Source organism: Nematolebias whitei, chromosome 21, assembly GCF_014905685.2.
Source record: "Nematolebias whitei isolate Nwh7 chromosome 21, NemWhi1, whole genome shotgun sequence".
Lineage (NCBI taxonomy): Eukaryota > Metazoa > Chordata > Actinopteri > Cyprinodontiformes > Rivulidae > Nematolebias > Nematolebias whitei.
The window spans coordinates 23,253,365-23,325,453 of NC_056518.1; the positions used below are offsets into that span (position 1 = coordinate 23,253,365).

The 72,089-nt window shown below is 38.8% G+C and overlaps 3 protein-coding genes across 3 annotated transcripts; 2 read left to right on the plus strand and 1 right to left on the minus strand.

The window, feature by feature from the left end:
* Positions 1–16,961: 16,961 nt before the first annotated feature.
* si:dkey-16j16.4 lies at positions 16,962–38,044 on the plus strand. The gene is made up of 5 exons (XM_037695428.1): positions 16,962–17,544; positions 29,495–29,576; positions 29,732–30,246; positions 33,715–33,768; positions 37,259–38,044. The coding sequence occupies exons 1-5, from the start codon at positions 17,476–17,478 to the stop codon at positions 37,382–37,384; spliced, it is 846 nt and encodes a 281-aa protein (XP_037551356.1). The 5' UTR covers positions 16,962–17,475; the 3' UTR covers positions 37,385–38,044.
* Positions 38,045–39,684: 1,640 nt separating this feature from the next.
* LOC119427476 (solute carrier family 4 member 1 adaptor protein) lies at positions 39,685–44,324 on the minus strand. The gene is made up of 14 exons (XM_037695101.1): positions 43,558–44,324; positions 43,169–43,361; positions 42,899–43,027; positions 42,759–42,819; positions 42,547–42,686; positions 42,307–42,470; positions 42,095–42,164; positions 41,827–42,016; positions 41,549–41,645; positions 41,255–41,471; positions 40,786–40,875; positions 40,498–40,577; positions 40,351–40,420; positions 39,685–40,008 (listed from the first exon to the last, which is right to left on the minus strand). Exons 1-14 carry the CDS (start codon positions 44,317–44,319, stop codon positions 39,959–39,961), a joined length of 2,313 nt encoding a protein of 770 aa, XP_037551029.1. The 5' UTR covers positions 44,320–44,324; the 3' UTR covers positions 39,685–39,958.
* Positions 44,325–44,584: 260 nt separating this feature from the next.
* supt7l (SPT7 like, STAGA complex subunit gamma) lies at positions 44,585–47,539 on the plus strand. The gene is made up of 5 exons (XM_037695103.1): positions 44,585–44,632; positions 45,268–45,731; positions 46,074–46,398; positions 46,586–46,823; positions 47,115–47,539. The coding sequence occupies exons 2-5, from the start codon at positions 45,301–45,303 to the stop codon at positions 47,411–47,413; spliced, it is 1,293 nt and encodes a 430-aa protein (XP_037551031.1). The 5' UTR covers positions 44,585–44,632; positions 45,268–45,300; the 3' UTR covers positions 47,414–47,539.
* The last annotated feature ends 24,550 nt before the right edge of the window (positions 47,540–72,089 follow it).

Here is a 72,089-nt window from a genome sequence, read left to right on the forward strand (position 1 = left end):
TTCCAGCATGTACTACATATGATGCAAATGACAAAGAAATCTTGACTTTAAATCATTTTATTCATTTCCAAATCCTATTATGCACTCATGGATTGAAACAGCATCCTTACACTGCGCCACACAGGCTCGGTAATTATTCTGGCACAGTAAAAGCCCGATGGAGCAAAGGTTTGTGTGTCAGCAGATCTATGAGGAGTAGTAACCCAGACAGCTCAGTCATCCTTGGTGGTCCCAGAATCAGCACCATGGAGAACTGTGATGACACACTGTAGAGCAGAATGTTGTAATGGATTTAACCATTTGGGCCAATTCGCCTTGCTGTGAGTCACACACCTGCCTGCAGACACATGAAGTCACAACCATTTGAGTCCCTGCTGTGAACTAGAATCTCGGGAGAAAAATGCTGACCTGTCTGGGAAAACAAAATGGGCTTACACAAAATGTTGATTGAGGTTTTATTGAGAGGGTCCCCATTCATGGCAGCAGTTTCTTGTGGCAAAATCCTTTTTTTTTTGACAGCAAGAGTAAAGAAAATAAAACCAAAGAAAAGCTTTAAAGTTTATGAGGATCTCAGAGAGGCTAAATGATTCAGAACAAAGTTTTTTTTTCCACAAACCTAACCACATGTTTCTTGTTGTAATCATGTATAGATGTAGTGTCTGCATGTGACATTCAATCATTAATTTTTGAACAGCGACGCTGTTCCAGTAAACGCTGCAGCTCACACTTTGGCCCAATGTTGGCTGTCTCCAGAGCGTGTGAAGCATCTTGTCTGTGTCTGTATATCTTTACCCAACTGTCCAGAAGCATTGAGAGAAACATGGGAAATCTCTCCCAGGAGGTTTTTTCCCTCCTTCAGTGCTGACCCAGATTTCACCACTCCCCGAACATGTAATTTCTTGTTTACATAAAAAAATGCTTTGTTTTGATGTAAATTCACTAAGCACAGTTCACATCGGAACATCCTGTATTAATAACGTCCCATGTGCTGTTCCTAAAGCGCAGCTAATTTTGTTTTTTTATTGCCATAATTTTTCAACCAGCTTCTCTGACATGTTGCAGAAAGTCATCAACAAGAGCTGGCAAAGGCAAAAACAAACAGCAGATTTGTCTCTCCACTTGCGTAAATGGAAGCAATTGAGTCATTTATGATGTCACAAACTGATGCGCATCAGGTTGCTACGGTTACACCAATCTCAGGATAATGAAGTCGTCAGATTGGATATCCACATGGGAAGCAGTTTGGGGAAGGTGGACCTATGATCTGAAATGTTGTATCTTAATACAAAGAAAAATCCATTTAAAAAAGTGGAATGTCATTAAAATGATCGACCTACTTGAGATGATTAACCTTTAGGAAGCACTTTAGACCACTTTAAACATTCAGAGCCATTGGGAATACATTTTTCCCAAGCATCACACTAAAGGTCTTGCGTGGATTTTCATGTGCTGGTTAATTAATTCTTGTTGATTTTGATGTATTTTTGCTTGGGGTTATATAGCATTCAGTGTTTCCCCTAGTTAGCTTGCCATGGCGGGGTGCTCATCTCATCCACGATTTTTGCTGATGGGGGGGGACGGGGGACGGAGACATGTCTGAGAGAAGCTTGTACTAACAGTTTTTGAGCGGAGGTGGGGGGCGTTCAACATGAGGGAAGAGGCAATATGAGTGCTGCCTTGGGTTTTTTAGCTAGAGAGCTTGTATTTTGCACTGCTACCTTAGTGATGTCAGTGCCGGGTGGGGTGGGAGGGGTAAGTTCAGTTTGGTAGGCGGGGTGCTCAGTTCTGTTGACGGGGTGAGGCACCCCGCCTGTATAATGGTAGGGGAAACACTGGCATTACTTTTCTCTTATTCTCTTAGCCTATTTTCTGTTTGGGTTCAGTTAGAACGAGCTTTTTTTATTTTTAAAGTTGACAACCGAGTTAAATTATCCAGAAGTTTTGGTGTAGCATCTTTAACAAGATCTGGTCAGTTCTAAAGACATGCATGATAGGCTGCCTTCAGGTCTCGTTTGCAAAAAAAAAGATATGTGATTTCAATGGGAGGTGTCTGCTTAAATAAAGGGTAATAAATAATTATCCGAAATGCAAAGTCAATATGTTTTTAGGTTTTCTTTCCCATTTTTTTAAATTTATCTTTCATATCCTATTTCTTTGGGATGGATGGATGGATGGATGGATGGATGGATGGATGGATGGATGGATGGATGGATGGATGGATGGATGGATGGATGGATGGATGGATGGATGGATGGATGGATGGATGGATGGATGGATGGATGGATGGATGGATGGATGGATTATAAATGACTAACTTCAGGACTGTGATTGTGAGCAGCAACAATAAGCATCTGGTGAAAATGTTACATTTTGATCCTTTTATTTTGTAAAATAAATGTTAAATGATCCACATGTTTTAGCACTTTTGTAACCTCTCCAGCTTTTGCAAAGCACATTATGGGATTTATTATACACCTGCTCATACAGTGCTTTCAATTACTTTTTTTTTTAACATACTATACAGAGTCAGAGTCAAAGTTTCTTTATTTGTCATACACACCACATGTGGTGGAACGAGATTTTGTATGCAAGGTCCCAGTTACGTCCAACAATAAAATGTAAAAGAAAAACAGTAGTAAGATCTAAGATATGAACTAAGAAAAACATCAACTAAATAATACACTGAGCGCTAATAGCAAAAAGACATTACATCTTGTGCTATATACAGCCCTTTTTTTAATTTTTGCTCCAACACCTATGAGGATATTGTTGCATACCCATGTATTTTGTATGAGGAGACTTCAGCACGTTACAGGGACTGGTTATTCAAAAGCAATACAATTTCAGTTTCTGTGGTTTTAATGACCTGACTTGTGATTCTTTTGATTTTTTTAAACAATATTTGTCACCTGCCTGTGTCTGAATAGTATGTGTCCTCATCTACAACATATTCAGTCATCCTCGTGCAGGAGGGTGAGGTCTCTCAACATCCTGAAGTGTCTTTCAGACAAGACATCAGCTCAGACAGTTTAACATAAGACAAGAAATGTGACATGAGAGGAGTGTGTTGTTTCACTCAAAAAACTTTACTTAAGTCAGTGTGTTGTCTGTAAAAGCTACATTATGATGGATATTTATAGTTCAGTTCAAACTTAAAAAAAAACATTAAAATTTTGACTTTCTTGTCAGCATTTGTTACTTTTAGGGATCACTGGTTTAGTTTTATATTCTTAGAATGCACTGATAGTTTAAAGCAACTCCTGTGTGAATATTATTGTGTTTGATTATCAGAGAAGTGTATAAATAGTCTGAATGTATAAGACATATAAAACCCAAAAGGGGTAATCAATTGGTCAATACATGACACTGGCTTCTATTTATAGGCCCGCACTAACGTGCACCTGATAGAGTGATGACCACTGTGTTGTCAGGAGTAATGTTATAAAACAGACAGCCAGTGTGTTCTCCTCCCATCTGTTCTCCTCCTCTGTCTCTATTTCTCTGTGTTCCATGACGCAAAGCCTGAGTGGGAGTGGACAAACCTTCTGCTCCCCAAGAGGACTGAGTGGGCCGCCACCATCCGCTGTGTACGCAGCAATGGAGGCAGAGATGGAGATTTTGTTTATGGCAGAGGATGGGGAGGAGAGGCAGGGGAAGGCTTTTGAACAAAAAGTGAAAGAGACAGTGGTAGATACAGGAAAGCAACTAATGGGGATGAATGGGGGAGACAGGAAAAGAGAGAGTGAATGATAGTGCTTTTTTAAGGGAGGAAGGAGAGGGTGAAGGAGACATAGACGAGTGAGGAAAGAGCCTGATAATGAGGCGATAAGGGCAGGAAGCAGGCAGAAAACACAAACCATAAAAAGGAAGAGAGGGCTGTTCATAAAGAGAATCAGAAGCTTAAATTATCTGTAGCTCGGAAATGATTCAGAGAATAAATGTCATTCAAATATGTGTCTGGAGCAGTTTGTTGTAATGTCCAGGCAAGTGATAAATGTTGCAAATAAGTAAATAAAAACACCTCTTAGAATAAATTCTCAGGTAATGACTCAGCTGAGTCTAAACCTACAGAGGTCTGCTTTCATCAGCTGAAGTGGCAAAGCAGTGCATGCTTTGATTCAAGAGAACAATTTGATTCCTGAGTAGAATATCTATTAGTTAATGATGTTTAGGTGTTTGTGTGTTGGACTACTTTAAGACTGTAGTTTTAGTTGAAGTTTTACCCAAGTTTGTAAAACAACACGCTCGCAAAACTTACTGTAGAACACAAAAACATAGAAACCAAAAAGCTGAGTAACCATTTAAAACACTTCTTTTTTTTTTTTTTGAAAATGACTGGAAACATTTAGGCTTTCTGCCTTTTCTGGACTGTTTGGTGAACATGGAAAGAGATGGACGTCTCAACATTGAAGTTGACAGGAAGCATATTCACACAGATCTGAACCTTCTGTTTGACTCTCACCACCCACTAGAACACAAACTTTCTGTCATTAGAACTTTATACCACCATGCTGAACATGTCCTCAAAGACAGAAGAGAAGGAAAAGGAAGAGAAACGCATCAAAAGAAGCTCTCCAGACCTGTGGATATCCTAACTGAGCCTCTGTCAAATAAGCAAACACATCCAAAAAACATGTTGCAGAACAACAGGCAGAAGAGCAAACGCAAAAACATTGTCATCCCAAATGTTTTTGGAGTATGCGAAAAACTCACAAGGATTTTCTCCAAACAAAACACCAAAACGGCAAATAGTTCCAGTCTAATCTGCACGTGAATCTAAACACAAAGCCAGGCCTCTGCAGTTCTGTAAAGCTTGGAACTCCACACACTCCAGACATTTTAGAATTGATAAAGGGGGGGGAAGGAATACTTGTGGGACCTTCTGGATCCCATTGGCACGTTTTCCACCATGGAATCTGAGTTAGGGGACTTTAGAGTTGGTCCGTTTATAACTGGCGCTGAGGTTTCTGATTTACAGTAGTTAAAAAGCTCCATAGTGGCAGGGCTCTGGGATTGATGAGATCTGCCCTGATTTCCTTAAGAGCCTGGATGCTGTGGGGCTGTCTTGGTTGAAAAGCCTTTGCAACATTCCATAGACATTGTGGGTAGTGCCACTGGATTAGCAGACTGAGGTGGTGTGGTTCTTCTCTTCAAAAAGGGGAACCATAGGGTGTGCTCCATTTATAGAGGCATCACTCTCCTTAGCCTCTTGGTAAAATCTATTCAGGGGTACTAGAGAAGCGAGTCCAATCATTGGTCGAACCTCAAATCCAGGTGGAACAATGCAGGTTCCATCCTGGCCGTAGAACACTGGACCAGCTCTTAACCCTCACAACAATCCTTGAGGGATCATGAGAGTTTGCCCATCCAGTCTACGTGTGTTGTATGGACTTGGAGAAGGCTTTAGACATTTTGAAAAAACGTTAAATACAAAAACAACTGGACTTTATTTGTAACAGAAGACGTTTCGCTCCTCATTCGAGGAGTCTTCTCAGTTCAAAGAGCAGTGAGTGTGGGGTTCAGGTTATAAGGCTGAGATAAGATACACATATATATGTAGATTGACAAATCACACCTCACACCTTAACAGTAGGGGTTTCTTGCTTTAGACATCGTTCCTCGGTGTACGTTGTGGAGGATGCTCCACAGTATTGAATTGGGGGGCCTGTTGCTATGAGCTCTTCAGTCCCTTTACAAACGGTGCGAGAGTTTGGTTCACATTGCCGACAGTAAGTCGGACCCCATCAGAGTGGGAGTTGGACTCCACCGGGGCACCAATTCTGTTCATAATTTTCATGGACAAAATTTCTTGGTGCAGCCAGGGGGCAGAGGGAGTCCAGTTCAGTGACCTCGGGATTCCATCTCTGCTAACTGCGGATGATGTGGTCTTGTTGGCGTCTTTGTAATGTGATCTTCATGTCTCATTGGAGTGGTTTGCAGCTGAGTATGAAGCACCTGGGATGAAGATCAGCACCTCCATATCTGAGGCCATGGTCCTCAGTCAGAAAAGTGTGGATTGCTCTCCTCGGGTCGAGGACGAGGTTCTGCCTCAAACGGAGAAGTTCAAATATCTTGGGGTTTTGTTCACACAAAACAAAGGAAGAATGGAGCATGAGATTTACATATGGATTGATGCAGTGTCTGCTGTATTGTGGATTATGTGCCAGTCCATTGGGGTAAAGAGTGAGCTGAGCTGTAATGCAAAGCTCTTCGTTTACTGGTTGGTCTACTTTCACTTGTGTCCATAAACTCTGAATAGTGACTGAAAGAACGAGATTGCAGATGGTTGAAATGAGCTTCCTCCACATGGTAGCTGGACTTTCCCTTAGAGAGATAGAGTGAGAAGTTCAGTTATCTGGAAGATACTCAGAGTAGAACCTCTGCTCATCCACATCGAGAGGAGCCAGTTGAGGTAGTTTGGACATATGGTAAGGATGCTCCCTGGGTACCTCCTTAGTGAGGTGCTTCGAGCATGTCCAACTGGGAGGAGACACCGGGAAAAACCCAGGACATGCTGGAGAGACTGTCTCTTGGCTGGCCTGGGAATACCTTGGAATCCTCCAAGAGCTGGAAGAGGTAGATGTGGAAAGAGATGTCTGGTCCTCCCTGCTCAAGCTGCTGACACCACGACACAAGTTCGGAAAAGCAGAAAATAATGGATGGATGGATGGATGGATGGATAAAGCCTCCCAGTTGGGAAGCAAAACATCTTCAGCTTCATAATGGAAGTTCAATTGTTTTTTTTTAGTCCTATTTTTTATGTTTTAATTTTTTCTAAATGAATGTATAATTTTAAAGTCTACCAGATCAGTTTGTTTTATCGTCAATGTTTATTACCAGTTTAATTCTACATGAACACAAATCAATGATCCTCACAGTGAACTCTGTCTATTTTCTGATGCCTCCTCTTCCTCCTGCTGCTTACTTTAGTAACTCACCCCCCGCCCCTCTCATGATCCATTGATGGCCATTTTACAATATGGCCTAATGCAGTTCTGATGTAACAAGTGACACCTTCTGTTTCCATGCTTCCGGTCGCTAGGCAACCTCAGCAATTATGCCACTGCCAAGAGAGGGAAAGAGAGGAAGTAGCACCCCAAGGCCCCCTGCCTTTGTTAATCTTGGCCGTGGCCGGTTTGGCTTCATCCGTCATCTAAGTGCAGTGCTTTCATACCAGGCTGGTGACGAGGGCCGCCTCAGCATGCTGCGCTTCCTACCGCTCTCATTAAATCACTTCTCTTTCCTACACTACAGTTGTCTGGTGAGGACAACCACGAGGAGCTCAAAGCCTGCACTGAAACTCTCTGCTGCCCTCTTTAGTTCTCTGGAGCTCGAAACGGACATCTTTGATTCAATGAATAAAGAAGTAATAACCTTTCCTTTTTGGAGTTCTCTTTAAACACTGATTACAAAGTGCTTCACAGCTTGGTGCAAAATACAATTAAGACAACTAGGCAAAAACTACTTTCTGCAAGTGGAGTCTACTTTTTACTCCATGTTTTTATAGTTTGAATGGATCGGATCTGTGGCATTTTTAATTTTAAAGTGTTCAAAAAGGATTTATGCACATGATTGTGCATTATCAGGTGCGTTGTGGAAGCCATACCTCTCCAAGGTTAGAACATTTGATTTAAAAAATATGTTATTTGAAATGTAAACAATTCCTTTCTCTGTAAAAGACATGAGTGTCGCATCCAAGAAGTCATGATAGCCCTAATTTAGAAAATTAAAAAGCAGCATCAATGCAGGAAATCAAACAACTAAACTCCAAAAGGTCCTTATGCATGCTCAATAACCCACATAGATAAATCTAGATCCTCTGGATGGATTCTTCTTTGTTGAAACAATTCATATTTTATCAAAAAAAAACAAAACTTCAGGCTGAGGAGTTGCAAACAAATTCAGTCTTATAAGCAGCACCTTCTAGTAGTGGATCAACCATTTTACTGGTGACAGCCATAGTTGTTCATGTCAACGTTCAAAAAAGAAGAATCCATCCACAGGACCTGATTCAACCTTGTTAGATAAAGTCCAAAAACTAAACTAGGCAGAAGACTAAAACAAGACTACAAAAAAAAAAGAAAAGAATCAGAATCTATGAGCCATAATTAGAGGATCTGAACCATGAAAACCCAGCAGTGTGTCGTGGAGGTGTGATCAGGGAAGTGGATGCAGGTGAGTTAGTGTGAAAGAGAGAAAAGGTGGTGGCATGGCAATTTAAATGCTCCGAGGACAGCCAGAGTGAAGCCAGAAAAAACAGCAAACCAGAGGCAAGAGTCAAACTTTAATAAATGCAATCTAAACTTAAAAATAAGGTGAATGTGAATGAAGACTGAAGCGCAAAATAATAAACCTGCCAAAGCTAAAAGTGAATTTAACCAGTAGTTTGAAAATGACATAAAACATGGCTGAAGAAGTTTGCATTTTAATCATATTTTAAATAAACTCACTCATTATGTGGGACTTTTTGTCAAAATGGATCAGATTTATTTAGGTGTTTGTCTAAAACCCTCAATGCTGCAGTCAGTAGCAGAAACATGAGTGTCTTTTCACGACACATTAAAAGTCTACAAGTTTAGCTCTGCTTACGTGGCTTTGATAGACTGGAGATTTTTATTAACTATTTTTTTTTTATATAACTTTCCTTTAACTCTACTTCTCATTTTAACAACACATTCCTTATTAGGCCACAAACTGTGAAATTATCTAGCTTCTTTTGTAAGTCCCACATATTTTATGTGAAATAACCACTTTGAGGAGCCGTATGTGCCACAAAGTTAAAAAAAAAGGATAATCATAGTAGAAAAAAAATTACATGTAGGTAATGTGACCCTCAACTTGTGCTGTCAGGCCACCATCACCATGAACTGGTAAACACACAAACATCCAGAGTGTTTTGCAGTTGGGCAGCTTCTTCTTCTCATTCTTCTTTCAGCTTTTACCTCTTCAGGTGTCGTCACAGCGAGTCGTCCTCCTCCATCTCACTCCGTCCTCACTCCAACTACCTCCATGTCCTCTCTAACTTCATCTCCTCTTTGTTTTTCTCCTGGCAGCTGCATTTCTAACATCCTTCTATCAATATACCCACTGTCCCTCCTCTGGACATGTCCAAATCATCTCAGTCTGGTCTCTCTGACTTTATCTCCCAGTTGTTCAACCTGTGCTGTACCTCTGATGATCTCATTCCTAATCTGATCCATCCTTGTCACTCCTAAGAAGAACCTCAACATCTTCATTTCTTCTACTTTCTGTTCTGTCTTCTGTCTTTTTGTCCATGTCTCTGTCTCCAGACCATACAACATAGCTGGTTTCATCACTGTCTTGTAAACTTTTGCTTTGACCTTTGCCGACACAGTTTTGTCACAAATCACTCCTGAAACTTTTCTCCATCCACTCCATCCTGCCTGGACTCTCCTTTTCACCTCTTTATCACACTCCCCATTTTCCTGGCCAGTGGAACCCAATTAATTGAAGTCCTGCACATTGGTGACCTCTGCTCCTTGTAGCCTCACTGTTCCACTGATAATTTGACCCCTGGAGTACAAACTGAGCCTGAGTTCTCAGAAAGTTTCATCAGACTTTATTCCACAGAAATGAACATGACAATGATTCAAATTTAGGTGGAACAGACCCAGAATTTGAATTTCACCACATTCTGTTCTTTTTTTTTTGTGCAACATAAAGCCTTTCTTATTTTGTCCATCATGTTATGTAATTTATGTCATTTCTTTAGAATGAAAACTGTTTTGTGGTTGCAACATCTATCTTTAGCAGCAGGATATTTGAGCAGTTTAACCTGCAACATAATTCAGATATTCTTAACAGTCATCACAAATCTGTTATTTATAGTCTAAAGAACATCACTTCATGTCTTCATAGGATATTTAACATGTGTGTGTTGCAACATAAAGAATAATCAAACTTTTTTTAACACTTTACTGATTCATTTCCTTTTTTTTTTTTCACCCTTCCCTTTTGTTCTTCTTTAAATGGAATTACTCTTGTGACCATTTGAGTCATTTTTACAGCTTTTCCTGAAAACAAACAACATTGATCACATTTTTATTCAGCAGTTCATGTGAAAATATTTGAATGTATACCATATAATGGCTCATGCTCAGTTATGGCAAGTTACACATCTTTTTTTCTGCTTTTAAGGACATTCAAGATCATTTGAAAATATAGTATTTACATCTATGGGATTGAAAGCAATGCTATTATTTCTAGGCTTGTAACAATACTACAGCTTCAGTAATAACATGTTTGTTAGATATTGTCACAACAGGGTAAACTGCTGGGAGCCGTATCACCCTGACTCATGTCTGTATTATTTGAATCCACAAAATGACCTTAGGAGGCAGAATGTATATCGTGTGTTAGTTTTAGCTTGGCGTAGCTTCAGTAATGCAACTAAAAAGATCATATGAGCCGTTTTCCTTTATCTTTTTACAAAAACTACCTTGAAAACATTTTTTTTAGAAGAAAGCATCACATCAACTTCCTGTATTGCTTCGAGTTCATGGCCAAGTTCACTGTTGTTATAAAAAACTGTGAAGCAACAACAGAGAACCAGATACTGAGACAGCTATTACATAAGTAAGCCTGGTGCTTTGTGTTAAAAAAAAAATACAGAGGATAAAATAGCAGCTCGGGAGACTAAAAGTAGCCTCTCCACCACAGATGGGCCCCACACTTTCCGCCAGTGGGTCAGTGGGTGAGAGAAGAGTGGAGGTGATGTGGCTGCATGTCGCTATCCAGGGGAGAGTGTGGGCGAAGTGGGCAGCAGGAAAAAGACAGGCAAAGACTTCTAAGGCCAAGTGGGCCGATGTTTGCGGTGAACAGAGCTAAAAACAGACTCGATGACGTGCAGAGGTCAGCCGGCTCATTTGTCACAAGCTATTTCAGAGATGTTAAACAATTGATGAGGGAGAAGGAAAAATGTTGACATCACCGGTGGATGCTTGCATCACTTTGGCTCCCACATTCTTCTGATTGTGCAATCTTTGTGGAAGAGAAATCAGATGCTTCTGGACCACATGATTATTACATATTTAGTAACCCATGGGTCAAAGGGGCTACGGTAAGTCAATTAATCATAAAATTGTGTCTTGAAAGCAGGTATCAATGGTTCAGATTTTTTAAATAAAAATTTAGACATCTGGAATTTAATTTAATACATCACAATACACGTTTCAGATATTTACGTGTCATTTTTATTATAAGAAATGCTGAGGATGTCAAAAATAGAACAGGAACTCAATTACAGTTTTAGCTTTTATTTTAGATAGCCAAATTAAATAAAAAAATATGCATATACATCTTTAAATCCTGATGTAATTATTAACATCCCTTTCCTAAAATAAATAATTTTAACAGTAAAATTATCATTAGCTTTATACAGTAAGTCATGATTATAGCAACAGTTACTAAGAACTTGACGAGATGCCACACGAGTTAAATAAAAATGTTAACTTGTAAAACTTGTTTTAAAAATTATAAAATTGCCATTTAGATTTAAAATAAATGTTTGGACATCCTGAGATTTTTTTTTTTTGCCTTACACTGCTGCCTAAAAAATGTTCTATAAGTATGAATTTTTTTTAAATGTTAAAAAATAAATAAATAAATAAACATATTCAAACCTAACATGTAGCCATGAGTTTCAAAACAACCTTTTTCATAGCGTTTATTTTTCACATAGCCATGAGAATGTGTTTTACATGAGGGTTTGCTGTGAGTACATGTCAAATGAGAAAAGCTACTAACTCAAGCAAGAATGCAACTAAACAGGAAATTATATAAGCATATAATTGTATCAACCACATTCCTTTTGTTGGTGGCACGGTGGTAAAGTGGTTAGAGCTAACACCTCTCATTGTAAAGGTCATAGAATCGCCTCCTGATCATAGTTGAAGTTTATAAGTTCTCCCTGTGCATAGTTTTCCTCAGATACTCTAGTTTCTTCCCACAGACCAAAAACATGCATGTTATTGATAACTTAATTGTCCCTAGGTGTGGGTGAGACTGTGAATGGTTGTCTTGTGTGTCTCTGTGTCTCAGTGATGGACTCTGTCCAGCGTGTACGCACCTCTCATGCAGTGATCTCTGGAGATTGGCACCCACTCTTCACAACCCGGAAAGGGTCTAGAAAATGAATAGATGAGGATTGCAGATGAAAATGTAACTTTGTGGCTAAATCCAGCTAAATTAAAATCATTTAATTTGTTTACTTATAAATTCATTATGATGTATTTCTTTACTTTTGACACTTTATTTCTTCTATCCACAAGGGAACAATGCACCCCCAGATCCTACTGCCTTGCTGTTTGACAAATGATTTTGGCACTTTGCTGTACAATGTTAGGGATGTCTGAATAAATAATTTTTATATTTTCTCTCAGACAAATTAACAAACGACCCCACATGCAACACTTCTGAGCAGGAAGAAATCAGTCCACACTCACTGGGCATGCGCAGTAACAATCAGTGACCAGCAGGGGGCAAGCAAGAGCCCTGCTGACATTTTCTGTTACAGTGACTATAAAATCTTATACGTTTGAAAAGTAGCAAAAAGTAGACAGTAGAGTATATATTAAGTCTTCACAGACTTTAGATAAAATTATAGCTATCTGGGACTTTCACCAGATTGTTTTTAATCTTGTTTTATCCTTTCCAAGCAAATAAATCTACATCATCCTAATGTGACTCCTGCGCTACAAAATATAGAGACAGTGTCAAATATAGCATATTTTTTTTTGTATTAACATAACCTTATTTTATATTTAACAATTATTTTTCAGATTATGATTTGTTCACATTAATCATATTTCTATTGATGGACATTAGTTGATTCTTGTATACCAATCTGTCCTAAACCCAGACACGCTTATTGTAACATATTAGAAATTTCCTTAAAGGTAAATTTTAAAAAAACTAATGCAAACAGTTATTTTTCTTTGTTTGTTGCCTTTCCAAACATGTTATTTTGTGTATATTTTTATTATATAGTTATAAAAAATTAATTAGTGTCAAGATAAATTGTGTGTGTGGTTTTTTTTTTAGACTTATTTGCACCGGAGGTTGTTTGTCAGTCTGGTATCAACCTTTTTTGAAAAACCCAAATCAGAACAGATGTAACTTTTGGGAAAGTTGATGGTTATGTGTTTTATAGAAAACATTTCAAAATGTCAAAACTTATACTGTATTTTACCTGTTTAACACTAATTAACACAATAAAAAATAACAAAGAAAACACTTAAGAATACACATCAAACCACAAATGCAAAACTTATGAAGACATGTTTTGTACTTTAAGGTGAATCATTAAATAATCTAATGGATATCCAGTCATCAAACCTTTGATTTCCTTGACTTTCAGACTTGCATTATTGCAGTGTTTGGATGACACTGATAGGATTGGTTCAATAAATCATCCCACACATATATTGTTCATCAGTTAAGAATGCGGTTTAACCTGAAAATGTCTCTGCTCTTAACCTCACAATGGTGAAAAGCATAGAGACAAATGTGTCAGAGTAACCCCACCTTTTCTTGGAAAATAGATCATGATCTTAACAGCATTCTAGTGGCAAAGATTTACCTATTTACTGACAAGAATAGTGGAGTATACGGTCTAAAAAGATGTACACCTGGCAGAAAACTGCCACTGTGGCTAAAAGCCAAAATAAGACACATGTTGAGAAAACTCTGGCCTAATTGCACATCAATTCCACTTTGACTAAAAGAAGCAGCAGAGCCATGCTCCTCTGTTTGATTTGTATTATAGAGGAATAAAACGTTAATTTTAAAGAAAATTGTTGAGCCTAAACAATTGTTAATGACATCAGAGGGAAGCATCTGATGAACACTCATCCCCTCCTAGAACAAGCCCTCTTAACACCTCCAACGCCCAACACGCCTAATCTGTCCTTCTTTAACTTGAACTTTGTCCTCTAGATTGATCTAAGTGGTTTAAAGCATCTAAATCTAACAGTGTCCATAAGCATTTAAAACTGAAGAACTTGAATTAAAAGCAAACTGAACGTTAATGAGAGAACCAGATAGAAAGTGTCACATTACCACGATCAAACCGCTGGAGTTCCTCATGCGCAAGAGTTGTTTTTAAGGGAAAGGTGGCACAAATGTGAATATATTTTGAAACTTGTACAGTACTTTTAACTGTTAGTATGATAAAGATGAAACTGTTGGTAGTTGTTCAAACTTTTTACAAAATAAGATAATTTTATGCATTTGAACATGTATCAAGTTGGTCTTTTTCAAATAATTTATTTTGAACCACATGCTGTGGCTGTCAGTTCAACTTTTGATACAGTTTTAACATAATTTATTACGTTCAGCTTTTATAATAATGTAAATGCTGCCCTCATGTGGCTAAAAATACAAAAAGAAGAATTTAGAAAATACTCAGCTTGCTGTTCTGTATCTCTTCTTTACAAGTCATGGTTGTAATTGTACGGTTTCTTTTTTCAGCGCTTTATCTTAAATGGTTTATTCCCATTAGAAAAGTGAACACTTATGCTGGCCTTGAGTGTAGTTGGCTGGATGGCTATACTCAGAATTAAATTGGATTTGCATTGAGCTTGACCTGGAAAGAAGCCACAGGTTGCCTGGAAAGTTTACCAGGTCAACGACCAGAGGACTTCTTATGTGGGAAAAACACACAAGAGAACACACATGCATGCACACAACCAAATCCAGAAGCTTTTAAAGGAGCAGCATGCTCTCTATCTTTTCAAACAAGAGTCACAAGAAGTTACTCTGAATAAACAACGTTTGAATAAATACAAAGATATTTCAACTGCAAGTTTGGGAAGAAACTGGAAAGCGGTGAAAGCCCGCACGAAGCGTAACAATAACTACCAGTCTCTACGTTTGAGAGGGATGAATCCTCTGCAGAAACTATCAATAATGGAATACTTGTGCATAGCTGCACCAAGATGCAGAAACCTATTTGCAAGACGATACTGAACAGGATGACCGTGCAAATGTTTGCTCACGTGCTTCAACATCTCAGAGCACCCAGTAAAAAATGACATCATTGAAACTGAAGCCTCACTTGCACCAATTATACCTGGCAGCCCCGCTGTCTGCATCTCACAAAGGCCCTGCTTGCTGGGAGTTGCAGTATTTCATGAAATCATAGTGTAGCATCAGCCATTACTTTAAAAGATACAGAGGATTTAGAGCAATCACTCTAGTTTAAAGCCAAACTGGAGCATGCTTCTGTAGAGAACATCAGAAATCATCACAAAAGATTTGTTTAGATTTATTACAACGCTGTAGGTTTGTGACAACATGAGCTATAACAATTTTATTCATGTTATTGTTCAACCTATTTGAATGCAAATACTATTGGCGTGGAGTTTAGCTGTTGTGATGGTAAACAAAATAACAAAAAGTTAAATCCCCATGGACAAAAAACACAAGGCCTATCTTATTTGATTGCTGATCTTCCAAAAAAAAAAAAAGTTCTAAAAGTTTATAACTACCATCGAAAGACTTAAAACAAAAGTTACAACCATTTTGGGCGGTTCCTTCAGTTCATGTGTCAATAAGAAAATCTGTTGGACTCCTGGCAAGGACTAATGAAGACATGTTCCTGTTTTTAGTTTTCTACATTCGCCTTATAATCTACCTGTTTTTGTTACTTTTTTGCCATCCTATTTGTAATAAATAAATAAATCTGTATGACTTTTTATATTTGTCTATTGTTGTCATCATTCTCTCTTGTAAATGAGTCCTCGAGGCTCAGTGGGATTTACCTGTCTAAATAAAGGTTGAATAAGTGTGTTTTTGCGTAAATGCATCTGGAGCACATGTGTGGAGGGTGAAATGTGACGAAAGTAAAGAAATAAAAACATCATGATAAAAAAAATGTAAATGTTCAATTAAATAAATAAATGTCCCATTGTTTAATTATTTAATACATCATTAAGTATACCATCAAATTAAGAGTGAATTCAGTTTTAAAATGCAATATTTTTGTTTGGAACTCAGTAGAAACAAACAAATACATGCTAAATAAGTATAAATTCTGGAAAATTCATAACATCTACATGATATGATTAGATACAGATATTAAATAAAGCGGACCCATCAAAAATAAAACCTTTTAAATTAATAAATTATACCCTAAAAAGCTTATAAATGTATAACTTAACTAAGTCCTTTTTCCCTCAAGCCAGACTGTTCAACTCCTCCCCGTACAGTAAAAATGTAGATTTTCGGCATGGATACATGTAAATAGATGTGTATGTGTACACACATGTTTACGTATTAATCATAAATGTACCACCTTGTGCATGTGCATATTGTCTTTTTTCCAAATTTGTGTATTCTGCTTCTTTTTTTGATAATTTTATGTATTTTTATGTATAATTTTTCATTCAATTTTTATTTATACAGGTAAATCCCATTGAGCCTCAAGGACTCATTTACAAGAGAGACCTGGTTTCAGCAAAGAATGATGACAACTGACAACAATGCACAACAGCAACAACAATAAACAGTTATAAAAAGTCATACAGATTTTTTTTTTTTTAACAAATAGGATGGCTAAAAAAGAAAAGGAACAAAAAACAGCTAGATTCTAAGGTGAATGTAGAAAACTAAAATTGAATGTAGAAAACCAAAATATAATTAGAACATGATACTGGATGCCTCAAATTTCCCCCAGGGGATTAATAAAATATATATCCATCCATCTATCTATCCATCCATCTATCTTAAAACTTTAAAAAATAATGTCTTTAATTATAAAGTATTTTTATTTGACTATTAAAGCAAAAAAAAAAAAAAAGCCTCGTTTATTTATTTACTTATTTATTTATGTATTTATACAGAAGTAAACATTCAAGAAGCAGCAGTGTGGCTTTAATGCCCCGCCCTCCTCCTTGACACGACGTACGACGTCATGGTGCGGCTCAGCCAATCACAGGGCACTACGCTCCGGCTGGAGGAGAGCTCTCCGTGGTGTGTTTGTGTGGCTGCTGGTGCGGTTGTTTGCGTGTGTTTGTGTGTGAGTGTGCGTGTGTGCGTGTCTGAATGCGAGCAAGTAGATGTTATTTTCCTTTTTATAGTTTTAATTTTTTTAATTTTGCCAACACATTTGGGCTAAAGTTGCGTCTGTGCGAGCGGCTGAAGCCTTGCGAAGGAGGATTTTTGAAACTGACTTGAACGCTGCAAACTCTAATGAACTCGAGAATAACAAGTTTGCTGCGAGCAGCCTGCGAAAACAAGCCGCATCTACGCAGTTTGGAGAATTTCGGTGCATCATCTTTATCGACGCCGACTGGCTTCGGCTTCTGGTTGTGTAGTTGCAGTTTCAGCCGCTTTTGAAGTCAAAATGTCTTTTTTTTAGCCGCTCATAGCGAATGAACTTGTCTTAACCGACATTTGGGAGACAGTAAAAGTAGATTGTTGGGGATAAGCCATAAAGTTCCTCAATTAAAAAAAATGCTAAAGACCCTGACAAAAAAGCTCAGAAGACATTCTCTCAATGAGATCCATCCTTTCCAAGTGAAGGTAAGTTTGACTCAGTTGTGTGAATTGTCAGTACAGATAAAAAAAAATAAATAAATCAAATCAAATCATGAGAAAGACATTTTTAGTAGCCTGGCTTTACTTTTGTCTTGTGACGCATTTAACTGCTTATAATAATGCTTGAAGGAGGTAACAGTAAGTTAATTATTGCGTTTTCTCACACACAAAAAATGTATCTGCATATAATATTGCAGCCTCTGCTGCCATTTTCTCTAACTGTTCCAAAAGCTATAGTTTTTATTTCTTGATTGTTATATGGGATTTACTCAGCTTTGCCAGATGTTTGCCAGAAGAGGCACATTGCCGTCACATGCTAAAGTTTCTGTGCTTATTTAAGTCATGTTTGTCAGAAAGGAACGCCACAGCACATTTGTACTGTAAAAAGTGACTTGGGATAACAGTTGGAGTTCATTTAGCTTTATAAAAAACAAACATGATTCTACTGAGAACCATATTCATCCAATTTTACACATCTGCCTTCATGCTTCATTGTTCCTGCCTGCTCAGTTTGCATAATGCCTCTTTTTTTGTGAGCAGGAGGGTGGATTGTATCCTGCATGGGTCACTAACTTGCTCCATCCATAATACTATTGAATATCAACCAACTGTACAGTCGCATGGCAGCCATTTTGTCCCAAAGTGCTTCCATTCTAAGGCCCAGCCGTGGGTACAGTGGGAAATGTGCCATCTCTTTTGTTTACATTTGTTTATGTTTGTGTTGCCCTGCTCAGTCTTCTGAAAGTTGTCAGTGTGTTGGGTATGTCAAGTGACGGGGCATGTTCTCCATGATATTGCAGTGGTTATGCACAGATAATTCAAACATCAAATAACTAAAATGGATTTTTAAGGCTAATTCAAACCTATGTAAAAAGGTAAAACAAACCAGTTAACAGTTTATAATGCAATATGTGCATGTTTGTACAAATACTACATTCACAATTTAAATCAAAATAGACGTCAAGAGGATGAGACAAATGATGCAACTGAAGATGAAGGTGACATTTGACCCCTGCAGTTCTGTCCTCTCAGCAGCTCTGGTACATGTTCTGTAGAAAAAGGTTTAAGTGTGTAAACCGTAGCTTTTAAGCTGCTTTGGTGTACTGAAGGAATAAAGACACCGTTTCCACGACTCCAAGTAACTTTGGGGTGCAATGGGAAAATATCAGAGTCATTTAAATGCATTTTATTTCTAAGGCACATTTAAATACAGCTGAAGTTGGCCAAATCTTTACAATTTAGTCAGCAAGCTATTTAATAATAACATATTATAAAGGGATGAAATACTGGCTAGAATAGATTTCAATATATAGAAAATTGTGCTGGTGAAAAAAGGCCAACATAAACATTCTGAACAAGCTTTTCACATTAATCTTAAATGTGAACAAGCTGCTACATATATTTTACTTCAAATACTTTATAAATATTTACTGGTACTTTTAGCTTGGCATTTCTGTCCAGAACTCCTTATTGGCCAACATAGAAACACCAATGAATAAATACATTCCCATGTCATGATACATTTCACCGCGAGTCAGTTCTATGCCATTGTAAGTGCATTTATTTATTTATATATATATGATATGATCTTATTTATAATAAAACAAACAATGTTTATTTTCTCAGGAGAATAATTCTATTAAATCTGTGCACTTTACACATTTTGTGGGCATAGTATATACACAGGTGCCTCTCAAAAAAATAGAATATCTTGAAAAAGTTATTTTTTTTTGTTTATCATTTCACAAAGTGAAACTCGTATATTACATAGGTTCATTACACATTAACTGAAATATTTCAAGCCTTTATTTCTTGTGATTTTGCTGATTTTGAATTAAAATAAAAAAAACACTTCATTGTCAAAAACTTTGCATATTGTGACGAGGTTCAGTATTGTAAACTTCTGGTGTCACACCCAGATTCAGCTGATTAACTCCTAGACGTGAGCTACAAATGTCACATTCCCCAAGTCCAGCCACTCCTGAACCAGAGACATTATCAGAAGCGTCTTACCTGCTGAGGAGACAAAGAACTGGACTGTTGCTCACTGGTCCAATGTCCTCTTTTCAGATGAAAGTAAATTTTCATGTCATTTGGAAATCAAGGTCCCAGAGTCTGAAGGAAGAGTGGAGAGGTTCAGAATCCATGTTGCTTGAGGTCCAGAGTGAAGTTTCCACAGTCAGTGATGGTTTGGGTCCATGTCCTCTGCTGGTGTTGGTGCACTGTGTTTTTTGAAGTCCACACTCAGTGCAGCATCTACCAGGACATTTTAGAGCTCTTCATGCTTCCTTCTGCTGACGAGCTTTATGTCGATGCTGATTTCATTTTCCAGCAGGACTTGGCTCCTGCCCACACTGACAAAGGTTCCAACAGCTGGCCTGTGTAATATTTATATTTTCTGAGACACTTGGTTTTGGTTTTTCATCATTTATAAGCCACAATCATCAAAATTACTAGAGGCCTCAGATATTTTACTCTATGTAGTGAATCTATGTAATATATGAGTTTCACAACTTTTTCACAATATTATATATTTTTTGGATGCACTTGCATATTTAAAAAAAAAAAAAACATTTCTGAATACTAATGTACTGGAATTACAAAAAACATGATTAATCACAAACTCGCACAGTTTAGTGACTGCTTTAAACATACTGCAAGGGGTTTTGAGCTCTCAAACCAAAGTCAAGGAGGTCCAGACAATTCAGTAATGAACAACTGATCTAGCCCACGTTGCGTGGGTATTAATTGTAAAGCAAAAAAAAATCCTAAAACTTGTGTCAAGTGGAGCCAACAGATGAAAAACCAGTGCATGTGCAATAATCTAATGCAAGCTTTCCATGCTGCTTCTGGTGCACATGTGCAAACAACAAGCTAAGTTCTGCAGCAGGTTTTTGATCCTAGTTGTGTGACAAACATGTGTTCTGATCTATCCCACTTAAGACACAGTTAAAAACACAGGTTATCTGTGAAGAATGTGTGATCTCCCCTTAACACATGCAGCAATCACTCTGGCAATTATATTCCTAAACGCTCACAAAATGACTTCCGGTGAGAAAGTTACCACATTTTGCAGATGCCGTATATTTACTGATTGGGTTGAACTCCTCGTGACAAGTGAGTCCATATGTTTTAAAAAAAAGTCACCGTGTGCTTTTTTAAAATGAGCCTAGCTACCAGCAGGTGCTGGAATATGTGGTTACATGTAATTTACTGCCTTTTTGTCAGTGACTGCAAAATACAGCAACATTGCTTTGTATTGTAGGCATCTGTTTTCAGTTTGCAGCTTTCTGTGAACCCACTTCAGTCCATGCTTCACTATGATTAGTCATATTTGTTGTTTTTTTTTAACAGGGATTATTTAATCAAAAGCATATTTCAGTTACTGTTTTATAGAAGACTGGTTTGCACATTACCCTTCTCTATGCCTGCAACACAGATCATGTTTGAGTTTTAGGTTTGTGCAGGGGTCAGAGTCACTGGTTGAATCCAGATTGAGCGTTTCAGCTCAGATTTTATTGGAGTAATAGTCCAAAGTCTTGATTTAGGAGCCAATGCTGATGAAGAATACTTTAGGCCAAACTGAAGGAAATCTTAACTGCAGCGGGAGAAAAAAGGAGTCATCCGTCTTTGACCTTGTGCGTTTTATGGGAGGGGAAATGGAGTGTGACAGTGCCCATTTTAGTGAGGAACGACGGAGCAAAGCTGATATGTGTGTGAACTGGGTGGTGCGAGTACGCTGTGACATTGCCATTGATCCAGCTTAGCAAGCTGCTCAGCGATGCAAGGGACTGACAAGGATTTCATTCAACTGTTCTTGACACACAAACACACAACTCTTTGTCCGTGTTTGCGTGTGTGCACATAAGTAGTTTTATGTGCAATTCATCCAGTCTCCTCCTCATTTTTTTTTTGTCTAAGCCTGAAGTAATCTGCAATTAACTGCTTTAACATACAGTAATGCAAGAATATACTAGGAATAAAAGTGTATTCACATTTTACTTAACTGTTGTAAATCTGAGAATTAAGAACATGGATTTTATATTTGCATCTCGTCAAGTTCAAGTCAATTTATTGTCATTTCCATCACATGGTGTACATGAGGTTGAATGCAATTATGCACGCAGGGTCTCAGTTACAGCCAAACATAGCAAAACATAAAGTATAAAAAGAAACGGCAAATAAGGATCTAGTACGATAAATGCCAAATGGTACGCTAAAAGATCTAAGATATACGCTAAACATTATTGTAAAACAATATGGCATAACAGCAGCCTGAACATGAGTCTGTGGTGAGCAGATAGTTATGAATGGATATAACAGCATGAGATAATCAGCAGCATGAGATAATCAGCAGCATGAGATAATCAGCAGCACAGATAGTCAGCAGCACAGATAGTCAGCAGCATGGATAATCAGCAGCACAGTCACATATCACCAATTAAAGTGGCATTACAGTGAGTATCCTGGTTAGGGTTTTGTGAGTCTCACAGCTTCAGGGTAGAAGCTGTTCCTCAGTCTAGTGGTTCTACACTTAATGCTCGTCAACCTTCTGCCTGAGGGGAGCAGTGCAACAAGTGAGTGTGCTGGGTGAGCGGGGTCCTTCCTGATGCAGGTGGCTCTCTTCCTGCATCTGGAGGTGTAGATGTCTGTGATGGTGGCGAGGCTGACTCCAACAGACTTCTGTGAAGTCTTCACCACTCTCTGCAGAACTCTGCAGATGGGCTATCACAAAAACAGTAGGCATATACATTTTTTTAATTTGACCTATAAAATACTTGAGTGACTCTAAAGTCAGGTTGAAAATGGTGCATGAACATTTGTGTCTGGTTTCAGAAAACACTAGTCAGAAATAACCACATTTTGACAGAAATATGTTTATCAGTTTGAAAATCAAGCAGGCCAGAGCAAAGCTTGTAACTCACAAAAAAGAAAAATCAGTGAGCAGGAACTGCTATCATTTGCAGCTTAAATACCATTTCAGCCACAGTTCAAAGGATTGTGTTTGGTTTTCAGGCGGTAATATTTGGGGCATCTGTATTCACAACTTTTGGTGCACCAACTGGCATGCACCAGTAATGTGTACTACTAGTAGTAGTAGTAGTTTCTTTTGGCTGCTTTCTTCTTCAGGGATCACCACAGTGAGCAAACTTGCATGAAATATTTGGCTATTTGTTTTATTCTGGATGCCCTTCCTGATGCAACCTGGGCTTGAACCCCCAACCTCAGGATATATATTATAATGTGTACTAAAAAGCCAAATTAAATCAAGGGCATACTGATGGCAGAAATGCCACTAAAATTTGTAAAAACAGGGCCGAAACAGCAAGGGAAGACAAGACAAAGTATGAAAGTTTTTGAACTATTTCATACAAAGACAAGCACAGTGTCAACTGGAAACTGGCTTACTATATATAATAACTTCATACCAATAATTTTGCATCTCACCCCGAAGAACCCATTCTGTAAATCCAGTTAAAATAGTCTCAACACCAAGTAACATTATATACATTATTATCTCTGGTTTAATGCTTGTAAACTATGCAACACTATGGAAATGTGGAGTTAAGGAGTAGGTAAAGAATCCAACTGCAAGAAAAAAAACTTTATTGTGACTCCACAAAAACTACTTTTATCCTCTTAAAATAACTATGATTTCTATTTCTTGGAAAATAATTCAAATAAACGTTGCAGACATTTTTAAACTTGATTTTTTTGGACATCCTTTGCGTTTTTTTTTTTTAAACCTATCAACTGGGAACAGAAAGAATAGAAAGGAAGGCAATCGTATCAGTGCAGTTTTTCTTTTTGGTTGTTCTACAGGGACTACTTTCTAAAGCAAAAACCATACAATGTGTCAAACATCAGCCCAAGTGAGTAGGAAGGTTGCTAACTTGTGTGACTGGATCTAAAGCACACTTCCTCCATTTTACCGTAGTCCAACTGCTGTGTTACAGTAACTACATCAATGAGTCACCAAAGTAACTGGTCTCATCAACCACAGTGCAAGTTCCTGTGTTAAATAGTACTGGGTTGCAGTATTGACTGATTTGTCATTTATAGTACATGTACTTTCTCATTCCAGTCATAAAAATTACTGCCAATTGCAATTAACTATTTGCTATTTGTTTAGTTTTGTACAAACAAGAATAACACTGAAACCTAAAACTAAAAAAAAAAAAAAAAAAAACAGTATCAAGACTGAAAAATTTCCTTCAAGTTGTTGAGCATCGTCTTTTAGGAACGTTCTAAAATACACCAGCAGTAATGCACCGTTTGGTTTTGCTATGGATTTTGTATTTAGACAGAATGAAAATGTACAGCAGAGTATGAAAATGAAACCTCCCCTATCTAACATTCGAGCTCTGCCAACCCGTCTAACCATAGACTGAGCGTCAGTTAGACAGGATCTTGTTTTTGTTAAAGCAAGCTGTGCCAGAACACAAACCCCATCAGATATGGGTCACTGAGGAACACATGCAAAGTTTTCTTGCTCCCTTTTACCCAACAATGCTTCTCACATTACATTATCAGATACTGTGACTGTCTAGTCTTAGATTCTTTAAAATTTAAAACTGATTATTATTATAAACCTGCTGTGCAATGAGTTTTTTTTACTTGGTCGTAATGTCACTAGTTGCTGTAAAACCTGAGTAAGTTCTCAAAAACACTGAGAAGTTGATATTTAGTTATGTGCTTTGGCTTGAACGATGCATATCTGAGAGCTCGAGTTGTTTAGAATCTGAAACACGTTATTACTAAGACATACACCCACGTCCTACACATGTGCTCTCTGATCCATGAACAGCAGTCTCTGAGGTAATTCCCAGGGCGAAGGAAATGCCAAATCATTACTGTCAGCTTAACTGCTTGTCATACAGACATTGCTCTGTGGAAAAACATCCTGACGGGGAAGCTGCAGATAGCTTCATGCGGCTACATGTTGAAAATTGAACACACATGAATATGTCGTGGGTTAAAAACGAACATCTCCCGTGAGAGAAATTAGGATTCGAAGGCTAGAGACGGTGAGTAAGTGAGGATCCTGCAGTTACTTCCAAAAATAAAATAAAACTGTTTGACGGTTTCTCACACAGTGTAACAGGGACCCTGTGCACACAATTTTGTTCCACCACATGTACCACATGTGGTGCGAATGACAATAAAGAACCTTGACCTTGATACAATTAGACTATACTCAGAAGAAGTTCAGTCGAGCTAATTTTGAGAAAGTTTCCTGCACACAGTTATCCTTTAGAGGATTTTTTTTTTTCTCAGAGATCGTGAAGCAAATGTTCAGATTGTAGAGTTTTAACCTTCAAAGAAGAAAGGATGCTTCACGGGTAAACATTGCCCTGTACCACCTTTTGAGAGTGTGTTGCTGCCATACTAAATTGTTCCTAGGTGTGAGTGAGAGAGTGAATGGTTGTTTGTTTCGTTTGTCTCTGTGTGGCCCTGTGATGGACTTGCGACCTGTCCAGGGTGTACCCCGCCCCTCGCACAGTGATTGCTGGACATGGGCACCAGCGACCCCCGTGATCTAAAATGGAAGAAGCGGGTAAAAGATAATGAATGAATGGATGGATTGATGGTAAAATGCCTTAGTTTAAACATTTGATACATTTACTATTATTGTGACTAAAATATACCAAAGTTCATGCTCAGTAATCCAGGTATAAAATCCACCAATGTTTAGACCATTGTTGGATTTTATACCTGGATTACTGAGCATGAACTTTGGTGTTTGGAACCACTTTGGCACGACTGAGGAGTTGGCAGAGGAGAGGGCGGGCCCCGGAGGCCATGCACCACCTACTATGGAGTATGCCATTTGTAGGAATCAGTTTTGTTTGGTGGGTGGGGAGTGGTGGTGCAGATCGGAAGATTGCCGGTTCAAGTCCCGGTACTGACAACATCAAAATGTGGGTGGGAAAGGTAAAGCCCCCACACCTGCCTCCACCCTCATTTGACCCACTCTTGTCCCTTGAGCAAGGCCCTTTACCCCCACCATCTGCTCTCTGAGTGTACTAGATAGCAGCTCTCTGCTCTACACAGAGGGCTGTGGTAGCTTGGTGGTCTGTGTTTGCATCAGGAAGGGCATCCGGCGTAAAAACAATTGCCAGGTCTTCGTGCGACTTAGTTCGCTGTGGTGACCCCTGAAGAAGGGAGCAGCCGAAAGGAAAAAAAAAATGTTTGGTGGGTCCTCACATTGAAGAAGTCCTTTGAAAGACGAAACATTTCAGCAAAAAACAAAACAAAACAAAAAAAACAGAAACCATCCAGATGACCCGACTGAACAGTGTTGGACTAAAATATAGTTTTTAAGATTTGCAAATCAGTGTTTTAATTTACCCTTACACAACGCCCCAACTTTTATTTGGAATTAGGGGTTTTAACTTTTGCATGCTGGCTCAGTTGGTAGAACTGTTACCTCTCAGTCAGATGGTCACCAGTTCAAATCTCAGCCCAGGACTTTTCTGGGTGGTGTTTGCATGTTCTCTACGTGCATGTGTGGGTTTTCTCTGGGTAATCCAGTTTCCTGCACGTTAGACGGATTGGTAACTCTACATTGTCTCTAGGTGTGAGTGAGAGTGAATGGTTGGTTGTCTCCATGTGTCCCTGTGATGGGCTGGAGACTTGTCCAGGGTGTCCCATGCCTCTCGCAAAGTGATAGATGGACATGGGCACCAGTGACCCCCACGACCCAAAAGGAAAGAAGCGAGTAAAGAGGATGGATGGATTTGAACCTTATTTAGTGTGAAAATATGTTAAATGTCTGTTTCTTTAAAGATGCACAGAAAGACAAAAAGGGAAAAGTGACATGACATTTTAGAAATGAGAAACTCTGATTATTTGCAATAGTGTGTACAGTACAGTGTTTATATTCTCAAAACTTTTTTATGCTACATCAGACAATAAGTGCGCCATGTTTTCCTGTAACTGTGCGAAGAATTGAGCGAATCTGATTTTGTAGTTCTGTTGGAACGTCTTTGTGTTTCAGTGGATTTGACAGTGATAAAGATGAGTCCTGGACTTTTGGGGGTTGATTTCAGACATGAAAACCGGGAGGTGCAGCGATGTGATGCGGCATGCTGATTTAAACAGAATGTTGCTGAACAGGCTGTGAAACCAAACAGTGGAATTTCCTTTTAATATGATTTGAACGCTGCTTTTTGTTTGTTGGGATTAGGAGATTTGGCTCCTGTTCCCCCTTTTTACACTTTGAGGAGCTTCATAGAAAAGAGTGTGTAAGCGTACACACGCACATGCACAGATGGCAGCTGCTCAGCGAAGCCTCCGAGTGGTAATTACTGAGTGTGAGGGGCATTACTTAACTCTTAGCACTGCAGACTGCAGAATATCTGTATTGTTGCTGCTGTAAAGGACAAATTGATTTTTAAAGAGATAGGCTGGTTAAGGTTGTTGGGAATAAACAAAATCTACACTTTAGCTACAATATGGCTCAGCTTTGTGCCTGCATATACATGTTTATTGTATAAAATCAGATTTCTCTACAATTTGAAGGTTATGATAACTTGTTGGAAGTTTGTCACCAGTTTTAACAACAAAATGATGAAAAAATTTAAAACAATTCATGTAAATAGATCATTAAAGTTTCTCAGGGGATAACTTTTAATGTATTTGAACTTTATGTTCATCTGTGTGGGAATATTTAACATTCAAAATGAAAATATTTTTGTACTTTTTTCTTTATATAACACTTTTAGCCCAGTTGCACAAAAGCAATTTGAAGTTTTACCCTAAATGTTACATTTAAGGCCTTTTTTATTTAGCAATTGAACCTACAGTCATGACATGTGGGTGATAGTGTATTTGCCTATGTCTGTGTTAATTTTACTGTTGGCAAAATATCTCAAGAACCGCTGGACAGATTTTAATGAAATTACCAGTCAATTTTACAAATAGTGATCTAACATTTGGTCTTGTAGTAGCTGAGAGTCATGACACGAGATTGTTTAAAACTTTTCTATTAATAAAATATCTTGTGAACTGATGGACAAATGACATGTACAAATGATGTAATGTCAAAATGGCGCCACAGTTAATGAACCTTAGCAAACAGAAATGACTATAACTCAGCCAATTTTACAGATGTTAAAAATTGTTGGTTATATCCAAGAAATATTCCCAACACTACGAGTGCTAACAGATCATGCAAGATGTTCATTTTAAACTTTAGCACACAAGACTATGGGTGATATTCATTACTTCAAGGAATTATAGTTTTTTTTACATTTTATATTTTGCATCAATTTTTTAAATAAATGAATAACTAGAGAAATTGCATTTCCTGCAAAGATGCAGTGTGAATGCTTATTGCTGAAGAATTAGCAGACAAATAGCTGAAATTAGCTAAAAAAAAAAAAAAAAAACTTGCTGAATTGTAGCTGAAATTGAAGAACAAGCCTAAATTAGAAGGAAGCAGAAAGAACACATTTGCTGAATTAGGTTTAAATAAGCAAAAATGAGCACAGAAATTAACTAAAAAAAAGGCTGAACTGAGCAAAAAAAATCGTTGAAAGTAGCTCAAAAGGCAGAAAGAAGCTTAAACTACCAGAAAGAAGTGGATAGAGCTGAAACGAGCTAAACACATGTGGAATTAGCTAAAATTAGCATACGACAGCTATTTGAAATAGCAGAAAAAGCTGAAAATAGCATAACAAGCTGAAATTAGCATAAATAAGTTAATTGGGCTGAAAGTGGCATACATTACCACAAAAATTTAATTTATGTTAAAGCAGCTGAAATCAACTAAAAATGCAACAAAAAAATGTAGCTGAAAAGGTAGAACAAGCTTAAATTAACAGAAGAAAGCAGAAAGAACACAGTAGGCCTAAAACAAATAAGCAGAAATGAGCACAAAATGTGGAAATTATCTGAAAAAAGCTGAAATTATTAACAAAAATACCCAGCTTAAAAGTAGCCAAAAGGCAGAAAGAAGCCTAATTTACTAGAAGGAAGTGAGAGCACATTTCTGCTGAATTGGGCTGAACAAGGTGGAAACGACTGCAAAACAAGTGGAATTAGCTGAAAAAGCTAAAATTAGCATAAAACAGCTAAATGCTAGCTGAAATAGCAGAAAAAAGTCAAATTTGCAGAAATCAGCTGAAAGGAGCATAACAAGCTTAAATTAGCAGAAAAAAGTTAGAAGCACAAAAATGTTGTAGTTAGCAGAAATATTCTGAAAGGATCACAAAACAGCTGAAAAAAACCAGCTGAAAGTAGCTGGGAAAAAAAGTTTAGATTTGTACAAGAAAGCTGAAAGAAACTGAACCAAAACAAAATGTGAAAGGAGCAGTAAAAGGTTGTAAACACATCTAAAGATGTGAAGGATGTAAAATGAGCTCAATGCATTTTCTATGAGGAAAAAGTGTCAGAAAAGGCTAAATATTTCAAAAAGCTAAAGCTGCACCAATACCAATAGTCACAACAGGATTGTCCTGAAAGAGCTGAATGTTTTGATTTATGATTAGTTGAAATAGCTTAAAAACTGCAGGACGAGAATCACTCCGAAAAATGTACGGAAGAAAAATGGATCACAATTAATTGATCACAATAGTGTGAATGCTTCATAAACATCCACACCATAAAGAAATGGCTGCAATGTTTATGAAATATCGTTGATCTTGCGTGTTTGTCTTATTATTAGCATGTGCTTTATTAGCATCATGTTTTCCTTAAAACCTTTGTGTGCTCAGATGAAACAGCAGAGATTGGTCAGTTCTTGTAGATGTTCCACTTCTCATTCAAAGGGCTAAAACAAACCATCTCCAGTTTTTAGTTGTTTTAAACATAGAACACCTCACACAACCTATACAAAATAGATTGCATGTTGATGTTAAGAGAGAGATTCAGTAAAAGTTAAGGTGACAATTTACCAACTTGTGTGTGACAAACTAAATCCATTTTCCAGATTTCTTATCATGGCAGTGGAGAGGGAGCGGAGAGTGATGACTCAGAAGGCGAGAACCAGGAGCTTGCACAAATTGACAGAGGTATGTGCGCCACACACACACAATACACAAGTTATTTTTTTTTATCCAAGTCAACATTATAAGCAGTAGAATTGTAGATTAAAGGCTTTTGCACTGTTTTCCAGCTGTGTCTTCAGTTTTTTTCTTTGACACGTCTTGCTCGTTAACTTCTCCAGAAAGACGGAGAAATTGCGCCCTCACCCCTTTGGCCACCAGCCAGCAGCACAATCAGGGTGCCATCTCTCCAGCTCGCCTGCGACGCCTCCGCCTCCTTCTAGATGCCAATCTGGATCGTCACTCATCAGAGGAAGAGCTTGAGCGGATCAGCTGTGGCGATAACAGGAAGTGGGTGTCCGCTCTGCCACAGCGCCACAGCGATCACCAAAGCAGCGCTTCAAGCGACGAGGAGGTGCGGGACCTCTGTGGGTGCCGGTCGCCGCCCGCCTCTGCCAGGCCGCTGGTCGAGCCTGGTGCTTGCCTTGCTGCCTCTCCCAGCCCTGTACTCTTCAGCTCCAGCCCACCACATAACCTCAAACCGCCCCAAATAAGATTTCAACTTCAGGTGGTTCAGCCAGTCACACGGCCCATCATTCTCACCCACTTTGACCAGTCAGCACCTTACAGAAAGTATCGACACAGCTATGGTGGGGAGTCTGGGAGACCCAGTCTGGATCTGGAAAAAATGCAACAGGTTAGTAGTTCAGTTTGTGCTGTGAGGGAAAAACACAAACTGAAACAGAGCAACACTGAAATGAAATTAAAGAAAATGTTTTCTTAGCCAAAACATTAAATTGACTGTTACAAAATAAAAGCATGTGCGATTTTTGTATTACATCAACAATTAACTTGTTTAAGTTCAAATGCAACTTGAAAAGTTAGTTTGCTTCACTAAATATCTTCTTATAGCAAAGTTTAAATTTCAAGGTTTTAACATTTCTATAACTTTATGATTTCGACCAATTTCATTTTAGTCTTCCTGCAAGGTTTTTGCACACTATGGCTCGTAAGCCTACTACACAAGTTTTGTGTTTCTAAGCTGCGGTTCGATCACAAGCAGAGAAGGTTTTGCTTCCAGAGGCCAATATTAATTTAACTCACTGAAAAGTCACACGTTTTATTAAATAAACTATACTCATTTTAATTCAGGCAGCTGTAAGCAAACATGTTCATGGTTTTATCTGCCCATTTTTACAAGTTTGTAACAAAGTTAGCATACTTTGCAAAAAAAAACAAAAAAACTTTTTAAACAAATTGATCTCCAAGCAGAAGCATTGTAGTTGTATGTAGTTAAGTATTTATCCAGAAACTTTAACTATAAAGAAGAAGACCACCCTAACCCTCTGAGCAAATCCAAGTAGGATCTCAGTTTGGGGATTTGGGCCAAAAGCACAATGACGGCTCGGGCACACATGGCTGCACAAAATGCAAACGGAGTCTTCCACTTCCAAAGCCGGACGCTCGACACCTCGGAGGTCCGGCTGGAGAGGGATGAAGGAGAGGGGTGGCACAGACGGCAGATGTCCGCCCTCATTTCTTACAAAGGCTGCAGAGTGAGGGGAAATGATGGAGGGGTGGAGGCAGGAAAACCGGATTAAATAAGCAACAGAAAAACGACAGCCACTAATGAGTCACAGAGAATCTGCTGCACTAATCATTAAAATCCAATAGACCTGTTGGCCCACACTAAGGATGGGGAGAGAGTGAGTGCAGGGGGGAGAAACTGCAGGTTCCAGGGGTCCATATGTCCATGAAGTTTTTAGAGGGAAAGAACAGATGATGAGAGACAGCAGGCAGCAAGAGTGTGTGTGCATCCATCACCCTGCCTGTCTGTGTGTACATCCTCTTTTTTTTCTATATCAACATGTCTGTATATGTGAGAGCGTGTGCACGCTCAGTCGAGTGGAATGGGAGGTGCTGCAGGGAATACAAAAGGGGGCCTGCAGAGGTAGGGAGCTGACGGTTTCCCATTAACCCTTTAGCTGAGAAACCTCCAGACTCCATGTAATTTCTTTACCAGATTCCCTTCTGGAAGAGAATCCAAAGACTCAAAGTCAGAGGAATCCTGTCGTAAAAACTGGTCTTTTTTTAGATAAATGGTAGATGTTATTATTCTTTAACATTAACAATCTTCAAAACTTTTATCCATCTTTATATAAAGACCATCAGCTGGCACATTTAGCCACAGTGTCTAGGCCAGATGGAGCTCAAGTTGAATATTTAATAATGTATCTCATAATTTCATTGACCAGGAAGGTTAAAGGGTCGTGGAGTTGCTTTCTTTTACTCCCCGTTAATCCCATCACAATCCACACCACAGATGAGGCCTCTCCATTTGTTAGTGTAATTATCTTGGAAGAGCAGCAGTTTGAGCAGCAGATGCTGCTAATGGATAGTTGGTGCAAACGTGTTGCTCAGGTGTTTAAAGTACTGCAGTGATTCAGCAACCTGTTGCCAGTTTGTTTGTTTTTAATGCATGAAAGTACATTGTCCAATTAGATGGGAAAAAACAAAAGTAGAAAAAAAAGAGCATTTTACTTGTTTCCAGTGAAATAACATTGCATGGCATAAAAAAAAAAAAAAACACAAACCTTTTGTTTCTATAGCACAAAGTTGCATTGCTCTAATTGAACACGTTTTTATTTTCTACCACCAGCTGCTCAGCGAACTGCACCAGTTTATCTTTGAGTCTGAATGTTGTCCATCATTCTGTGTTGTCATATTTTTTGTAGAAATAAAAGTTGGTGCTTTAAGGAAAATGCCTTTAGGATTAACACAAACATTAATCAAAAGTTTCACTATGAATTAACTACGATAAAGCAACTTTATTTGTGTTGCAGCTTCCTCTCAACAATCTGGATTCCCTACTACAGCAACAGAATAACTGGTTAAAATCTTCTTATCGCAAATAGTGAAAAACATTAAAAATGTACCTCTAAAATTTAGAAAATACAACTTATGACCATATTTAAGTTGATGGTGATGTTAGGTGAGATAATTCTTTAAACCTTTGAGATGAAGAGAGAAGCTGACTTGTATTAATGTTTTAATTTGCATTATTTATTTCCTTCAAATAATGTTTAGACAGACCGTTGTCAGAGGGAGTGTAACATCACTGATACAGAAAAGATGAGGGTTGGCAGGAGGGCAAGTGCACAGCAGGTCTGTCCCACATCACAACAGCAGGAGTCTTGAGTTTCTTTTCTTTCATGGACTCTTTGGAAGCTGCCTCTCAAAGTTGAGACAATTCAGTGATTGTGTGGTCCCTCCACCCCCACTGTTATTTAAAAAAAAATAAAAAATAAAAGGCTGCGTGGACATTAAGGGTTCGTGGGAGACAGGATATTGCATAAGTTTGAACTTTTTAGTCAGACAGCTGGATTTGCCTCTATTCCATCATCACCCTGATTCATCCTCTTATAACATATTCATGTAAAACTATCACATTTGAATCATCTGAATGTAATATGATATCTGCATATATTAAAGTAGCGCTGGTTTATGTAAACGTGGTAGTTTTAAAAAAGGAGAAAAAGTTTTTACCACTGGTTAAAGGTGTCACCCTAAAACAGGACTGACTTGTCCAAGTCACCAGTTTCTTGTGTCATTAGAAAGCGACATCGTAAATGTGCCATAAAGAAAGAAAACAGTCCTGGAAGTCACCTGCTGGCCACTTCAGCTTGTTGTGCAACTTAATTTTTTGTAAATTGTGCAAGTAGGGCTCTGCAAAGCAGAAAGAGTAGCATCATCTGCAAGCTCATTTGTTAATTAGGAAGAACTCAGATTGTGAATTATGAAATATTGTGAATGTTCAAAACTAAAACTAAATGATTAAAAATGAAGATCAGTTCAGCTGTGCTATCTGTGGATTTTGGAGACGTTCTGTCCGACTCTTTCTGATGCCGTGCCTGCTGTGGGTGGTTTTGTCTTATTGTTTCAGTAACAATGCTAACAAACATGGTATTTTTAAATGACAGCTTTTTTTAATATTTGTTTGACCCTTTCAAACCAGAGGTTGCTCTCTGCCTACTTCTGTGATACAAAAACTTCTCTGGACCAACTTTTTACCAGTTTCTGGATTGTTGCTAAAAGTCATAAACATTTGTTTTTATTGCTGAATGAACTTTCACCTGCTGTCAGTGAATATTTTTGTTTTCCACAGAAAATGCTGCTGAAGAAGAACTGTGGGGGGAAAACGAGAACCATTAAGATCCGGGTGAGTTAATTAAATCATTAATGTTTTTTTATTTGGCATGTTTTGTCAGACTAAACTGTTAACTTATTTTATTGTAGAAGTTGGAGACCAAAGCTAAAAATCAAAAGGATTCAACTTCTAAGCTTTTGTCTCATCGTAGCATTTACTTACACAAGTTAAGCTTTTATACTGATGAGTAAATGTGTAAGGACTTCTTTAACTCTTTTGCTCCCTGAACCACTTTTTCACCATTTGATCTTGAGGATTTATTTCTTTGTTTTCTTGAAATTTGCCCGTGTCAACCGTTGAACCTCTGATCCAGAGTCCAGTCTTTTTACACGTTAGTAACCTGAAGCTTTTTATAATTGAAATAAAGTGTTTTTAAAGACGTTAAGTACCAATAACTTGAGTTCTCGTTGCACAATTTGTTTAGAAATACTTTTTACTTTCACTTTTCAACTTCCTTTTGTTTTTTGTTGTGTATATAGTTATTGTAATTGATTATATTTTATCAAAGGATTTTCACATTTTTTCCTCAACCACGCTCTTTTTGAAGATGATGATTTATTACTCCTTTCTTGTCTTACCAATGTATCAGATTTTTCTAATTGTAGGACTTAACAAAAATCTTTGTTGTGGTTTTCTAAATTCTGACTAATAATTAGACATTTCTGAAAATTTTTTTTTTAATTTAACATCAGAAATTATTTTGACATGGCAAAAACAATTATTTTTTCCTTACCAATATAAAATGATGACCAGAGGCAGAGCCAGAAACCAATATGACACGTCACTTTGAAGCTGTTTTTGTATTTTTTGTTTTCTCATGTATGCTGCTCGTTTGCTCATGCACACCACATGTAAAAAAAAACAACATGAAACTCATAATATTAAAGGATTCAAGAATTTTTTTATCGTCATACCAGCTCATATTTACATGTTTGTGGTACGGAATTTGGACTCGGGTCCCAGATCAAGAAGCCTAACAATTAACAAATAAATGCAAAAGAGTACAAATATATGTATAATAAATAAAGTAAAAGAAAAGTAAGATGAAGCTGAATTAAGTGCAGCTCGAGTTCAGCAGTCTGACAGCTGCAAAGAACCTGTTTCTGAGCCTGGTGGTCTTGTTCTGAATGCTCCTCAGCCGCCTGCTTGATGGGAGGGGCTGGAACCGACTGTGTGCAGGATGAGTGGAGTCCTTCGTGATGCAGAGCGCCTCCTCCTGCATCGTGAAGTGTAGAGATGCAGATGAAAGTACAACAGTATCTGTTGTAATATGCCATCTGTAATATCCACATTGATGAATAGAAATATTTAGCTTGTTTTTAGATACTTTTAAAAGTGCACATCCTTAGCAGTTTGTTAACAGTAAGTCATATCTTTTTGCGTCTTTGCCATATTAAAGGAATAAAAACATAAACACATGGTGCACAGGAAGACTTCTTTGTAAGGCAGGATCAGGGTGTCTGTTAGGGATAAGGTTGCTCGGTTGCCCTGCGAACAGCCAGGCCTGTCCTGTGGCCAGCACCTTGATCTCCATCCAAATGCATACTGGGACGGCATCTGGCTACAGGGTTTGTTTCCATGCCCTGCTTGCTAACTGCAGAAAACCTGATAGCACCATCAGATTGATTTTGCAGCAACTCTGTCAAACTTTTCTTCAAATTTCTTATACAGACATTTTTAATGCCTGGCTTTTCACATCAAACGTGTCTCAAAATATAAGTATTTTTCAAAGTTAGTGCCCTTTTTGATTTAATTATCCATCAGCTCTGCTTCCAACTGTGTTGGTTTTTGTCTGAGGGAAGCTCGGATGGAACCGGCCTCAGCATCTTGGCACAAAGCAGGCCACTCCAGAAGGATGCTCAGTGTGGTGAGAGAAGTGACATCATCATCACGTTGTGTGGGATAGTGTCAGTGGAACCTTTTCACACACTTGTTTATGTATACACACCAACTGTAGCAGCATCTCATGTGCATCTTTTCCATGTATGCATCCAGGCTCGTCTGTGGAGTCAGAAACCGAGGATGATCTCTGAGTAAGTGGCAATGAGAGGTAGAGCAGAGGAGGAGGAAGAAGAGGAGGTGGAGTGTGTGCGGTTCCCTTGTGGTGTTTTTCCAGAGATGGAGTCATTTTCCATTTATAGCCTGGCCGGCTGCTATCTGTTTAGCTCAACTGAAACATACAAGTATTGCTCATTATCCTCAGTTCTCGCTGGTGGTGTTGTTGTCCCCGTCAGTGACGTCTGCGGGCATTGGGCTTGTTCCAGCTTTTAGATTTTCCTTGAAATGAGCACACAGTAAGTCTTTGAGCCATTTGGAGGCCGGTGTGGGCTCTCTTTACTCTTTGTGACACTCTGTACTATGCACTACTCATCTCTCTCCCTCTTTATCTGCAAATTCTGGATTTCCTGGCCACATACCAGAAGAGAAACTGGGTCTGATGGGGCCCTTCATTTCAAGGATTCTAGCATGGGAGTAGTTGCAGGGGTTACGGTTGTTAACAGTGGTGTGTGTGTTTGAATGGAAGTTGGAAACAGAGTTTGCAGCGCAGACTGCTTCAGAGGCTTGTTCTTTTCGGGGGTTGGAGGTGAACAGAAGAGCGTGTCGAAGGCCTCAGCAGGCAGATGCGAGGGCATCTGGTTTCAGCCACCATAAAGTGCGGCTGGAGAGCAAGGTGACGATTGATCGAAGTGAGGGAAATGGTGCAGATATGAATGGAGCGGATGGAGGGAAACCGCTTCAAGTCACTGTGGTTTATACTGAAGTTAATTACAATGTGATGTGATGTAGAGGTATTTTCAGCTCTGGCAGAACTAATGAGTGCATGCACAAGTTCCAAGTTGGATGAGTAGGGCAACAATCTATAGTATCACATCTTTCACTGCCACTTCTTTCAGGTCAGTGACTTCCTGTGTATCATTTCTTTTGCCTGTTTAAACCAACATTAGCACATGTTATTCTAACTCTAAATAGGTTTGGGAATTGTTGCCGAGTTGCTGCAGCTCATTCTTCAGTGCTTGATCCCAGAAGATGTTAGCTGAAGTCATAGGCCACCTGTGGCCTGACTACATGGGATTTTTTCCCTCACTGATGTGACTGGAACCAGTCAGCAAAAGTGCTGTGTTTCATACGTTTCTGCATGGAATCAACTCATTGCAGCCTCTGGAGAAAGTGCTGCCTCACTGCCAAATCCAACAGAGTCATTTCCTGTCGTTTCCTGTGGGGAAGAAAATGACTAGGGCTAATTTTAGACAGGGGGCTCGTATAATCACAAAGAAGGGGAGTGAGGAGTGTCTTTGCAAGTGGAAAAGCACTAAACCTGCAGCGAGAGTGAAATCAAATCTGTGTGAAAATGTTCTAGGGTTGTTTTCCATGATGCGTTGTTTTTCCATTGACCTCCCTTCAGGATTGTAAGACATTTATTTGCCAAAACCAAAATTAGAGCTCGGTTGTACGGTGTACCAATACATCAGTCAATCTTTTGGCTTATGTTTTCTGTCCTCAGAACCTGACTGGCACTCGTCCTCCACCCCGGTACACCTACGACCCGTCCATCTTTGCCTTCCGCTCCTTGAGCACAGTGCCCCCCTGCAGCCCCCTGACTCCACCTGAAGATCAGCCCTGCTTATAAGCAAATTGAATTCACCATGCCAGACACCAGCCCCACACCTCATTTCCAGGTGGCTTCTTCCTTGTGGTTTCTGCAACAAGTTCAAGGACTGACCACTGGAAAGTCATTTGTTTGATGATGGAACTGTTGCGCTCTCAGGTAATCCCTCCCTGTCTTTTTGATCATTTGCTGAAATTAGAAGCTTTTGAAGCTAAAAGAAATACGTCCTAGCATAACTTTTCTGATGTTAGGTGTATATACAGCTGTAACTGTGGAATAAATGATCACAAAACAAGCATGGACTGCAGGCCAGGGCCTGAACTTTGTTGTAGTTTGGATCTTATTGAAGGGAAAGATGCATGTTAGACAATCAAGTGGTTCCAGGGTTTTTTCCTTTGTAACTTCCTATCTAAACAAGGTGAGTTGAGTCATCTGCTATTTTGTTATGCTTCAAATAAGACAGTGGTTGCATTTATCTGTCTAAAACTACTTATATGGATGTGTTTGAGTACACAGTACTATAAGGTCGAGCTATAACAAACATGTATGACTGTAGAGGAATAGTCGACCTTTGATTATGATGTACATTTCTTAACAAGTTGTCACTTGTAGTCCAGGTCAGTTATTCTCTTTTCTTGCATGAATTCCACAGCTGTGCAGAAAGAGAGATCTGTGGAAACAACTGTGGCGTTAAGATTGCTGCACATTTGGCTAAACAGTGCAGTGTTCTGGATAGTCCACTTGTAGTGTGCCATTTCCGTTTTTCCAATATTGTACCTCATTGTTTCTAGGTAAAAAGAAGACCACTGGTCTATTAATGATGTCCCAGTGTTTCTGAAGATCTCTTAAATGCCTTGAAATGACATTCCTGTTGTATTCAGTTAAATCTGAGGTACTGCCCAGCTCTTGAGAAGCTGAGTTGAGTAAACACAATGCCACCGCTGTAACTAAGGTTTTGCCGAATTGAATGTAACATTGTGACATTTCCTTGTCAATTGTTGCACAAAAAACGTATTCAATAAAAACTCTGTGGCCTCTTTGTTTATGAAGTGACTTTATTTTAATTAGATTATATAGAAATAAAAGTGGAAGTATTTGAGATAAACTAAATGTGCATATTACGTTGGATTTTTGGAAATATAGTGGCTAATAGTTCCTATACCAAGATTATTTTTCACGGGTATGAAATAAGCAATGCTCTTTACCAATAAATTGTTATAAAATATACCTTGTTATAAAAATGTGTGTGTTCTTCAGTTTGAAACAAAGATGTCATGTGATCTATTAGCGCTTAAGTATGTGTTGGTGATGAGTCTCAAGTACTATTATACCAAGTTTTAGTTCAATATATATATAAAATTATTGAACTATGATCATTTTTCTGTTTGATATGGTGAATTAGCTGTAGCCGCCAGCTTGAATCAGATTGACTCAAAAAGATGGAGCTAGGTTGTTGAGAGCTTTGTAGGTTATAAGTAAGATCTTGAATTCAAATCTGAATTTGACAGGAAGCCAATGGAGAGAAGCTAAAACTGGAGCGATATGATCTCTCCTAACTCCAGTTAAGACTCTGGCAGCAGCATTCTGGATTAACTGAAGACTTTTTAAAGAAGACGCGGGAAATAAAATAAGTGTCCCCTTTACACGGCAGCAGTGAGGACTGAATCATCTTAAACACAGATTACATAAATCTCCTTTTAAAGAATTTCAGTATCAACAGCGTTGCAATGTATTCATTTATCTTATTTTGTGCAGAATGATTTAATTTGGTAGATCAGACCCTGGAATGCTCTCAAAGTGCTGAAAAAGCTTGGAAAAAAAACAGGCAAAAAATAATGTTCAAAACATCTTATTTGAACAGGTAAAGTAAATACTTCCAACATCTCACAAGTTATATACAGATATTTTTATTACATGTAACAAAATACAGTTTACATTTATTTATGTTCTGAGAAAATACAAGAACAGAGCTGGTCGGACGTGTGGGAGAAGCTTAAGAAAGAAAAAAAAAACAGAGTGGGATTTCACAAAGAAAGGAATCCTGTTCTGAGCAAACGCACACCGAGCTCTCACCAAGACAATCTGGTTAAAAAGAGAACTTTGAGCAGAGTGTGCATGTGTGTCCATGCATTTGCCGATACACACACTCCACTTAGCTAGAGTCATTATCAGCTTACGTTTCATCCAGTACGCCATCCAAGTGTCCAGATGGTCAGAAAAGCTGCTTCAATGCTTTCCCCTCCCTGCTACACACTCCCTCCTTTAGAAGGAAGGGAAAAGTAAAAGGTTGCAGCAGCTATCGGCTGAAGCCAAAAAGAGGGATGCAGATTAAATGTCGGGTTGGTTTTATCAGAAAAAAGTAGAATTAAAATGCTGTTCTTTCTATTGTTGCTCAAATTCAAATAAAAAGTGCTCCCAGTCTTCATTATTATAAGGAGGGAGGAGCACGAGGAGGACAAGTCTTTGCATTGAAGCAGTGGGATTTATGTTTGTCACAGTCTGAAATATGAGATGAATAAAAAGATGTGGTTGTGTTGGACTGAGATGGGAGAAAGGGAGGAGTGGAAAAGGAGAACATCGGTCTGATAATCCCCATCAGTAGCCGTACTTGTCGTTGAGGTGAGTGCGACCGTCTCCAGTCTGACCTGTGAGAGGGAAAGCATCGTGAACAACCTCAGCACCAGAGCTACATGTTATCAGCCTAAACACAGCTCGGAGTTGTTAAATTTGTCCCTGAGTAAAAGTTCAGTCTGGCTGCTGCTTCAGAGCTCATTTTATTCACGCTCATCACTCTGGAACGACTGAGCAGCATTCCTCTGTGAACAGTCAAATTGTTGCAATTTCAGCTGCACAAATTAACCTTAAAAACCTGTTTACTTCCCCTTGACGACAAAACATTTACTTAATTCATGAGCATCCAACTGTGGGTGAGCTTAAAGGTGATTTAAGGACACGGTTAGCTGATTACGAGCTGGACAGTTGTTTACCTGCAGGTGGCAGCCACACTGAATAATCAGGGTCGTCTTCTGGATACTGTCCTGACAGCTGCACTGGAGGCTGTGGACACACCAGCATTAAGTTGCTTCACATGTTCCTAACTGTCACATGTTAAATTGGGCGTGTGGGGCGGTTACCCTGCTGGGGCCCATCACCCTTTTCTTCTTTTTGGGACTGGGGGCTGCTGTTGGCACCGCCTCACCCTCTGCCTTTGACTCTGTGGACAAGCAGATGATAAACTAAGTGTGAATCTAAATAAATTAATATCTAAAAGTTTCTCTCGCACTTTTAAATCTGTCAATGTTGGAAATAATAACATTAATACCTTTCCAGGTCTGGTTTTGAAGGTGCAGCATGGTTTAAAATGTGTTTGTCGACTCTAAATAGTCTCACTAAACTAATGACCACATTTTAAAAAGATCCACCTGAGTTTAGGGGGGCTGTTGATTTTGTGCTGCTGCTCAGAGGAACCTGCTGCTCTGCTCCATCACTTTGCTTCACTTTGGGGACTTGATCTGATAAGAAGTCAAGCAAACAAAAAAAATATGAAAAACGCAATTACAGAGAATTTAGAAGCATTTCTTTCTTCACTCTGAACATATGAATTAACTTGTACACTGAGATCCACTGGAGTTCAAGACAAATACATTTATTTCTGAAATTTTTAGAAAGTTTTGGCGTTGAATAAAAAGTGCCTTTTATTTGTAAATCCTCTACAGTTTCGGTCTGAGTCTAGTCAAAATGATAAACTAGATCTGGTTATTTCCACTGCATGATGTTTGTAAAATTGAGACATTGATGTTTTAAGGAGAAGGCAGACGGGAAGACCGCCATCTAGTGGTAGCATAAAGAAACATCCTGGATGCTCCTACAGAAGGAAACAGTTATTTTTACCTTTGACCTTCACGGACTCGTCTTTCAAAGACGTTTTCTCTACAGATGTGGAAGCATCAAAATCTCCTGCGTCAGGTTTAAGCACAGTGGTGCCACATTCATCGCCATCATCTTTATTTATCTCTGTATCCTCCTCTTCCTCCTCCTCACCACCAGGTGGAAGCTCTTTCATGTTGAAGAGTTCTGCAGGCAGGTTGGGCCGCTTAGGAGGCAGTTTCTGCAGGAGAGAGGAGAGGATGAGCAACAGGTACATAACTGAGATAAAAGAATATTTCGGGATTCTAGATCACCCACTCCGATGGTCCCAGTTTTCAGTTTGAATTTGCTTCCTCCTTTCATGGCTCCAAACAGCGGTAAGCTCTTTTTATGCTTTTCTGGCTCTGAGCTGCCACTACCATAGAAACAAAGATCAACAAGCTTTGAGTTTATAAATGCACCTATATATATATATATATATATATATATATATATATATATATATATATATATATATATACACACACACACACATGCACAGGTGTGTATAAATAGTAATTAAAACTTTTTCAGAGCAAAACATGATTTTGTACCACCTGGAAAGCAGCGAAGGCATCTGCGCTGGTCGCGTCAGCTCCACCAACTTACGAAGCCTCTGAGCTTCTTTACGCAAGTCGGCCACATGCAGGTGGAGCTTCCGGCGCTCCACGGAGTCCATCTCTGCCTCGCTTTTCACTGCAGTCATGAAGGCATCCAGAGAGTCCTCAGCGGAGGATGCTGAACAGTCTGTAAGGAGTCAAAGTTAAACGGATGCGGAGACTTTTGAATCACAGAGGCATCTGTTTACAGGTGATGGGAACACACCTCGACCCCCGGAGCTGAGCTTTTGCTGAGAATCTGCTATCTCCTTCTCCACTGCAGACAGTTTGGCCACCTGCAGACCAGATAACAGCATGGGTGAATGTTTGAGGAGTCAAGTTTAATGAAGTTAACATTTTTAAATATATCATTTTTATTATTTGTCCAACCACCTGCATTCAGTACTTCCTAACACTGTTCAACTGTTGCCTGTTTACCAAAGAATCAAAGGTCTCAGGTCGCTCATCAATCTTCCCCGCCTTCTTCATTCGTTCCTGCCTCTTCCTCTCCACGGTCCCCGTTCGATCCAGGAAGGTGTCATCGTCACTGTCGTAGTAGTCCTCTTCTTCCCAGTTCTTTTTTTTCTTCCGCTTACGGGACACTGGAAATAATACAGCAGATTGCAGCCTGAACGAGTTCTAGCTTAATGGGACGCTTCCTCCAATCTGAATGCTCACCTGCTTCCTGCCGCAGCAGCCCTCTGGCCTCCAGCATCCGGCAAGCCTCTAAGCAGCACTGAATGGCTGCTTCCTTCTTCTTTCCTGTGTGGGTCACCTCGGCAACCAACTGACGGCCCAGTGCATCGTCCACTGGCAACCTGATAACCAAAGCCAAATTCTGAAGAGGATTTTCAACAAACATTAAAAAGCAAAATCTTTACAATGCTTACTTTATTCTGCAGAGCCAACTGCCATGATTTTTGTCTTCATACTCCAACTCCAGTTCCTCTCCTAACATACACACATCCATGTTAGAAAGTCAAAAGCAAAATAAAAGCAGAGAAAACAGTCCTTATCTGCAGAGTCTTACCCTCTCTGTCATAGAAACCCTGCAAGGCTTTCTTTGGGTCTTTCAGGTAGGCTGCTTCCTGGTCTTCTTGGAACTCTGTTGAAAAGGGGTTTTCCTCATTCTCATCTTCCTCTGGAGCTGCCTCCTCATCTGCAGAATGGATTAGTAGACAATAAAGGGAAGAAAAGGAGAAAGCAGATGGTTTAATGTGCTTTTTTATAAAAAAGAAAGCTTATCCAGACTCCTAGCAATACTATAAATCAGCTGTGTTACCAAAAAAAATCTACTCACCCATCCCCCATGAGCAGCCAGTGTCTTCAGCTTTGCTTTTGCCCTTGTTGCTCCTCTCTTTCCCCTCATCCTCCTCTCCATCAGACAGCTCTCCCATCATCCTCTTCTCCAGCTCCGCTCTCTGTTTGCGAGCTTGCTCCCTCAGCTCTGTCACTGTCAGTTCAGACTCCTCTTCCTCATCAAACTCCGGACCCTGTGAAAAAAAAGTGGGGAACGCCTTTAGTTTGTGCAGACTCTGGGTTGAACGTGAAACGCTTTCCTACTGCATGGTCCATTTAAGCACCAAATTACATGGTTTTGTATAAAATCTGTATTTTTTTTACTGGTTAAAACAACTGGAAATGTAATCGATGAAATGAGTTTCAGATACAAATAAAACGACTTTGTACCTGAAGGACAAACAGCCTCGTACTCCCTCCAAACTTCAACACATGGCCCACATGCAGTCTGATGAAGGTCTTGGGCGGGATTCTGTTCTTGTTTACCACCGTGCCATGTGTGCTGCCCAGGTCATGGATGTAAAAGCCCCTCTCCTCTCCGACACAGCCCTCCTGTCCGGGCTGTCCGCGGTACTGGATCACCGCGTGGTACCTGGAGATGGACGGATGCTCCAGGGACACGCTGCACACAGGCAAACGTCCAACCACAATGTAGCTTCTGTCAGTAAGAGGCACCGTGTCCACAACTGTACCGTTTTTGAGAATTTCAAGAGAGTAAGGGATGTCTGGCGGTGGGCCACCCCAGGAAGGCTCTGTGTACGGGAGAGGGGGGAAATTTCCAATTTTGACAGGAGGAACCTTCGGTTTGACTTCGTCTCTCCCGTCGTTTTCGCCATTTTGGTCCTGGCTGTGTCCTTTGTCCACAGTTTTGTAATCATCAACAATCTCGTTAGTTCTGTCTGCGACGCCACTTTTGTCATTTCCGATTCTTGGTTCAGTTGAGGCTGATGATGGGGCGACGCGTTTGTTGAAAGGAGCTGCGAAAAGGGTCGGTTTCTTAAAAGTATCCTCGGCCTCTGGCTCACGTTTTTCGGTTAACTTTGTTTCTTCATGTTTGTCTCCATTTCCAGTGGCTACACTCTCCTCGGTTTCCATTCCAGAGTGGATTTCTTCATCCATATTTCTCACGTCTGTAACAGGGGAGACGGCCATGTTTGTTTGGTGTTCCAGTAATATTAGCCCGCAACACAAGTAGTTCATATAAAAAAACACGTCACACCTCCAGATAATAATTATAATATAGTAGTAATAGTTTTAATAATGGATAATTTATTTCGTAAAACCCGTATCACTAAATGTTTAATTTAATTCCGCTTTGAAATAGAAAATTAAAGCGGAACAGAAATTATCAACTCCGTAGCCGGAGCTTTTTGCTGCAAGGACACAAACTGAGATCTTTCAACTTCCGTCAAACCTAGAAAGGATTGTATCGTTTAATATTATCCAAACTTCGATCAAGGTCAAGGTAAGTTTTGCGTTGTATTTTATACATTGAAAATGATCAGTGGAAATACCTATGTCAAATTAGTTAGTTTTTGATTAGTGGCTTCGTGAGTGTTCTGCATACTCTGGTTAAACAGTGTTGTAAGAGTTTTACTCATTTCAAACCAATATTTTTTGTTGAACGACAATTCTGCGTACATACAAATACTTTTTTAAAAATATTTAAGCTGTATGATTACGATTCGTCTTTCTTCACACAAAAAGACGATGCTAAATACATTTTATTGTCACGCAATCATAAGTCCTTTAGACAATAATGTGCCCATTTTCATATTGCAGTTGATGTAAACTTGGGCAGTGACTGGTCAGCTTCAACAACCTGGCCACTAGTCAGACATCTGGTAGTTTACTATGTAAAATTAATGATTTTATTATATTGCATTGTTTGTTAGATGCCTGGTGAAAACAGTTTCCCAGTGAGTGGAAAGTGCAGGTCACATTTACCTTGTTTTATTAGACAGACAAGACTGTCGTAATCTGATCGAAAACCATTTGTTTCTTTTTTTTTTTTTTTTTTTTGAGGGGTGTACAATAATATTAAACTTTTTTGCCAATTGGTATTGTTATTTATCTGACACGTTTTTTGACTTCATTTAGGTCCAAGTCTAGTTGTGTCTTTGTTGAGTCATTATGATGCGCTATTGGGGTGAGATCCCAGGACCTTCAGGGGCTCCCCCCAGTCGCAGCTCCTTCGACTTGCTCCAACGCGAGTTTCGCTCTGTGGAGGTGCAGGATCCTCCCCTGCACCAGCCCTCAGCCCAGCGTCCACGCCCCACCACCATGCTAGACATCCCCTCAGAGCCCTGCAGCCTCACCATCCACACTGTACAACTGTGCCAGCATGCCCGCCGCCTCCGTACTCTTCTGGCAGCAGCGCAGTTTCAGGGTCAGAGCTCGACATCCTCTGAGGGTGGCAACCGGCTGGAGGAGGCTGATGCCAGCTTGCCTCGACGTCCTCCAACCCCTCCTGCCATGCCAGATGATCTGCTGCCTGTAGACAGCAAAGCCCCACGTCAGCCCTTTCAGCTTTGCCATAGTGACCCTGAGAGCGACTTCTATAAGTAAGTTTTAAAATGTACTCCTTTTTTGGTTTATTCAAATTCTAAAGTCTTGAGTCATTCTTCATTTCTTTGTGTCTGCGCCTTATGAGTCAAACTTTTTAAGTGGTCTTAATCAGTAAATCTCTAGGCTTTCTGAAGGTCTTTTAAAGTATGTCTTAGAACATCGGATGTATTTATTTTTACTAAAGTTTTAGCCCAGATCTTGTACATAGTATTTCTACATCACATGCACAGCGATTCGAACAAACTATCAAAAAAATGAGGGATGGCTCAAGTCTTGTTTACATTACAGTTTTTTCCATTTTTCTTCCTTACATTTGTACTGGTTTCCACTCACTTCAGAGGTAAAGGTGAACCAGTCACAGAACTGAGTTGGCCGTCCTGCAGGCAACTCCTTTATCAGTCAGTAGCCACGGTGCTAGCCCACGCTGGCTTCGAGTCTGCCCAGGAAAGTGTGCTGGAGACCCTGACAGACCTGGTTCATGAGCATTACCTCCAAATCACCCACCTGCTGCGAGTAGCAGTGGATCGCGAAGCTCGACAGGGATCTAGTCCTTTCCCGGATGTGGTAGAGCAAGTGTTCCATGAGGTGGGCATCGGCAGCGTGTTGGCCCTGCAGCGCTTCTGGCAAGTGAGGATCAAGGACTATCATACCTTCATGCTGCAGGTGAGACTGAGATTTAGATGTCTGTGTTATTAATAACTCTGATTTTGTTTGTTCCTTTTCCTATGCATTTAAATTGCTAACTGAATGTTTTCTAGCCTAAATTTTTATTAATATTTAAAAAAAAAAAATACTTGTCCAGACTTTGAACATTTTTGTACAGTACATAAATATTTTTTTCTCCTTCCAGGTAACTAAGGAGCTGTCAGAGGAATACGAGCGACTGGTGAATCCAGAGAAAGCTCTAGAAGACTCCAAACCCCTGAGGATTAAAGAGGAACCCATGAGTGACATCTCCTTCCCCGTTAGCGAGGAGCCTGAGGCTGACCTGGCATCTGGGGATCAGGCTTTGCCTATGGGGGTACTTGGAGCACATGCTGAAAGACTAACTTCAGGCCTGGATGGTGACCATTCTCCACATGGCACAGGTGACACTAGTGCTCCTATTACATTGTACTTTTGGAAATTTATACTTCCTATTATTAGACATTCAACTAAGTTGTCTAATTACTCAATGTTACATATTTAATTTTTTTTTAAGATGTTGCCCTGAGTTGTAAAACTTTCTGTGGTCTCAAATTTGGCAAACTGGCACAAACTTTCTACCAAAACTTAGATAGCTTTTTCCAACAATGTAACATTCCTGTTTGGAGTTAAATTAAAACAAATTAGTTTGGGTAAACAAACAAAAAGATAATTTATTTAATTTTTCTCACAAGGGGGCAGCGTGGCCAACAACTCCCCTCTGTGGCCCCAGGTGAAAATGGAACCGCAAGATGGCGATGAAGGTCCAGGTGTTAGCCACCATCACCATCATCACCACCACGGAGCCCTGAGTGGAGATGTATTTGAAGAGGGAGGACCCATGTCCACCATGAGTGAATCAGGAGGAGCCATGGCACCGTCACCGGGAGGAGTGGCGTCTGACAGCAGCTATGGTTCACATTCGCCAGATTCCCTTATGGGCACCTCGCCTGTCTTCAACCAGAGACCCAAGAAACGGGTGAAGAAGATGTGATGATTTTTGCAAGGATGAAAGAAGCTCAACAGACTGAAATTTTCTCCCATGTTTTTATTCCATCAGTGAGAAAAGAACTGGACTCAAAGACGAGGCAATGAAAATCGCTGACTCATTCAGTGAGGACTGAACAGATGAAAAGGCAAAATATTCTTTAAAAAAAATTTTTTTTTTTAGGAATTTTAGTTTTCTATTTTTTCAAATAAAAGTTGGAAGTTAGAGTTTATAACCAAATAAATAAATATCTTGTGAAGTATCTGTACATGGAGTTTATGGTTGGATTAGATCAAATTAAACTTTATTGTCACTACACATGTACAAATACACGGCAACACAATGCAGTTTGGCATCTAACCAGTAGTGCAATAAACAGCAAGTGCAGAATATACATTACTGTATTATACTGTGATCATGATAAACAGATGTGGGTAGGATAGATAATATGAATGTGCTACATACGATATACAGATTGGTGTGCTACAGACCTATAAACAGATTAAAATTTATCAGATGGGCGAATGTGTGCATGTTGAATTACTTGCAGTGTAGTTTATAAACAATATACAGTGGTATGTACAATGTGAACAGTCTAAAATCAAGAGAGGGTTTTTTTTTTTTTGGGGGGGGGGGGGCTTCTGAAGCACTTGCTGGAGGGAAAGCAGGCAAATAGTTTATGTGCATGCAGGGTGAGAGGATTCCTTGAGAATGCTGCGAGCTCCGTGCAGACAGCGTTTCCTCTGCATCTCTGTAATGAGTGGATGTGGAGACCCTATGATGCTCTCAGTTGTCTTCACCACCTGCTGCACAGACTTGCATGCAGTCTGTGACAGTGCAGTTCCCATATCATACAGTGACATTACTGGTCAGGATGCTCTTCTCACACATAGGTGAAAGTTCACCAGGACAGCCATGGAAAGGTGGTGCTTCTTCAATGTCCTCTGGAAAAAGAGGTGTTGGTGAAAGGTTTGTAAGCTCAATCATCCAGGTAGATGACAAAAATGGTTAAATCACATCATCTGGACCAGTTTATTTAAGTGAGAAACGTTTCATCCCCCATCCGGAGGACTTCATCAGTCTGCGACCTGCCAACCAGATCTGTCCCATATAGGTAGCCTTCGTTGCAGTGTTTCAAGCCAACCTCCTGTTGAAATCTCAGAAGTACTCTTAACATGTGCAAACAGTGCACACCCATCCAAAACATTCAATCATTCTCAACAGCAACCAAATCTTTTAGGCCAGGTGGCCAACTTGCTACTCACAGAAACAGCCTGTGGACAACCAAGGCCAAAGTGGTTCAGAAAAAGGTTTATAAAGCTCAGTCATCCAGGTAGATGACAACAGAAGCATTTGTGAGCTTTCTTGACAAGGTTGGAGGTGTTGGTGGTCCAGGACAGGTCTTTTGAGATGTGGATCCCCAAGAACGTGAACCTGGTGATGCATTCAATAGCTGTACTGTTAATGTGGATAGTGCCTTCTTGCACCTTCCTGAACTCCACAATGAGCTTTGTTTTGGTGGATTTAAGGAGCAAATGTTAGTGTATCATGCGACCTGGTGCTGAATCTCTCTGTAGGCTGTCTCATCATTGTTGCTGATGAGTTCAATCACTGCGGTGTTATCAGCAAACTATGATGAAATTGGATCCATGCACAGGTCTGCAGTCATAGATGGAGTAGAGGAATGGGCTCAGCACACAGCCCTGTGGTACACCTGTGTTTAGTGTGATGGAATAGGGTCGGTGTGGCCTGACTTAACATGATGAGGATTGTTGGTTAGAAAGTCCATGATCCAGTGACAGAGGGAGGTGTTAATACCCAGATCTCAGTTTATAGACTAACTTGGCAGGTTTGAATGCTGAGCTGAAATGGAGCAGCACATGTGTATATGTTGTTATTGTCCAGATGTATGAGTAGAGTGCAGTGCTACGGAGACGACATCCTCTGTACTTCTACTACAGAGATAGGCAAACTGATATGGATCCAGAGTGGGTGGTAGGCAGTTCTTCAGGTGTACTAGGACCAGTTTCTCATAACTCTTCACAACAATGGGTGTAAGTGGTAAAGAGCAGTAGTCGTCCAGGCTCGTTGGGCTGGAATGTTTTTGAACTGGTACCAAACTGGTGGTTTTGAAGCATTTTGGTACAGTTGCCAAGGCAAGAGACAGATTAGATATATTTGTAAAGACTCCTTTGAGCTGCTTTGCTTGGCTGGGTATACAAACAGATGATGAGTTAATACAAAACAGTCTACAACAAACAAACTAGAGAGTATACTCAGTATCTTTCAGTCATAAGATTTTTTTATTTCAGAACATGATAAAAAAAAATGTCACCATCTTACCAAGTGTGACATTTTGGGATATCTGTGCCTAAATGCTCTAGACCAAAAGCTTGTAAAATGATTTCAGGTTGAACAGATGTGCTCACACTCGCTATTTTTCCAGTAAAGTAAAGTTGTTTTTTTTGTTGTTTTTTTCGCAATGCTTTAATTTTAGGAGTGGATCATTTTAATTGTCTTTATATACAATTTAAACTATAAGCTCTAAGCAGTTATATTTTCTCAAGAATTGGAGTGATTTAGTTCAAGAACCTAATTTTTCCATCAAATTGGCCAAGCCATCAGAACTCTTGCTGCTCTTATAATATTTCCAAGTTGTATTCATTAATATAAAAATTTGGTTAACCAAAAATGGACACCATTCCTTCCTCGTAACGATACATTTACAACTTCTTGTTTTCCCACCGCGACACTCTTCACAAGTATCTCGACATAGTGAAACGATTCACACTCCTGCCAACCTGAAGCCGCTTCACCAAATTAGCATCTGTTTCAGTAATGAGGCAAATCTGTGGATGCAACACCAGAAGCAATTATGGCTTGGTTGTTTGCATCACGAAGGTAACATCAATCCAGCTTTAATAGCAAATTAATTATGCCACGCATAACTCTGCATCCTGAATGAGCGAGCCTGTTTGAGTGCAAGTGATTTTCTTTTGTGTGGACCTCTTTCATTTTCACAATTGGACAGGTAATTGTCTGTTCCTCTGGAAAGTGCTGATGGGGGTCATATATATTGATATTCAGTTAGCTGTATTGATTTGTGTTTTCTGCAGTGCTGTGGCAGCCAGATGATGGTTCAGGGCAACTGAACAAAACAAAAGTTGGACCCTAGAATACTAGAGGTAGTCAGCATAATGAATCCTGCACATACAATTCATAATTGGTGTCAACAATGACTCGTGCCACACGTATCATTTAATGTCTTTCAGGAAAATGAAACCATTAAACAATTTAAATCTCGCTCTGACTTGAGTTCTGCATGAAGATGGAGTATTTAGTCATTTCTAGTCATATTATCAGCTTGGTTGTATTTGATTGTAATTTACAAGATGACATAATTGAATATTAAGTCTTATAATTGGACTAAAATATGTTTATTTTATAGGGATGCAAGATATTGGATTTTTGGCCTATATCAGATATGCTGAGATGTTAAAACTTATTTGGCCGATAGCCAATACCAATACTGATGTTTTTTCCCTACACCTACTTCCAGAGACTATATAGCTTTCTCTGCTGTGGAATTAAAATACTACATTATTCTGCATGGTCTTTGTCAATTTGGCCTGCTACCAAATGCAGATGCCAAAACGGGCTGAAAATGATGTAACACTACATAAATATATAATATATATTTAAAAACAGCGCCTTTTATATCAGTGAGTTATTTTGATGGAATGGCCGATGTCCAATATTTAACTGTATCTCTAATATTGGCCGATACCATACCGATAATATTGTGCATCCCTAGTATTTTAGGCTTTATATCTAAAGGTAGGGGATTATTTTTGAAACTCACTACTAATCTTATGCTAGACTATTACCAGTAGTCTGAAATCACTCAATTGTAAGTCTTTTGTCATATATAATATCTGCCTCTTAAAAGTTTAATTGCACTTTGAATACCTTTTTAGAATGTAATCTTTACCAAATGGAAAGTTTGGCCTCAGTAAGTGCTGCAGATCCTGGCAAATAAAAATAGAGTGAAAATAATGAGGATGGGTAAAAAATAAATAAAATAAAAAGTACTCAGACTTTATTTAATTGCCTTTTACAGCTTTCCTTCTGTCCTTTATAGAGTTTTGAATTTGATCAGATTATAATAAAGTCACGTCACCCCAGCTTTATGCAACATTGGTCTAAAAAGCCTTGTGTCGTGTCACGAATGTCTGGCCGTTCAGTGACGTTAAGGTCTGCTGTGGAAAGTCTGAAATAGTCGACTCTTTCTTTGGTCTTTATGTTCAAAGCTTTGAAGTGTGATCGAGTTTGAACTGGTCTCTGAGAAATGAGTGTCTTTGTTCTGCCTTTGGTTGATTAACTGCAGGCGTCCAACTGCAGACCTTAACCCAACCTCATTTTACAGTGGGTTTGATCCATTGCTGTATTTTTCTCTTTGCTACTTGTGAGTTTCTTTCACTCACTGTGAAATGCTGACATGTCTCAGCCCAAATAGAGTTTATTCTGTTTTTTGTTTTTTTTTATTTGATTTTATTGAAAAGTGGTTAAAAATGCTGCAAAGGAGCAGAGACTCTGTCTTTATTAATTTTAATATCTTTAATAAAGTTGTTATTGTTCCTCTCTCTAAGCCAAGCTTTATGTATTCATCTTCTAACATGCTCACCTTTAGCCTGCCTGATCATTCTTCTACTTGTGGAGTCCAGGTAGACAACAAAGCCATTTTCATTACATTATTGTTACTATTTGGTCAGTTTAATGACGGCTAAATCATTTTCACTTTTAAACATTTTAGTTTCAGTGAGAAATGAGATCTTATTCATGAGATCTACTATAAAAAAAGCAACCTTTTATTTCTGTTAAATAACATACAGAAAATACTTATTGATCCTTCAAATCCAAAACTGTGGAACACATAATCTGCTGCGGTTGTGACCGATGGGATTAAAACTTCAGCATTTCACCCATTCTGAGGCAATTTACTCCCCATCCCCATAGTTGTCAGTGGATCCTGAGCTGCTTTGTGCTGTTCAGGAAAAAAAAAACAAACAAACAAAAAAAAAAAACTTGTAATTACAAAAATGTCAAGATGTCTTTTTCTTAGGCAGGGGTCTCAAAGTGAGGTCGAGTGCACCGAGAGCAAAGCAAAGGACCCAACAGATGATTAATTACCTGGCTGTGTGCAAAGCCATCCATTTACCATGAAATGTATTCTCTTCAGCTGAATTTGTGGGCAGAATTAGGAATAATTCTTCCACGATGAGTCCAGAGTCCTGCAGAGTGTCTGCTTTTATTTAGAGAATCATCAGGAATGTTTGGATGAAACAAGTCCTTGTTCTCATATTTATTCTGATCTTGTATGATATACTGTACATGTACGGTGGAACCAAATAATAAATGATGAGATGATAATGTCAGAAGAAAGATGAATTGCCAGACATATGGGATGTGACAGGTACAAAGGGTGCCACTGAACATCTGACTGCACCTCTGAGATGAGAGGATCGATTGCAACAGCATCAAAAAAAGTCATACTTTGACTCAATCAATGGATATTTTCTCTTGTGTGATGAGGCTAAGAATATAAAATGAACCAAGGGCTGCAGATGGGCCCAAACTTGGAGCCCATCCATCTATCCATCCACAGTTCATTAATTTTCTTGGAAAATCACCAAAAATGTGAAACAAAAGTTAATTAAAACAAGAGGATTAGTGTAACATATGCTGCACCTCACGAATAATGAGGTTTTATTACACGAGGTCAGCATTTTTAAATCAGTCATAAAAAGTCCATCCATCTATTCATCCATTATCTTTCGCTTGTTCCGAAGTCGGGTCACGGGGGCAGCAGCTTGAGCAGGGAGGCCCAGACATCTCTTTCCAAAGCCACCTCTTCCAGCTCTTCTGGAAGGACCCAAAGTGTTCCCAGGCAAACCGAGAGACAGTCTCTCTATTGTGTCCTGGGTCTCCTCCCAGTCGAACATGACCGAAGCATCCTTACCTGATGCCTGAACCCCGTCAACTGGCTCAACGTGGAGGAGCAGCGGTTCTACTCAATTCTCTCCCGATAACCAAACTTCTCATCCTATCTGTAAGGGAGAGTCCCTGTGGAGGAAACTCATTTCAACCACCTGTATCTGTGATCTCATTCTTTCAGTCACTACCCAGAGCTCGTGGCCATTGGGGGGGGGGGGGGGGCATTCCCAGGCCAGACATTACAGCACATATGAAAAATTAACCTTAAACCAGAACCTCCATAAACTTAATGTCTTGCACAGAACTATAACTCTCTCCCCCCCCCAAAGTCAGTATTCACTGAAATTTCTACAGTCCTTTCTCTTTTTTAACTCTTTGGAGTTCAAGATTCGATTTAAGAAAAAAATAATTCAACAAATTCTAGTATTTCAGTTTCACATATCACAGATATAACTTCACTTATATGGCAAATTTTGTAGATGACTAACTTTGTTAGTTTTTCTACTACATGTTCCTGCTGCAATAAATTGTTTCATTAAATAAAAAATAAAAAAATTGTTAGTTTATTTTCCATAATTTTAAGAAAGTTAAGCCTACAGGGAAACCTCTTCCTGAACTCACCTATTAGCTTTTAGGAGGTAACGGTACCAAACACTTTAGGACTACGATTTTAATCAGAAGAAAAACTTGGGATATTTACTTTGCACCAGCAAACGCCGAATATTTCAGACATCACCCAGTGCAATCCATTTCCCTAAATGCTCTTATCAGTTTTCATTTGATGAATAGTTTTAATTTTCTATCGAAAAGAACTCTGCAGTAAACACATTTAAATAAATTGAAACAGCTTTGATTCTGTATTATTTTTTTTTTCAGTGACATCTCCACAGTTTGCCACTGGAGGGCACTGTTGCACCTCACCTCATCTGAAGCTCTCCTGAACTGCTCTGAAGGATTTTGCATCCATCCTGTTACCACAGAGACCGGGGCACTCCCAAACCTTCTGAGCAAGCAACACTTCATGCTGTCGAGATGCTACCGAGCGAATACATTTCCTCAACACATGGTAATAATTAGCTTGCTGTTGCCGTGGTGCATCCGTGTCTGTGCATGTCTGGGCAGGGATGGACTGCAGCATCAAAGAAAACATGAAACCAGAACACACTCAGAAGGGTTTGAGCCTCATAATATGAAAAGTATCTGCAGGATTGTTTTATATTCACTTTGAATCCTCTGCAAGCAGTTAATTCTTCTAAATGATCCACCTTTATTCAACTAATTATCCATCAGTCATAACAGCATGTGCAGTGTTCTCTCACAGGAAAGAAGGATTAAAATTTATGAATTGTGCCTGCAAACAACTGGCAGCATATAAAAACAGAGCCTTCATTCTTTGCATTTTATTCCACGGCAGCTGACAGCTTTGGGTAATGTATTCACACAAGGTACTGAAAGCACTTTAGATTGATGCACGGATATGATAAAGTAGCCCCCGATCCCTCGCAGCACCGTCAGCTGTACTGTACAATGCTCCTGGTGTTCAAAATCATTAAACTGACGCAAATTTTAGACATGCCAGAAATAGCAGATTGCCTTTGGATGAGTAACAGAGTTGAAACACTCTGCTGCAATTTCAAGTCCCTGTAAAAATGTTTTTTTTTTTTTTTTTTCTTTCTTTAGCTTTTAACTAGGCATTTGCACAGCAGGACAAGTGAGACCACGTTCCCACAAACAAAAGAAAGTATGATCAAAAGCAACTGCTTTTGAGTTGACGCTCTATATTAATAAAACAAAATAGCATATCTCAATCTAATAAGCACATGAGAGCAGTTTTACACAAAATGTCCTTGTGTACTCAAACAAGTTTGGCTTTTTTTTTTTTTTTATCCCAGGAGCTCCAAGGAAAACCTGATTTGTGGTTATTTGGAGTGCTTCTAAAACATTGACGCCGTGCCATTTTTGCCATCTACCTCCATCTGTCTCGGACCATTTGGGAAATAAGTTGTAAAGGTTCTGTTTTGTGTATCAGGGTCTAAAAAGAGACACTGAATGCACCATTCCACTTTAATCAAACTGTAATTTTACCTCTGTAAAGCTGTCATCACTGTGATCTGTGTAACTGCTGCTTTTTAAAGTTACCACAGTATTTGACTTGTTATATTTACACATTTTCAGTCATCTCTCTGTAGCATTTGGTGTTTGCATTAATCTTCAAACATTTTTCTTTTAAACAAAGTAACATTTTTTCACATCATTATCACTTGCTTCTGAAGGCAAAGAAGGAATAATGTTTTTACTTATGCCTGTGTGTCTGTGCATGCGTGTCTTTTTCTGTAGCATTAGCAAAATATTGTATGAACTACTGGACACATTTTAATAAAACTCTTGGAAAGTAATCATATCTTTAACTGATGACCCCTGACCACTTTTGGCGTGAACTGATATCAAAATAATTGCAAAAGCCAATAAACTTAATAAAAAAAAGAAAAAAGGCTATGACCATTTCTATTTTTACAAATATTGAGTAGAGTTTAGCAACTTTAACACATTCTTTGAGTGTTCACATGTATTGTTCAAGTTCAATAATCTTTATTATCTCCAAGGGACAATTTGTTTCAGTCAGTACAAAAAACTTCCATATTAGACAAGACATTGCAACATTAAAATACATGAAATCATCATTGTTCATTGAGAAGCTTGATCTCTACAGGGATGAATGAGTTTTTCAGTCTGTTCGTCCTACATCTGGGCAGCAGATACCTGCGTCCAGATGGAAGCAACCTGAACTCGCCATGGAAGAGATGATCAGGATCTGCCAGAATCAGCCTGGCCTAGTTCAATGACCTCGCCTTGTGTAGGTCAGTGAGGTTCTGTAGGACTATGCCAGCAGTTTTGCTGAACATCCTGACAATCCCTGAGAGTTTATTCTTGTTTTTCATGTCAGTTATTAGATTTTTAATTACATCAAATATTGCATGCCAGTTATTACGAGATCTTATAATGTTGCACTAAATCACACATAGTTTACAAAAAATTAAATTTGGATCAAAACAGTTTCAAATCAGTCACTTCTTAACATAAAATGACTAGATTTAGTTCTAAAACTTTGGCTTGAAAGGTAGCAGGCAAAATACATTCCTTTAAATAATTTATTTATTATTTTTGACAACATTTCGTAATTTCAGATGTTTTTGGACAGTTGTCAGAGGTATTTTTAATTTTTTTTAATTTTTTAAAATTTTTTATACACATTTCCTAGGGAAATAATACTTTGTAGCTTCCTAATGAAGGACTTACCGTAGTAAAAACATGTTCCAGTTTAAAATTCACCTTTAATAGGGCTCCATAATATTGAGTTGAGAAATTGTTTTGCTCAGCACAAATATGCAAATACAGTCAATTATATCTGATGCAATCAGTTTAAGTAAACCACATCTTAAATGAAGTTGTTGTATGGATTTTTGTGTGCTTCTAAACTCTATTGGGTATTTACAAAATTCCTTTCAACTACTTAAATGATGATCAAAGTCACAATATTTTTTTTTCTGAGTAGTTCTGTGGGGTCACTTCCTTACCTACCCATTGTTGGTTAGAAAGCAAAGTGAACAAATGTCTCATCCCAATATTAAGGGGTGTAATTCATCGAGTCATCCAAATGATATCAGACCAGATAATATATCAATTATTTTCTTTGTCCTAGTCTTCTGGAGGAAAAAAAAAAAAGGGCACTTGTTTTTGTTTCAGGTGCACTTTCTGTTTCACGCATTTGTTTTTTAAATAATCTTAAACATTTCTTCAAAAGAAAAAAGTTGTGACACTTTTAGCAAATATTCTTCTCACAAAGGGCTGGTGCACCCAGTGGTGCAGGCAAGGACTCATGATATATTTTATATTTTTATAAGAGATTTATTAACAAAACAAGGAGCTGACAGGACAGCAAAACAAACAATGATCGGGGAGGGGGGGGGGGGTTACTCACTAATGATGGGTCTGGTGACACTGAAACCTCATACGCGCACCGACACGGGGCTTCGCCTTGTTTCCTCGGCACGTGCACTCTTTAAGAAAAAACACGTGACCGATACAGTTACTGTATCATTTGGTTCTGAACGTGCCAAATTGCATTTATAAAAGGGAAAAAATGTATCGACAAATTTGTGGGTTTTGTTGGATGGAAATAGTTTGTTATTTGCTTTGCAATGGTTTTTGACCAGTCATCAAATACCATGGATCAACCAAGGAAGAGGAAGTTTTCTCCCATGTGGAATCATTTTAATCTTATCACGGAGAATAAGGTAAAGGATCGTTCCGTTCTCATTTCCACTATTGATCATTTTTCTTTCGAGTTATTCTAATTTCTTTCTGAAGGATATTTGAATTAGTTTACATGGATTAACTTTTATTTCTGTTGTAGGTGAAATGTAGGATTTGCTCCCAGGTGCTGTCTTATTGAGGTACAAAGATAAATCTCCGAGGCGAACACACTACAATACTGGAAAACGCAAATATTAAATTACCCTTCCTTATAAAAACTTGCAATGAAATTTCTATGTACGCCGTCATCATTGGTGCCCTGTGAAAGGGTGCTCTCAAAAGCAGGAGAAATGGTTTGTGAACAACGCAATCACCTCGGCCCAAAGATGTTACAGTAGCTGATGTTTCTAAATAAAGACGTGTGAATGAACCTTGTTCAGTCCGTTTCCAGTCTTTATAGAATTTGCCTGCAATGACTTTTTAAATCCAGCAGATGTCGCCATTAAGTGATACAGCAACACAGTTTCAACACAGTGTCGACACAGTTAGGGAAATGTGAAGAGGCCTCATTTGCCCATCACTAGTACTCACAATACAGACGGGTAATCACCAGTGAACAGTAGACAATGCCAGGACAAGGACTAACACAGACAGACTTATATACAGGAAACACCGCTCAGACAAAGTGAAGGCACATGTGAGTAATCACAGATGCCAAAGAAAGAGACAGAGGATGCAAGACATGAACACGACACCAGATGGGGCTAGATTCTAAAGAAACACAAACCCTATAAAGAGAAACAGAGGATCGGGGGAACGCAGACATAAACAATACCAGAGAAAAAAACCACAACTCCTACAATTTTTTGCCATTCCATCCCCGTCTTCTAACATTGACACATTTTCTGAAGCTGTCTAAACACTTTCTAGATTGTGGGAAAAAAAAATCAAGTTCTGATAATGATGTGTTACAATGTTATCTTTTCTGGATCCTTGACAAATCTTAGTTGTAATTTCCCCCCAAACTGCTGGATGCAAATGTGCAGAGAAAGACTGGAAGAGTTTTTAGTTTACATATACAAGGTGTTGAAACTGGGCCAAGTGTTGAGCAAATGTTTCAGACATTAGGAGAACTATTCAGATTAATTTCCAAACATAAGTGCAAGAACTCATAATGCATAAAAACAGTAACAATCCATGTGGTGTGTTCAATGTATCGCAAAGTAACACTCCTCCTCATCATCCTCATCCTCATCCTTCTCCTGCTGCTTATTATTTATCTCCCACTCAGAATTAGTCATTAAATTACTTTGTTCAAAGCTTGAAATTGTAACTTCACTTTGTAGGAACATGTGTTATCTGCAAGATTTCTCATTGTGAGACAGCTTCTTCTGTTGCTAATTACTGTCTCGCACACAGACACAAATGGAGACGTCAGATGAGCTCCTGCTGCGAGCTTGGGTGTCGTTTCGGTTTACTTTGTCAGGTGTGAAAATGTGCTCTGTGGTACTTCATGAGCTTCTGTTAGCAAGTTTCTTAAGCTCGGTTTCCTTTTGTTTTCACTTCCTGAACTCGAGCCTTTTGGCTGACTACAGTAATAAAGCAAACAAAAGGGTCCAAAGTTTGTCAAGTTAACCTTATTGATTTGTCATCGCCTTTCCGAGTTCAATCACACTGCTGCCTCAAAGAAAACCTTCTAGCAAGTGTTTCTAATGAGTGCTTCCAGGAATACACAAAACGTCTTCTATACGTGCTGAAAAATTCTGGTTTGGAAAAAAATAAAATTCACCCTCCTAGCAAGAAATGTTTTAAGATATAAGAACTCCTTCAAAAATATAGCCTGTTGCGTCTTCTTGGCTCACAGTTGTCAGGAAATAAAACAGATCTGCCGAGGCTGGCTGTGCCGAGCGGCTGTTGAACAGATGAAAGAAATGATTTGACATTTCAGGAGATGCTCATATTTGCTTTGCAGACTGACATTTCTGAAGATCAACACTTTTAATGCATTTAGGGTAAAAAAACAAATCCTATCAGGGCTTTGTTGGGGTCGATATGAAACAGGAAAGAAACTCAAAACTCCAAGAATATTTAGACAAACTGCAGCCCACCACAGCTCAAGCCTCAACTCCAGCAGATCTGGTGCCAGTCTGTGAGCAGGTCAAGCTGGATAAAACTCTTGTAGTCTTTGAGGTGGTCCAAGAATCCCACCTGTGCCTGCTTTGCTTCCAGTTCAAGCCTGCAAGGGGGTCCAACCATGCTTGTTCCATCTCCAGTCACTGATGCCTCTGTCACCTCCAGCTCATTTTTTGAAGGGTTTCTATTTGGACTCCCTAGCCTTTTGGGGTTGGACTCCCGAATCATCTTTGAATAATGATTCCTTCTTCCTCTTCTAGTCAGATGTCTGACTCTTTCCTTTCAGTTGGGGGTCTGGATGTTTTATGTTAAGAGTTTTGGATTTGTCTTCTACACCGTTTGGTTTTCCTGATGCTATAATTCTTGTCTGAATCTCTAAGTGCTCATTTGCCCTCAATGGTTTTGTATTTTAATTCAACACCTGCTTAATATTTCTAACCAGCTCACTTGGAACCATTTTTTTAAATCCCGCCAGTTTCTCGCTCACAAATGACCAAAAAAAACCAAACAGAACAATGAAAGCTATGGACATTTCTTCCTGACTGCAATTTGACTTTCATTATCCTAAAAGCACTAAATTGTTGAAAAGCAACTTCTTCTAACTTCTCTATGTCCATAATATGTGTAAAATTATTCTCTATCAAGCCCCTCCCCCTGCAATTAATTCAGTTTCTTTAAAAGATAAGCATCTTACCATTTGTACAAACATTTTTTTTTTATGTATGTTGTGGTGTACTCTCGGATGAAACCGGCTAATGTGCTGAATGACAGTCCTATTAAAATACTGGTTGAGTTGAATTCAGCTGTTAACGACCATCTTTTATTCAGCAAATTTTAATTTTATGTTTTATTCCAAAACCTTTAAGGGTGGTATGCTTTCTCCTGTTGCTTCTAAACTTCAACTTCAAGCTGAATTCTAATTAATTATTGACACTATTGGATCAGGTTACAGCAGGTTTATAAAAATATTCGATAAAAAGATGAGGAAAAGATGCAGACCTTTTTCAAAATATCAAGAAAACATTATAAGGCGGTCTAAAGACTTTAAAACATGCTTTGTAGATCAAGGCTAAAGAAATCCAAATGATGAAAAAGTAGGTGGTTTAAGTAGGATTTCTGTGTTTGCTAATGAAGTGAGGGGACAAATTTATGACAAAGAAACAGTTTATGGTCAAAATCCAAATAGAATACAAAAGAGAGAGAGTCAGACCAATCCCAAGGTAATAAAAATACTTCATTGTTACAAGAGAATAGGTTATACACTAATAAAACCATAATTATTTAAACTATTATCCTTTCTTATTGATGGACTCGTGTGCATTTTACACACTGGACCTTTAAGAGGGAGCCATTTTAATCTGTTTGTGATCAGTTTCCGTTTAAATTTGACTCTGCTCCTTTGAGGCTACGGGGGTTATTTCTATTCAGTTGCTCCGACAAAGAGAAGAACTCGATAAACAAGATCAAATTGCACAGACAGGCAGCGGGATGAGCTGCTGCTATGGCAACCCCCAACACCATTTTTCCCCAGCTCCGACATTCTCATCCTGAACGTCGACAATGCAGGACCTCTCTGATCAGGCAGGGCTTATAAAGCTACAGACAAACAACTTGTTGTGAGGAATCCAGGGCAGCAGTCATGACCTGTTGGTGTCTGTACTGTATGTATACCTGCATATACACTTCCTCTGGAACTGAGATGGCTTTCATACAGTCATTTAATTATGGAAGTGAAGGAACCGGCAGCTGAAGTTGCCATAAAAAAAAGGGTTTATATGCAAGCAAATGAACAATACAAGAAAAGACATATGCAGGTTTGAAAGCACAGCGACACACAACCCCCCACCCCCCCAAAAAAAAACTGATCACACAAAGGCATGCTGTGTGTCATCTCTGCAGGAACTGTACGCTGTGAGCTCGCTGCTGCAATCCACAAACTGCTGGAACACACATTTTACATGATTCTGTGTGTGTGTGTGTACGTGCGCGCTTTCAGAAATCATGTAAAATACCAACAGATCCTACACTTTTGAGCCCCTTCATCTTGCCTCCATCCCATTAGTTCCCTTTCTCAATGTATCCATTTATTCATGTTGTTGTTATGTCTTGACAACCTTTTTTTTATATATGGCCACATATTAGTTGTCTTTAGGAGAAACAACTCTATTGACTAAGGTTGGAATTAAGGTAAGGTTGAGATGAAGGTTAAACCTACAACATGTCTGCAGGCATAGAGCTGCTGGAGTGCACACGCTCAGATTAAGCTTTGTGCCATTTCAGCCCTCAAAAGTAGCTCAAATGTAAGAACACATTTAAAAAAAAAAAAAGTTCATATTTTTCCATTTAAAACAATGAACTAAGTTTGCAATAAAAAAAAAAAAAAACACTTGTTCACATTCATTACCTCTTGCAATTAAAGCAATGATGTCTTTGCCCTTATCCGTTTGTCTTTATATGCAATTGTTTGAAGATCAAGACTAAATAAATCCAAATTATGAAAAAGTAGGTGGTTTAAAAAAAAAAGAAGGATTTCCATATCTGCTAATAAAGTGATTTGCATTAGCAAAGCATTTTATGAAGCAATGGATTGATTTGAATGAAACTATATCAACAAGTTATTATTGGATGTCTAACTACAACAAACTGTAACCCGCCACAAAGTGAATAGGTGACATATTAGAAATACCCTTTGTCTGTCTTTTTGTCTTGTGAGCTGGATAAGTTTGTTGCCCACTTCCCTTTTGGTGTGTAGTTGCATCTAGGCATCAAAGGCATTAATCAAAAATTGGGTTGCCCCTGCAAATCCAAGATGGCCGTCACCATTTATAAACCAGCTACCCCAATCATTTAAGGAAACTACGCTTACTAGTTGTTTTTGCTTTAACATTTAGTTTCCTTGAATGATTGGGGTGTCCAGTGGGGTGGCCAAAGTTTAATCTATAGTGGCCAAGGCCACCATTGACCACTCCCTGGCTCTGCCATTGTACTTTTGTTCTTATACCCAGTAGAACTCCTATCCACTTGAATATCTTGCACCAAAAACTCTCAGGTTAACTTACATTCCTTGTTCAATTCCAGTCCAGAAAAAAAACACTCATCTTGACAACTACAAACATTCATGGTTGAAATCCCTCAAAGGGGGACATCGGCATACCACTTGTTAACTTTTGATATCACCCTAATCCAAGTTGTCCACCACAGGTAAACATTAGCAAACACAAAAATGTCTAATTCAGCCAGTTTTGAAATTCTTGAGCCTAAATTGGAGGTGATAATAGCTGAGCCACATCTCCAATTACTCAAAGTGCTACACGCTGTTCAGTATTGTTGCCCAAAACTTTGGTATGAACTGTTGACAGCCTCATTTGTTCATCGGTTGATAAATGAGCACAGTTTAGGAACATTTTCCTTGATCCTATAATTTTTCTGCATCTCCTGTTCCTGTGGTTTAAACTGATGTTCATTAAGATGTTCTCATTTTCATGTTTTTATTTTGTTTCAGAAAGCAAATTCTTTTTTTTTGTGCGTTATTCTCCATTTTTCAAACACTTTCAAAATGCTTTAAAACGACTACAAGATCAATGCTTTAGTTCGTTAAAAAAAAATAAAAATCTCATAAAACCTGAATCTATATTTGTTCCTCAGTTTTTTTTTTAAAAAAAAGGGCTTACGTTATTTTATTTTCAAACTCCTCTATTCTATCTTTTTTCAGCCACTTCTTTCTGTCAAACCTGTTTTTGTGCAGACAAGTGCCGAGCCCATTAAGAAAGATTCAGCATCGGTAAATGCAGCAGTCGCGGCACCAACAGTGCTGGCTGCCAGCAGAACAGAATGCCTGTAATTTTCCTGCACAATGAGAGGTGGGTGCCCGTCGAGACAATAGGATATGAGTTATCTGTGATGACAAATGGAATTATGGGCATTTTGAGCTGCTTGTGAGTTCTTGCTGTTCCTAAATAAACACCCATGTTTTTAGTTTTGTGTTTTTCTGCTGAAACGTGCACGCTTTGGTCGTGTGAGTTTGATAATGTTATTTAAATGTGAAGGAAAACTATTATTTCTCACAGCCTTCAAATCAGTACAAGAGGACATTTCATAAAGCGGTAGGTGGTAGCTGCTACCTTATAGATAATACTGAATAATAAAAGACATTTTTACACCAAAGTGAAACTAGGGAATGTAATATAGGTTCAGCATCACCCGGTGGAGACATTAAAGAACATACATCAGGCTCTCTGTCGACATTAGTTATTTTGATCGTGTATTAACGGAGCATGTGTGCACGGTGGTAAGAGTTGGAATGAGCTCCTGCCTGCTCTCTATAGTTTAGGTTGAATTGATGTGAGGCTTAGGCCATTTCTGCACAGACAACCAGCAGTGTAACAGGAATGGCTCATCAGTCAAACCCTCCTCCAACCATCAGGGCATCGTCGCTCCTTTTCACTTTCTCCTGCTCTTCTTAGAAGCAGAGGATGCACGAATGGAGGAACGAATCTGAGGTAAAGTAAGTGTTCCTGCCTAACCACCTGCTGAGTAGTAAGTAAGGGTGACAAATATACTGGAAATGTACCTTTTTTAAAGTGTAGAATGTAGTAACTTATTTAAAATGTTTTCTACTTTTTATATTTGGTTTCTAAAGACAAGAGGCAGAAGCTCTGAATGTGAAAAATCTCAAAGTAAAAAATTAAGTCTTGTGGAATCAAAAATGGAAACAAACATTTTTACTGAAGGAGTTTTTATTTTAAAGCCACAGCTCTGAGTCTAAATGAAATGACACGAACAGATTTAATCAAATATAATCAAAATGAGTTTTTAAAACAACTATACAAGTTTACAAAAAACATAAATTCTTACTACCAAAACTATTTTATTACTACGAGCAGTACTCATCCATGTATTCATTGTGCTAAATGCTATAAAAGACCCTTTGCAGCCCCAATTCTAGTTTGTAAGATTGGCTTTATTTGTAAGCTAAACTTTAAAATCACAAACTTTTCCTCAATTTTTCAAGATCTTTTCCACAGTTAAATACATTATAGGTTTCAAAACTGACAAGAAAATCATACAGAAAACATAAAAAAGATGCACATTTAGACCAAACCTACAAACTGAGTTTTTGTAAAATATGTTTTTTCTCCCAGTTTGCAAAGAAATTGCAACAAAGGCTGAAATAATCATTCTGGGTCAGTGATGATGTCAACATGAATTGGTCCAAAATAAAAATCAATACATGTATGGCATCTTTGCTGACTTTTTAATTAGCTACTGTTCTTGCATCTATTTTAATCTTTATCTAATGAAGCTGCATAAAATGTCATATAATGTGGAAAATGAAGAAAATTACTATTAAAAGCTGACACTTCTTCCCTAGATTGTTTTAGCACTTCAATTATTTTTTTTTTTCCATTCTCAGCCATTAATGATTTATTTAAATTAGATACACTTTTTTTTTCCTCTGTTGAACTCTTTATTATGAAGAATACAAAGTGTACTGGTGGACCCACATTTATATTTATACTAAATGTCCATCCCTCTGAATGTGTGAACTTTACATATCAAGGACTTCATACATATACTGTGTACATTCACTTCATATGCTGCTTTGCCACTTACTATAAATGTCAATGTCAGGACCTTCACTTCATTTCATTTTATAGATATACTTAACAAAATAATAATTATACCGCCATACTACAATTTAAGACAGTATCATACTTTTATTATTTCATTTTATGCTTATGTTTATTAAATGTTTTAATGTTAAATGGTTATTGTTGCACCAGGGGTCTGAGAGTAATGCAATTTCAATCCTGTGTATTGCAGTTTTGACAATAAAGTGACTTTGACTTTAGACTTTGAAGAGTAATTTAAAAGCCTAATACATCAAACCACATAAATTACAGCCTACCATTTTGCTTTTTCCACATTTGTATAAATAATAAATGACATGGCATTTGAAAAGGGAATCTTTACCTTCTCTGGTAAACTATCTCCTTTTTTGACTCAAACTCTTTAGGTGGCTAAACACTAGAATAATGCCAATTTCTACAGAATTCTGTTGCGTTCTGCAAAAAAGTGTTTCTCCTCCTTAAAGTAAATGGCAGCAGAAAATACTCAGATGTTTTCAGCAAACTTGACGCAAAGGATTACATATATTTTTTATTTTCCCGGAGTGGGTTGTTCTGCATTCAACGCCTGAGAGCGATGTTTCACTTCATCCAGACTTTTTGTTTGGATCTTGTTTCTTGGTGCTGCAGCTCCAGTGACAGAGCAGTGAGCCATGAAACTTGGTGTGAGATTTCCAGACAAAAAGCTGTTCAGTTTGCCTCTCTGGCATCACCCAGTAACAAAGGCAGCACATGCACCACAGTGGAATCAATTGTTGGCATTTCTTTTGCACTTTAACAAAAAGTTAACAATCTACAGCTGGTTTCATCTGCTGCATTTCACTGCGGCATCATGTTTCTTAGCTAAAAATGTTGTCTCTTTTCTATAAACTTTTTTGTTCAACCTTGTTATAGAGGCTTTATAAAATTACAAATTATGGATCTTGGGCATGTGCACACTTTTTAGCTTGCACCTAAATTATTCATGGGATCAGTATTATGAAAATGTCTGCAGATTTACAAATGTAAATAAACACGCCAGTGGATTGGCACCAAAGTCGGCCTACAGTAAGCAACTTAAGAGGATTAGCACTTTATGCAAATAAACCTTTCGCTAATAATCTCGCGAGGTGGATTTTCAACTGGTAGCCAGCTGTTGTGAACCACCGGATTTAAAGCTCAAGGCTAAAAGGGAAATGTAAAATGAGTTCAGCTTAAAATAAAAGCAAAAAAAAAAAAAAAAGAAGTTCTGGAAGAGTTGAAACCTGTCAATTAGAGGAGTCAAAAACTTTTAATAAAAATATTTTGAAAGAGAAAAATTCAAGACTCAAGTGGAACGTGTCGAAACTGTCTCAGAGCTGCTCATTAAATATATTTGAAGTCTCTTGAATGTTATCTTTCAGTATATTTCCTGCATTGTTGCTTTTTGAACATAATGGGATGCTCTCCAGTACAACAGAAAATGAACTAATCGTGACAAAATGTAATTTGCATCATCGTTGTGTCATTTAACAAATAGTCTTGTAAATGTGTGCCTCATACTGGAAAACTGTCAGATTTTGCATACAATAATAAAATTAAAAATAAATCTATATATAAATATATATTACCAGGAGCAAATGTGTGTTCTGTGTTACTTGGACGGTGAGCATAATCTGAATCAAAAAGACACAACTGACCAAGGTCCCTTAAGGAGATGTCCTCTCATTGTTCAGGAGGACTGTGGTCACAGCTGGTGCTCCACAGGTATTCACGCAGATAATTATCCATTCAGGGGTCGTGATGCTTCACATTTCTCACCTGGCCCAACAGTGCATCGTGGTCGCAGGTGGCCGCACATGAGTGCTTCAGAGCTCTCGATAAGCTCAAAGCAGACTCACTGATGAGGTGAAAGATCCCTGATAATTTCTTTTTGGCTTCAAGCAGAAAGTAAAGTGCTCAAGTCTGTCATTCAAACTCTTTTAAAAGCGGTTCATTATTTTAGGACCTAAATAAGATATCTGGGCATTTGATCAGATTACAATGCTGATATTTTTCACTTCTACCCCCAATTCTTAACAAAAACGCTGCATTTTGCTGTGTTTTAGGTGGATTGCTCAGATTTCCCTGAAGGAATACAAAAAAAATAAAATAATAATAATCTGAAAGACAGACAATGGCTTGTATTCTGCAGATATTTCGAGACATGATTTATGTTCATGAGAATCTCAGAGATCAAGTAGAAAGGATAAACAAATGCCAAACCACCATAAAATCAATTTTCAAAAAACAATGGTATTTAATGTCAGTAATAAAAATAACCTTAAATTAAGAATTAAAACATTTTCTTCTTTGACGTATTAGGGTCGCATCTTTCAGAATCATCTCATCACTCCAAGCTTTACACCCTTTAGATGTTAATGTGCATCAAAAATTAAGATCATTTAGATACGTTTGTCGTAGGATTCATAGCTTTTTCTTCCCTAATCACTTTCCCCACAGCCTGAAAAGCATTTGGACTGATCCACAACTTCCACACCTGCACCCGATCCCATCTAAGAAGCAAGCTGGAGTATTTAAGACCTTGGCAGTCATCCTTCCGATGCTGGAACATTAAGCTACCTGACAGCTGGTAAAACTCTCTCTGTTTGAGAAAGACTAACCTTTGCATTTTGCGATTTCAAGCTCTGCTCCTCCGTAGTAGTAGTGATGGCGAGATGAAACTTCATGAAGCACTGAGGCTTTCCATCAAATAGCTTGACTCATGATCCGACGCGCCATCAAGTGGACAATAAATGTAAAACATTAACAACTGGTTTGTGACGCTTTTAGTTGAATAAAAGAAAATAAATCATGTTTGTGAGGACCTCAAATAAAGTCTAAATTTGATCTGCAAATGATCTTAATATGTCTTTATGATGACGGTGAAGATGGATTTTTCTGTCTGCCCCGTATATTTCGAATCTCGCACATACAAACGAGCCAGTTCCTGAATCGGTCACGTGGTACGACCCGCTAACGAGGCCTCGAACGTCACTACATGCGTCATCAATACACGCCTCGATACACGCTCCACATAAATCCTCCTGGATTACTTGACACACGCTTCGAAGCCTCGACACAGAAGGACACATCACTCCTCCGTAGTCTTCAGGTCCTCTTCGCTTCCTGTGATGCCAGTTATCTCTGCTCCTGTGAACCAAACATCTGCCTGGATCAGTTCCATAAGCATCGTTGCTCTGTCGCTCTCTCCAACTCTACTCGCCCTTCAGATGAGACAGCCATCTCTAGAAAATCGCCAGATTCCTCACCTACGATGGCCCTGAGGTTTAACAGTATATTTGAAAGAACGCAACTACATTAAGCCAAAATGGAGGTGGTGGGTTGGGACTAGTGGGAAACATGACATCGCTGACTGGACGAGTTTTAGTAAACAGTAGCGTTACTGATGATCTCAGTTTGGACAAGAGCAGGAGAGAAGACAATCGTACTGCTTTGTATTGCTAAAACTCCAGCAACATTCATGTTTTCAAAATGCATAACAGACAGAATAACTGAGTTTGAAAGCTGAATGACCCGTTTATGGTCCAATCAACGTAACAGGCAAAATAACTTCAGGTTCAAAAGCCAAACACCCCATCGTCCAATCAGTGATGTCATGTTTCCCCACTGGTCCCACCCCACTACTTCCGGTTTGTAATTCTGTTTTTTCACCACGTCTGGTTTGGCTTCATGTAATTGTGTTTTTTGATTTGTAATGCGTTCAAACATCAGGGCCACCGTACTCCCCTCCAGCCCGGCAAGATTAATAAATCGTTAATCATCCAATCCTGCCCATACTCGCCTGTCTCTTATTTCCCTCTTCAGCATATCTCCTGTTTTCACTTGCAAATAAAACAATTGCCTTTTTTATCAGAGTCCTTATCAGACACAATCTCTGGGCGTTAAAATCTATCATGTTTGTAGTGTTTAAAAAATGTAATCACTTTTGCTCCAATATTACAAAACAACTTTAATTGAAACCTTTTAAGCAGACTCAAACATACTCAACCATCATGACCCACTGGGAGTCTGTGGTGGCAAGTTTCTCTGCAGAGACCCTGCCCTGCATGCATCTAGTTTTTTTTCTAACTCAATTTAAAATGTTCTGCCTGAGATTTGGCTACATATTTGCTCAAACACAGAGCAGAAGAGCAACATCCCTATTATCCAGAGTGTGTGTATTTATCTGTGCTTTACAATGCACTGAGTAAAATGTATTTCCTTTTCTTTTATTGATCCCACAGTACTGTGCATGTTTAAATTATACAAAGACTCAAAGCAACAGGCAAATGCTGTCACTACAGCTGAATAAATGTGCCCAGTACCCTCACTGATGGTTAAAACGCAGAATGCCAGAGCAAGACGTGCTGGATCCTTCTGTGCTGTGGTCCTAGCTTGATTGCAGTCAAGTGTCACAACAAGATATTTGACTACAATCTGTCTAAATTTAATCCTGTTATCTAAAATGTAGCTCTAGCAATTGATAAGTTGTTAATCTCTACGTGTTTTTAATGTCCATTTTATTTAAAATCACCTGGAATCTGCAATAGTTGCTGCAGCTGAAAACGATTTGAAGGTTTACATGTTGATCCAGCAGCAGCAAACTTTTGAGAGTTCTTTGTGGCCATCTTCTTTGACTTAATTTGACCTTTAACCCTTTTTTTTTTAAAGGTGGGCTGCTCATCCAGATAAGTGACAACAGCTGACGTGTGGGTTTAACAAGGACTTCTTCTGTCACACACAATTAATACACTTGATGCAAATGTAAACGTAGGGATCAGTGAGTAAAACTAAAGAATATCCTTAATTATAAACAAAAGCTGATGCTGCAGTTCTTAGGTAATCCCATTGATGGGGCCCCTTTATTCGATTCAAATGAAAGGCATTAAAAAGGCAATAAGCTCAAGCACAACACAGGTGCTAAAGGTGAAAATACCTCAGCAAAACTAAACCACAGGGCGGATTATGGATATGACTTTTGCTTTGTTTATTCTTGTAAATTCCACTTTTATGTCTAATACACAGATTTCCTTTGGGACACCTTTGTGTGTCTGCAGCTGCTGCCGATTGCTGCACAACAACTGGAACTGCACTGTGCAGCCTGTCAGATTCAATGTAGGGATAGTTGCAGGCAGGTTGGGGCTGCAGGGGATGAGCCTTCAGAGAAGCACGCCTTCGACTGTGCCTATTTATCCTAATGGGTTGAACCCTCAGGGTGCAGATTTACAAGGCTTCCCGGCAGCAGATACAGCTGTGGGGAGGATGTGACAATGTCGTGGGAAATTGGGAATTTGGAGGAGGATAGACGGGAGGTTAACACCAGGTCAGGAGGCATGGTGCTACTGATGCTCTGTGGACTAATGGGAGGAACGATTCGGCTTAGTCAGTGTATTTCCATTCTTTTTTTTTTGTCAACAAGGTAATGAGGCTGATGAATAAATGACCAATTATTCTGCATGTTTTTTTAGTCAAGTCACCTAAAATGAGTAAAATTAGTTGGATTTGCAGTTTAGACTGATAAATATCCAGGGCCACATCATACACAACCTTTTCATTAAAGATAATTGTCACCTGACAATGTTTCTCATTTGTCCTTTAAATGTACCCGACAGGGTCCCACGTAAAATGTTTCTGCTGACAACACTTTGGCTCAACATTTTATTTGAATATGATAAAAGAAAGAAAAACTAGTGTCAAATCCCTTAAAACTTTACACGAGGTGATTCACAAGTTTATTTGGCATCACTTTACAATAAGGCTCCCCTTATAGTTGACTAATAAATAGTTTATAGATATCAAAAAAGGTTGAATCATGTCATCTGGACTTCGTTTTTTTGTTAAAAAGAAACGTTTCGCCCCTCATCCAAGAGGCTTCGTCAGTCTGAGGCCTAGCCATCTGGTATTACCCAGAAGCCACCCTGACTCTTGTGTTTCAAGCCTGCCTCAGATACCCCTGAAGTCTGGCCTTTTCACTAATGGTTTCAAAAACACAAAGTTTGTTTTCTCAGTCATCCAGGTATATATACCTGGATGACTGAGAAAACAAACTTTGAGTTTATAGATATGTTATTAATTCCTGTAGAAACACTATAAATCATTAATAACTGCTTATTATGTATAATTAAGGGCGACTGAGACAAAACTGACCAGTTTCTTGCCAAATAGTGATCCAAATCTTTTCAACTATATATTTCATCTAAAGTTGTTATATTAAATGTTTCAAACTAAGTTACTACCTTGTAAGCACAAAGCATTTGTAAACCTATTTCTTTAGCATATAATATTGTAATTAATGCATAATAAACACTTATTTATAAAGTTTTTATAGATGAATTAATAATGTATCTATAAACTATTAACCATCTATAAGGGGAGCCTTATTGCAAAGTGTTGCCATTTATTTTAATCTTTTGTGTTTAACCCCCCCCCCAAAAAAAAACAAACAAACAATTTGTTTAAATCAGTCAGCAGTCACCAGCTCCAGTCCTCAGGTCTGACTGTCTTGCATGTTTATTTTTCCTGCTTTTACACAGATTTATACAAAGAGTATATGAACTTTGCTGTTCAAGTATGCATTTAAGCATTTTACTTGAATTGAAGTGCGTAGAAGCAAGAAAACGTCAAGGTTGGAGAACACTGCTGTAAGTTGCTAGTGCAAAAGTTATAGGTTTAAT

Bases quoted from the DNA above. Each gene is read 5' to 3' on its own strand.
- si:dkey-16j16.4 (XM_037695428.1), top strand. From the start codon at position 17,476: ATGCTAAAGACCCTGACAAAAAAGCTCAGAAGACATTCTCTCAATGAG. The intron at 17,545-29,494 runs GTAAGTTTGACT...TCCATTTTCCAG, and splicing joins TCCATCCTTTCCAAGTGAAG to ATTTCTTATCATGGCAGTGG. The intron at 30,247-33,714 runs GTTAGTAGTTCA...TGTTTTCCACAG, and splicing joins ATCTGGAAAAAATGCAACAG to AAAATGCTGCTGAAGAAGAA.
- LOC119427476 (XM_037695101.1), bottom strand. From the start codon at position 44,319: ATGGCCGTCTCCCCTGTTACAGACGTGAGAAATATGGATGAAGAAATC. The intron at 42,820-42,898 runs GTAAGACTCTGC...TGTGTATGTTAG, and splicing joins GGGTTTCTATGACAGAGAGG to GAGAGGAACTGGAGTTGGAG. The intron at 42,165-42,306 runs GTAAACAGGCAA...TCTGGTCTGCAG, and splicing joins CTGAGACCTTTGATTCTTTG to GTGGCCAAACTGTCTGCAGT.
- supt7l (XM_037695103.1), top strand. From the start codon at position 45,301: ATGATGCGCTATTGGGGTGAGATCCCAGGACCTTCAGGGGCTCCCCCC. The intron at 45,732-46,073 runs GTAAGTTTTAAA...CACTCACTTCAG, and splicing joins CCTGAGAGCGACTTCTATAA to AGGTAAAGGTGAACCAGTCA. The intron at 46,399-46,585 runs GTGAGACTGAGA...TTCTCCTTCCAG, and splicing joins ATCATACCTTCATGCTGCAG to GTAACTAAGGAGCTGTCAGA.